The 72,089-nt window shown below is 43.6% G+C and overlaps 1 protein-coding gene and 2 pseudogenes across 4 annotated transcripts; all 3 read right to left on the bottom strand.

The window, feature by feature from the left end:
• Positions 1–1,296: 1,296 nt before the first annotated feature.
• LOC129500898 (zinc finger protein 134-like) lies at positions 1,297–8,228 on the bottom strand. Of its 4 annotated transcripts, XM_055311802.1 has the most exons (4): positions 7,959–8,228; positions 5,583–5,706; positions 3,688–3,787; positions 1,297–3,071 (listed from the first exon to the last, which is right to left on the bottom strand). In XM_055311802.1, the coding sequence occupies exons 3-4, from the start codon at positions 3,725–3,727 to the stop codon at positions 1,846–1,848; spliced, it is 1,266 nt and encodes a 421-aa protein (XP_055167777.1). In that variant the 5' UTR covers positions 3,728–3,787; positions 5,583–5,706; positions 7,959–8,228; the 3' UTR covers positions 1,297–1,845. The 4 variants fall into 4 exon arrangements, with proteins under 4 accessions (XP_055167777.1, XP_055167774.1, XP_055167776.1 ...); XM_055311799.1 differs by having other exon boundaries at positions 3,688–5,706; XM_055311801.1 differs by lacking the exon at positions 5,583–5,706.
• A 30,032-nt stretch (positions 8,229–38,260) lies between these two features.
• On the bottom strand, positions 38,261–67,062 carry LOC129500040 (zinc finger protein 544-like; annotated as a pseudogene).
• A 3,810-nt stretch (positions 67,063–70,872) lies between these two features.
• The window catches only part of LOC129500039 (zinc finger and SCAN domain-containing protein 4-like), a 1,895-nt pseudogene continuing 678 nt past the window's right edge, over positions 70,873–72,089 (bottom strand).

The following is a 72,089-nucleotide window of genomic DNA, read 5'->3' as shown; positions in this document are numbered from 1 at the left end:
AAAGGGATAAATTGCAGTATATCCATAGAGTATTACTCATCTATTTATACACACAACATGGATGATTCACAAAATAATTGCATGAAAGACAGTGGACAATAAACTTCTAAAATTCAATTTAAATAAGGTTCTAGAAAAGGCAAATTTATCTATAATGAAGGTAAATCAATGGTTGCCTGGGGAAGGGATGGGAAGTATTAGGAAGAGCATTGAGAGGGATTAGGAAGGGGCATGAGGTAACTTTGGGGGTGGTTATATTCAATACTACAGCTGGGTGATTTCTTATACGTATATTAAGGCCTACCAAATTGCACTTTAGTATATGCAGTGTATTCCATGTTGACTACATATCAGTAAAACTATAAAAGATGATTCCACTGCAACATCTGGGTCTCCCACTTCTATTAGAAAACCAGACTATCAATATAGTGACTCTATTTTCTCTCTCCAAACATCTGGTAGAGAACCTCTTCCTCTGCAGCAAGAAAAACTGGCAAGCAGTGAAGGCTGTTTCCCAGTGAGTCACCAGAATCTCTGGCTGGTCACAAAATCTACATCCCTGGACCACAATGTATACCCCAGAGTTCTTGCCTATGCAGCAAAGACACTAGATATAGAGCCCAGAGAGGTACAGAAATCGAAATAAAATTTACATTCTTTGCTCTGTCACTGACCTTGGTCAGAGTGACAAAGCTCTGGAGATGCTAAGAATTGCCATGCATCCCAATCTCATACAGCCATAGTGACTGGTATGTTTGTGGATGTCTTTTTAAAATGGGAACATCCACTCTCATTTGCCAGTCCCCAGGCCCAATTATTCACACTGTGTCTTGGCATCAGTTTTGTTTCCTTCCTGGGTTGGTAAGTCTTGCAGCCAGAGACCTGGGTACCAGATCAGATTCTGGCCTTCAGGGCATATGGCACTTGGCAGGTCCTCAGAAACAGCTTCCCCTCAACTGTGCTGTGAAATATGGCACATATGCTGGAAATAAGACACTCAATCCATGCTGGTCTCAAACATATTGAAGGCTGTCACAACCTCCCTCAACATCACCATCAAAGTGATGTCTGGGCCCTCAAATAACTCTAAAATCCAGACATCAGGCCCACAAACCCCTGAGAAACTTTTGTCAGCAATACCAGAAGTAGACTGAGAATGTTTCCCTCTCAACTGGAAAGTTGAGGCACATGAAACCAGGAGCACCCCCCTCCCAGTTTACCTCTTCAGTTTTACATGGCCTAATTGTTTTCTAACCACTCCAAACAGTAAAAAGAATGTCCAAAAGTAACAATGGCTTAAATAACAAGGTCTTTATTATCATAGAAACCAGAGCAACAGAAGTTAGTAGTTCTCCAGGTTGGGTGACTTGAAGGCTGGAAAATCTGTTATAAGTACCACATGAGATCAACACTATGAAGAAAGTAAACTTTTTTTGTAAGCCACCAGAACACAGCTCAGATCCTCTTGGCTAAAGATGTATGTAAGGTCCACACTTTTAACCAGTCAGTGGGGAGGGAATGAGGAATCCCATTTAATTCAGGATTCTTATTATTTCCCTCTAGGAACTGGAGAGTACAAAGCTCTACCTTCCCTGAGGACATAACGGTAACTAAGCTGATAGAGCAGACATGGTTTCAGCCACAGGCATTGAGTGACAAATCTGGCAAAGACCTGAGTAGGTCTGAAAGTGCAACACAACTCATGAAACCTTCCCTGTACCTGGCATTCATAAGGTATCTCCCCAGTGTTAATGTTCAGATATGAGTTTCAACATCTGATTGATGTCTTCCTCTCAAAGGGCAATCATAGAGCTCCTCTCTGTAGGAGTCCTGTTGAGAGCACTCCTAAAGCCTTCCTGCAGTGTGAACTTTCTGGTGCCGAATGAGGTGGGAACTTAAACTATAGGCTTTCCCACATTCATTGCACTCATATGGCCTTTCTCCAGTGTGAACTTTTTGGTGCCTAACAAGGTGGGATGTTCTGATGAAATCTTTCCCACATTTGCTGCACACAAATGGCCTTTCCCCTGTGTGAACTCTCTGATGTGCAATAAAGTCAGAGCTTCGACTAAAGAATTTCCCACATTCGATGCACTCAAAAGGCCTTGCCTCAGTATGAATCCTCTGGTGTTTAATGAGGGTGTATTTGTGACCAAAGGATTTCCCACAATCACTGCAAACATAAGGATTTTCTCCAGTATGGATACTCTCATGCTGAACAAGTGTGGATTTGTGCCTGAAGACTTTCCCACAATTGTTGCACTTATAAGGCCTTGCTCCATTGTGAACTCTCTGGTGTACAATTAGGTTGGAATGATGACTAAAGTATTTTCCACATTCACTACACTTGTAAGGCATTTCTCCAGTGTGAATTCTTTTGTGCTGAGTAAGGTTGTCTTTGCGGCTAAAGGCTTTTCCACATTCTTTGCACTCATAAGGCCTTTCTCCAGTGTGGATTCTCTGGTGTTGGATAAGGGTGGCTTTACGGCTGAAGGCTTTCCCACATTCACTGCACTCATAAGGCCTTTCTCCAGTGTGGATTCTCTGGTGCTGGACAAGTGTGTCTTTGCGGTTGAAGGCCTTCCCACATTCACTGCACCTGTAATGCATCTGGCCACTGTGAGAGGCCTCCCCACTCCTGGTGCTCCTTGTCTTCTTCTTGCTGTGAGTGGCCTTTTGCTGGTGACTGCCCAAACTGACCTGGAGGGTCTGCTCCTCCTCACATTGAAAAGGTTTTTCTGACAGGTGAGGTTCTTCACAAACTCTACAGTTCTTGACAAATGAGGTCTTCCCTTTGTCTCTTCTTAAGGGTTTCTCTACATTGTACTGCTTCTGGTGCTGATGAAAGTTTGCAGTGAAGCAGAATTGTTTCCCACAGGCCCCACATGTGTAAGGTTTCAGTACTTGGCGTGTTTCCTGGTGCAAGATATCTTTCAAGACAGGGCCACATATGTCGCAAGGGTGAGCCATCTGGGTTGATGAACCTGCCTTGGAAATACTATCATGTGACACTTCTATAGAAATACTCTGTTCAGAAGGTGCCTCTTCATCCTCCACCGCACACCAACAACCTAAAGGCAGAAAAATGCTGTTGAAGTGCATGATGACTCTGGCGGGAAGGGGCAACCCCATCACCAATGTGTCTAGTATACCCAGGATTTAGTTCATGGGGCTATTAGCAGGACAGCAGATTTGGGATCAGGTTAAAGAAAAAGCTGCTGTGCAATACTGGGTCCCAAAGGGTCACAGAATGAGGAAGCCTTCACAAAGGACATACACAAGAATGAGGTGTAGCTCAGGGAGAACCAACAGGCAGGATGTCCAATTTACTCTTCAGCAAATGATTTTTAGAAGGGCTTTGGCTACTGGTGAGTGCTATGCAGAAATGTATGTCCAGGCCCAGTAAAATCTGATTTAAAATGAGCAACTGGTATCCTAGAATCATTTAAGGATATATGTATGTCATGACACATTAGCACTGTCCAATAAAGAACACTGCAGAAGGAATAGTAGAGAGCACTGGTAAAGTGGGCATGGACAGCCCTGGGTCAGAGGTCAGAACATAAAAGACAAGAACAAGGAGAAAAAGATAGAAATAAGTATGGTCTACAACCTGGGCACCAAACAGGATTCTGGTGCTAGTTGAACCCAGCCCAGAAGTCACACCCACTTCAAGCTCCCACTCACCGGGGCCTGTCCACGTCCCTCCTGCCATGGCTACAGTCATGACCTCTCAGTCAGGCACTCAGAGTTCTTTCCCCTGCTAAGTTCAGCAACCACAAAGCATCTGGAAGAAACAAGTCATAGAGGAAAGACAGGGCAAGTAGGAAAGCAGTGACCTAGAGCAGCCCATCCACAAGTGATTAAGACAACTAAATATTACAAAATGAGTATCAGAAGCATCTTGTAGGATCAGCGCACTGGGCCACATGGCAGTGACTATTATGGCAATTCATGACACAAGTAGATCCAAAGAATATGCCTATTATAAGAAAGGGGCAGAATGTGGAGCAGATGTATCATGAATGTGGGCAGAGCCATATAGTAAGGGAAAGGGCAAGCAGGGTAGTCCACTGGGCTGACCACAAGGAATAAAGGCGGCAATACACAGCTGAGCTCCAGTACCTAAGAAAACCTAGGTTAGTGAGGAAAAATAGCAGTGCCCAGGCAGCTATAGGAAGAAAATGGCAACCTTTGAGGGAAGAAAGAGTAGAGCACAGCCCAGAAAACTTGGGCATACAGGGCCTTACCCGGCAAGACCGTAAATGCAAAGCACAGAAAACACTGCATTATGACACAAATCTCTGGGCCTTATCATGCAGCCCCCATTTCTCCCAAGAGAAAGACACAAACACATCCTTGAAAGTCACATGACCCTGTATGAAGTCAACAACTTGAACACAGAGGCAGCAGTTCTCCCTGGGACTCCTGGTCTACCCACCACAATTCACCCTCCTCCCCAGCTCCCCAACTCAGATACCAGGCCCTCATGTGACTGGTGCCTACCCACTCTTTTCCCACTTTCTAGTCATCATTTTGTCCAACCCAGAACAGGCAGGGGACAGATAGACACTTCTGTCAGCTAGTTCTCCTGGGGTCTAGAGATCATGCATCTCATATACATATTTGAGCTTGGAATTCTCCCTAGAGCCCCCAGGCTATGAATTCAGATCCCATCTCTAGTACATATTGTTCTTTAGACCAGAGCTCTCTCATGTCTATGCATATCCACAACATAGGCATCTCCCACATGCAAATCTGCACACAGCACCCAAAGAATTCTTGGTTAATGCATCCAAGATCCTACCTGGCTCCAGTTGATGGTCCCCACGGCCATGTACTCTGAACCCAATTTTTAAATCCTTCCTTCCAGGCCCTATTCCTTGATTCAACTTCAGCAATCCAGAACAACATATAGGTCAGATAAACCCAGCCTCCTTCCCACTTTGCTGTTACATACTAAGGATGCTATATTCTCAATAGTCATAGGCTTAACACTAAATTCTCATGCAAAGCCCGCACCCACTGTCCTTCTACCTCAATCATAGTTACTCTGCCAGCTGACCCAATCTGCCCCTGAGGTAATCTACCGTGACTTAAACTCCCCACATCCCATTAAAGGTCACCACAAACATGTGGGAACCACACAGAGAAGGGCAAAGCACTTGCTCTGGCCTCACATTCATCTCATCTCTAATACTACTCTACACCAACATCCATCTCACGTCTATATGCTCTCTCTAGAAGACTTCCCCACCTGCCAGATCCTCCTCTCTCTCCCAACCATGCACACTAACCTCCCTTTTCCTGTCCCTTGGGTGACTCCTATCTCACTCTGCTGTGTCCACCCCCTTCTAGACCCTTAATGGCACTGCTACTATGATGTAAAGATTCTCTCTATAAATCTGATAAGCAGCTCTATTTAATCCATATAGTGGCTGCCACCTTTGAGACTTGAATCCCTCCTCTGAAATCCAAACGTCTGTGTCCAGCTATCTACCTGTACCTCCACTCAGATTCAACATGGTCAAAGCCTAATTCTTGATATTACTTCTGAAAGCTACTCCCATCACCAACTTCACCATCTCAATTGAGGGTTTTTCCATCCTTATGTTTTCTCAGGCCAAAAACTATGGGAGCTGTAGGGTCATCCTTGACTCTTCACATTCTTTCTCTCACCATCCACATCAGAAAATCTGGTTGGCCCTGCTTAAAGAAAAGAAAAAAAAAAAAATCCAGAATCCAAGCATTTGTCCCTCACCTCCAGAGCCACCAGTCCAGTCTAGCCATCATCAAAAGTGATCTTTCCTGACCCCAGTCATTTTTCACCATGCAGCCAGAGAAAGCCTGTTAAGACCAGTCAGTTCACTCCCTCCTCTGCTCCAAACATTCCATGGCTCCCAACAGAAGCCCAGCTCCACAGGCTGCCATTCTGGGGTTGAATCCTGCCTGTCTCCTGCTCTCTGATCACACCAGACATAATGGAGACCTGAGGCTCCCTAAACACTCCTAGTTCAGCCTCAAGTGATGTTTTTGCACCTGCTGGTTCTAGTGCCTAGAGCACCGTTCACACTTTTTCCCACTGCACTGGATTCAAGGCAAAAGACCATTAGTAACACTGGCACTCCCAAACTCAAAGGCAAGTAGAAGGATAAGTGAAGACTCCTGAGACACCACCATTTCCCATAGTGGGTTGCCAAGATCATGGCCAAGTGGGGCATGATGAATCAGGACCTGCATACTCTGCACTCACCTATGCAGAGATCCTAAGTGCTTCTACCATCAAAGCAACTTGGCAGAAGGAGGAAGCTGAGAGTGGCAGGTAACCAGAGTGGGGTATCATGGACTAACTATTCCCCTATCCCTTGCCCTTTGGTGAGGATAATTTCTGAATGTCTAATCTCAAATACTAAGACTCCAGTGTTGCCTTCTACCAGCTGGGTGTCCATGAACAAAGATGTGTTGCAGTGTCCTCATCTGTAAAGCAGGGATAACAGCAGTAGACACCTAACAGGGCTACAGTTTGTAGCAACACGTTAATACATGTCAAGGATCTTTGAATTCGTTTTTCCTCTCCACAAGCTTCACATTTTTCCAATTGGTTGTGAAACAAATGAAGGGACAGGTTTTTTATACTATTTATTTTTAAGCTTTAAGCTTTTAAGAAGATGTGATATTTAAGACTTTCATCATAATCAAACACTTAGAGGCAAGCAAATTATTAAGCATTAACAGAAAGTTCTATCCATACATCTACTTATGTATACCAGCCATGTGCACACTGGCCTTTCGCCAAACTAGCCTAACTGTAACATACTCCTCTGAAGGTGAGCCTGCTGGAGGCCGTTCATTAGAGATGTTCATAATCTCTCTTACTTAAGAGTTAGGGAATTGATGTGCCAGTGTCCTGGATTGGGCTGAGGCTGCTCCACTAGCCAGGCTGACTTTTCCTCTGTTCTTCAGGCAGTGCCTTTGCTGAGCCCACAGAGTGGCAAATCTATAGCACCTCACTCCTGCCTCTGTATCTCATGTCAGGTTCCTTATACCCTACAGCCCTTTCCTCCAGCTAAGACCAGCCAGAACTCTTTCACATGCTTCCTTCTGAAGGTAATGAAGAATGTCACCTCTTTTTCCCTGCCCTCCAATCTCTCACCTCAAGGACTACGTGAGATAAAGACATCCTTAATATTCTTCCTCAGAATCTGCTCTCCAGGCTTTGACTTGAGGCCTCGTCCCTCATTGGTCTCCAACACAGCTCCCTCCCTGGAAGTCCAGACCTGCATGGCCAAATGCCCTAGGGACACCTTAGCTTTACCACATCCAAAATACAACTCCTGATTCCTTCAAAGGAGCTTCCTGCTCCAACGGACCCATTCCCACCGAAGTTCAAGGGGGTGGGGGAGGGAAAACAAAACTGTGAAGGTCCCTCATTCCTTCGTTCACGTATAGCCATTATCTGACAGCGGAAAACCCTATTGGTTTTACCTTTAAAACTCCATTTCTCCACCTCCAACTTGCCCGCCATGGCTCCGATCCAAGCACCACAAAACCTCCAAAGTCTGCGGCCTCCTCGCCTCCAAGTCCACCACCCACTCGGCCGTAATGTGTACTCCCCCAAGCCAGACCACATCTGTTCTTCCATCGCTCCAAGAGTCCTCGCCATGAAGGCACAAGGCTCCCCTGCCATGCTCCCTGCAAACACTAGCACTCCGGTTTCCTGAATCCTCCCGGCTCAGTGGCGCCTCCAAGCCTGTGCTCGTGCTAGTCGAACGGCCAGGAACAAACACTTCGACGGCTCATCCCACCGGCTGTTAGAAATGGGGGCTCCCCCTGTAAACGCCCCCGTGGCCCAGGACATCGGAGACTGGGCTGCAACGACTTCAACTGGTGCCCCTCTTTCAGGGCTTCGTGATTCGGAACCCCAAAACGCGTCAAGGTCCGGCGAACAGAGTACCCACCTACGCGGGATCCATCACCGCGGTCGCCGCCATCACAATCTGGACCACACGGAGCTGTGAAGAGTCCCAGTTCGGGACCCGAGCATTGCCGTGGCTAGGCCCTGGCCGCGGAGCCTTCGCGGGTGCTGCCACCGCCAAGCCTCTCCCCGGTAGACACAGGGTCTCCTCCCGCGCCTTCCAGCGTGTATCACTCCGAACCCAACCAGCGCTCCAGAAGCTCTACTCCGAAAGCTACACCAGGAACGGACAAAATGTCCGCCGCGAGGAAGACACCGGAAGTCCCGCCCAGCGTTTTCCGCTCACTTTTAATGATGCCGCCACCGCGCGGCGCAGGGATTTCTAGGTAATGTAGTTTCCCTGACCAATCGGCCCTAGTGATTCTTGGACTTGCTCCCTGCGGGTGCTAAGGCTGCGGCGTCCACCGTAGAGCTCTGGGAAACTGTGCCTCGAGGGTCAGAGCACTGGGCGAGGCTTCAGTCCTCTTAAAGAGCTCACGCCTAGATTCCGTGCTTGTGTAGTCTGCGGGAGGGCGCAAGAATGGTAACTTTCTTGTAGGTATTCCCCAAAGCCAAAAAACCACATGGACATATCTTGTCAAACTACTTTGAGTCCACTCACAGTCCACGTATATTTCCTTGCTAGTTTTTATTTTTTTGTTTAAATATTTAAAAGATTTTGTTCATTCATTAAAGACATAGAAAAAAAGAAAAAAGAGAGAGAGAGAGAGAGAGAGAGAGAGAGAGAAGATAAAGGCAGAGGGAGAAGCAGGCTACATGGAGGAAACCTGATATGGGACTTGATCCTGGTACTCCGGGATCATGCCCTGAGCTAAAGCAGACACTCAACCCCTGAGCCATGCAGGCGTCCCAATCTATATGGATTTAAAAACCAGCATGCAGCACCCTGTAATTGAAATGATCCTTCTTAGCCCAAAGCTAAGATATATTGATTTCCCTCTAGGAATATGCCGACTATCTGAAAAGGGTCATTATAAATGCTTTCTAAAGTGCCAGGACTGGTGGCAGTAAATGTGCAAAGGTGACTATCCAAACCCAGAAATAAAGATTTGGAGCATCAAGATCTCATTTCTTTGCTAGGAAGTGCTTTTCACTTCATTTGCAATTAGAGGGACAGTGTCTGAATTGGGAGTTGAGATTATTTTTGGTAAATGATGAAGCACAGGAGGAGGATGGGGGGGAGTGAAGGAAGGAAGGAAGGAAAGAGTGAGATACCAGGGGCTTAGCATAAGAAACACCATCTTGTATATAGCTGCTATTTTTGTAATCTTATGTCTGTTTAAACTGCAAAATGTCCCAATACCCAGGGTTTCAGGAAGTATACCATAGACATTTGCTTCACCCAGCTTTTTGGCTTCTGTACAATGACTAGCAAGCTACTAGGACTCAACAGAAACTGTCAACAGGATAGGTTTATGCCTTTATTAACCTATCCCTGAATTTACTCGGGCTTCGAGATTTTGGAGTGCATGAACCACCTTGCAGCCGCTGGCTTTCAATAAAGACTCCTTAATTTGGCCTTCTGACTATGGCGTCCATCTATATAAGTTGCTGCTCTAGCTATAACATTTGGAGGCCCCAGCGAGATCCCCAAGTGATCTCTGTCGCTCGGTTCTGACGCCTATTGGGCTGAGGGCCTCTCTGCCAGTGCTGCTGGGATTGCGAGAAATCTCTAGGGGAGGCGTCCCCTGAGATGTTCAGGGCCCCGGAGGCTTCTCTTCCAGGCTGTGACAGCCTGACGAGAGAAACGACGACGTCCCACCCCCAAAATACCCACAGAGTCATCTGTAAATTCCTGAGGTCAGTGTCACCTGTTTACCTGGAGACTGGTCCATGTGGGTGGAAGCTGGAGGACCAGACCTAGTCTGAACTCCCCTCCACAGGCTCCCCCTAAGATGTTAGGAAGGGGCTTCTGGTTAAGGGACCCAGAGGGGGTCCCTCCTGTTCTGTACTTAAGAGACCCAGGGGGGGGTCACTCCCGGTTTCTGCTTGGGGGTCCCAGCAGGGATCCCTCCTGGTTTCTGTTTGGGGGACCCAGGGAGGGTCCCTCCTCGTTTCTGGTTAAGGGACCCAGTGGGGGTCCCTCCTAGTTTTACACTTTTTGGCCAATTCCTCTACTCTCTTCTGTCAGCTGACATCTTTACACACACACACACACACACACACACACACACACACACACACACGAACAACCTCAAAAAAAACATCGGGCACCTGTCAGCCATTTAAAAGTGAGTAGCACGGCTGCCAGTCTTAAGACTCAGGTGACAGGTTTCTGGTCAAGGGTTCAATCTCCCTTCCCACCAGAAGGGAGATTCCTGCCCTCTTACAACCCTCAAACAACCAGGGATAGGCCAAGAGGGGGAAGAGAAAAATGACAGGAGTGAGTCTGTGATCTCAGGCCTACACACCCAAAGTCACACTCAGGAAGAAAATAAACAAGAAAACCATAGAGGGGAAGCTCTCTTTCCCCTCAGGGAAGCTCCCCCTGACAACTGACATCGTATTTGTCCCATTCTCCATGAGCAACCTTTACAATTGAAAAGCCCCAAATCCCCCTTTCTCAGAAAAACCACAGACTCTGATTAGCCTCTTAGAATCAGTTTTTCCCACACAGCAGCCCACCTGAGATGACTGTTAACAGCTCCTAGTCACTCTTTTCACATCTGAAAAAAGGAAAAGAAGCCAGCTGAAATCCAAAAAGTAGACACTGGTGCAGCTCTTTCAGTCTTGACAGAGCCAATGGGACCTTTGACCTCTCATAAAACCTCCATTCAAGGGGCCACCAGATAATCTGTCTCATGCCCATGGACCACTCTATGGACTGTGGATTTAGGAAAAAAACACAGTCACTTACTCATTCGTAGTTATTCCAGGATGCCGTAGCCCCTGCTCAGGTGCGACTTCCTCCAAAAGCTTTAAGCTACTATTTCATTAGAAAAGACAAAGGCCATCCTGATGATCAATCAGGCAAGGACTAGAACCCACAGAACAAACTCCTCAACCCCCAACGCAGATCCTCCTCACCTGTCCACTATCAGAAGAGTATATGCTACAAGAAAGGGTGAGTACCGGCCTTCCAGAGCCTTCCAAATATCTTTTTTAAAAATATTTATTTATTTATTTATTTATTTATTTATTTATTTATTTATGATAGTCACACACAGAAAGAGAGAGAGAGAGAGAGGCAGAGACATAAGCAGGCTCCATGCACCGGGAGCCCGATGTGGGATTCGATCCTGGGTCTCCAGGATCGCGTCCTGGGCCAAAGGCAGGCGCCAAACCGCTGCGCCACCCAGGGATCCCCCTTCCAAATATCTTTCCAAACTCCGAGAAAAGTTTCCCTGGGTATGGGCAGAAGACAACCCTCCGGGACTGGCCAGTCATCAGACCCCAGTAATAGTGCAGCTATTAGCTACTGCCACTCCTGTCCAGATAAAACAATACCCCATAAGTTTGAATGCAAGAAAAGGCATCACTATACATATCTCCGGACTGAGACAAGCAGGAATTCTAGTCCTTTGCTAGTTGTCTTGGAATACCCCTCTATTTCCTGTCCAGAAACCAGGAACTAATGACTATCAGCCAGTACAAGACCTCAGAGAAATAAACAAATGGTAGAGACTACATACCCCACAGTCCCTAACCCTTATACTTTATTAAGCCTCCTAACTCCAGAGTGCAAATTCTATACAGTTCTGGACTTAAAGGATGCTTTTTTTTAGCATTCCCTCGGCACCCATCAGTCAGCCTATCTTTGCCTTTGAATGGACAGATACAGAAGGAGGCTTCTCTGGACAATTGACTTGGACTAGGTTACCACAGGGATTCAAAAATTCTCCCACCCTATTCGACAAGGCTCTAAGTTCAGACCTCCACATGTTCCAACGAGGACATCCTAAATGCACCCTACTCCAGTATGTGGATGACCTCCTATTGGCCTCTAATGATAAGGCTAAATGTCAAAAAGCTACTGAGGATCTCTTAGAAACCTTACAGACTCTGGGCTACATGTCTCAGCCGAAAAGGCACAACTATGCTCCCTCTCAGTTACATACCTGGGATACAATATCAGCAATGGTGAACGGACCCGTTCTCTTAGTAGAATCAAAGCCATTCTATAAATTCCCACACCTAAAACTAAGCAGCAGGTACGAGAATTCCTGGGGGTGGTTGGATATTGCTGCCTATGGATTCCAGGGTTTGCTGAGATTGCTAAGCCCCTATATTCCAGCAAAGTGGGGCAGGGGGGACCCAGCCACTGGAATGGACTGAAACTCATGAATAGGCCTTTGAACAGTTAAAAAGGGCTCTGACCTCAGCCCCTGCACTGGCCTTACTGGATGTCACAAAGCCTTTCCATCTCTATATACATGAAAGGCGGGGAATAGTGAAAGAGGTCCTAATCCAAACACTGGGGCCCTGGAAGAGACCCGTGGCCTATCTGTCCAAAAGACTGGATCCAGCTGCAGCCAGATGGCCAGCATGCCTCCAAGTGGTGGCTGCAGCTGCCCTGTTGATCAAAGAAGTGGAAAAACTGACATTGGGGCAAGAACTCTTATTAACAGCACCCCATGGGTCAAAACCTTACTCCGAGGGGCCCAGAGCATTGGATGTCAAATGCTTAGGTTACTCAGTTTCAGGCCCTTCTGTTAGATCAGCCTCACATTAAGTTTCAAAAAACTCTGGCTATAGGGGATCCCTGGGTGGCTCAGCAGTTTGGTGCCTGCCTTTGGCCCAGGGCGCGATCCTGGAGTCCCGGGATCGTCGCCCACATCGGGCTCCTGGCATGGAGCCTGCTTCTCCCTCCTCCTGCATCTCTGCCTCTCTCTCTCTCTCTCTCTGTATCTATAATAAATAAATAAATAAATAAATCTTAAAAAAAAAAAACTCTGGCTATAAACCCTGCAAGCTTGCTTCCAGATGATGACCCGGAAGAACTGATACACAACTGCCTGAAAACGATTGATATAGTACAGACTGCTCACCTGGACCTGAAGGATGTGCTGCTGCCTGCTTCTGATGCGGTGTTGTTCACTGATGGCAGCAGGTATGTCCAGGAAGAAATCAGGTACGAGGGGGCAGTGGTAGTGACTTTGGATCAGGTCATCTGGGAGCAATCCCTTAACAGAGGAACTTTGGCTCAAAAGGCTGAACTTGTTGCCCTCATCCAGGCTCTCTGATATGCAAAAGAAAAGATTGTAACCATCTATACTGATAGTAGGTGTGCATTTGCCAAGCACATGTCCATGGCACAATATATCAAGAAAGGCAGCTGCTAACCTCAACAGGTGATAACATTAAAAACAGGAAAGAAATCCTAGCCTTGCTAAAGACCATATGGCTGCCCAAGGCGGTTGTTGCCATAGTCCACTGCAAGGGACATCAGAAGGGGCATCAACTGAAGCCAGAGGAAATTGAATGGCAGACCAGGTAGCCTGAGAGGTAGCACAAAAACCAGTGGGTCTTTTACCGATCTTAATGACTGTACCCATTCTGGAACTACCTACCTCATCTACTTACATGGAAGCAGAAAACAATCTGGCCACACAGAAAGGGGCCTGCCTGGAAACAAATGGATGGTGAATCCTACCAGACAGAAGGCTACTGGTCCCTGAGACTCTAGGTCAGACTTTAATTAACCAATTGCACCAGTCAACACATTTAGGTCAAACAAAGCTCAGTGAACTGTTAAAAAAATATAGATATTATATTCCTAACCTAAGTAGCTTAATAGACCACCTTGTCTCTAGATATATCATCTGTGCACAGGTAAATGCAAAGCAGGGAAAGAAAGCTCCTCTTGGAATTCAGTTAAGGGGAGTCTCCCCAGGGGAACATTGGGAAATAGACTTCACAGAAATAAAATCCTCAGCAGCAGGATATAAATATCTCCTGGTCTTTGTAGATACCTTTTCTGGATGGGCAGAAGCCTATCCCACAAGGGTGAAAACGGCAACAATGGCAGTAAAGAAATTACTCCAGGAAATCATTTCTAGATTTGGCCTACCAACAACTATTGGTTCACATAATGGCCCTGGGGATCCCTGGGTGGCTCAGTGGTTTAGTGCCTGTCTTCAGCCTGGGGCGTGGTCCTGGAGTCCCAGAATCGAGTCCCACATCGGGCTCCCTGCATGGAGCCTGCTTCTCCCACCTGTATCTCTGCCTCTCTCTCTCTCTCTCTCTCTCTCATTCTGTGTGTGTGTGTGTGTGTCTCATGAATAAATAAATAAAATCTTAAAAAAAAATAATGGCCCTGTTTTTACAGCTAAAATCTCCCGAGACATTGCTAAAGCCCTAAATATTAATTAGAAATTACATTACTGCCCCCCAAAGTTCGGGGCAGATAGAGTGAATGAATAGAACTCTAAAAAAAAAAAAAAAAAAAACAAAAAAAAAAAAAACCTTGGGATGCCTGAGTGGCTCAGCAGTTGAGGGCCTGCCTTTGGTTCAGGACGTGATCCTGGATTCCCAGGTTCACGTTCTGGTCCACATCGGGCTCCTTGCATGGAGCCTGCTTCTCCCTCTGCCTGTGTCTCTGCCTCTCTCTCTGTGTCTCTCAGGAGTACATAAATAAAATCTTAAAAGAATAAAAATTTAAAATAAAAAAAAACTTTGATGAAACTTACTCTAAAAACTGGTGAAAACTGGACCACTTTATTCCCCCTTGTCCTCCTGAGGGCAAGATGTACCCCTTATCAGGAGGAGTTCACCCTCTGTAAAATTGTGTTTGGCAGTCCCCTCCCATTCTCCCCAAACTCCAAAAGGAGTTAAAGGTTGAAATTCATAATCACTCTCTAATCAAGGTTTTATAGGCCCTACAACTCACCCAGGAGGTGATTCATAAACAAGTCCGGAAGATTAGTCTATATCATCAACAGATCCAGTACACCCTTTCCAGCCTGGAGACTCAGTTTGGATAAAGAAGTTTACCACCCAGGGACTAATTCCCACTTGGAAGGGACCATACATGGTCGTCTTAACCACACCAACAGCCATTAAAGTCAGCAGCATCCTCACCTGGCTACACCACTCCCATGTCAAAAAAGGACAAAACAACACAAAAGGTCCAGGAAACCCAGGATCCTCTAAAGATAAGACTCTCGAGTGTTCCCTAATCCTAATTCTTACCATGTTCTGTACAAGTAAATCTGTAAATCCCCACTAACCTAAACCCCAAACTATATGGAAACTCAGAAATGGGATTACAGAGGAAATATTTACAAGTGTTACACAAGCTGTTTGGGGAGAGACTAATCTAAAACCAGACCTTTGCTCCTTGTTTAAAAATTACATAAAAATAGGTATAGGACAAGAATGAGGGGCACCTTAAAAATATGGAATTAAAAAGGCTAAACAAGGGCTACAAAAAAATGGATGCATTTAAAAACTTGTTTAGGGCAGCCCCGGTGGCACAGCAGTTTGGTGCCACCTGCAGCCCGGGGTGTGATCCTGGAGACTGGGGATCGAGTCCCACGTCAGGCTCCTTGAATGGAGCCTGCTTCTCCCTCTGCCTGTGTCTTTGCTTCTCTCTCTCTCTCTCTCTCTCTCTCTCTCTCTCTCTCTGTGTGTGTGTCTCTCATGAATAATAATAAATAAATAAATAAATAAATAAATAAATAAATAAATAAAATCTTTAAAAAAATTGTTTAACTGGTCACCATGGGTCACCACCTTTGTGTCAGCCACTGTGGGCTGCTCTTATTATTCTACTAAGAGAACGGGTCCGTTCACCATTGCTGATATTGTATCCCAGGTATGTAACTGAGAGGGAGCATAGTTGTGCCTTTTCGGCTGAGACATGTAGCCCAGAGTCTGTAAGGTTTCTAAGAGATCCTCAGTAGCTTTTTGACATTTAGCCTTATCATCAGAGGCCAATAGGAGGTCATCCACATACTGGAGTAGGGTGCATTGACAAGACCCTCCAACACCTGCCAGAAGATATCACTTAATTTCCTGCCTTGGCACGTTGTGTACTACACACTTTTAGTTAAACATCATGGATTTTTTTCTAAAGATTTTATTTTATTTATTCATGAGACACACACACACACACAGAGAGAGAGAGAGAGAGAGAGAGAGAGAGAGAGAGAGATACAGGCAGAGGGAGAAGCAGGTCTATGCAGGGAGCCCGATGCAGTACTCGATCCTGGGATTCCAGAATCACTCCCTGGTCGGAAGGCAGGCACTAAACCGCTGAGCCATCCAGGGATCCCCATGAACTTCTTTTAATTCTTTGAAGTCCACCTGTGTTGTACCAATTTGGGGGTATTCCTCAGTCATTTTCTTTTCCCTTGAAACATTTTTCACTCCATATGCTTTACCATTGCAATAAATTTTTTGAATGTCACTTCAAAGTTGATATCAACAGTGAGTTTCCACTCCAGAACTCCTAAACACTGAAAATCTCCCCCATGTCATTATCACTGTTGCCTGATATTCTCCAATGAATAGCTTATGTACTTTTAGAAAGTCAACATTATATTTACACTGTGTTCATTTTTAGCAATCATATAAGCAATATGAGGCCAGGGTTATTTTTGCTGTTATTCTACACTGATCCCTATGTGATAACAGATCATCTAGCATACAATATGAGTGTTTTATGTATAAACACACAGAAGAGTGATTAAATAAATAGATAATTAAATACATAAATGACAGATGCCCCATAGGGAACTTATTGTCCAGAGACCATACTTGGAAAAATTATTTTCTTCCCCAGAAAGCAGAGAAAAACAGAGGCATGGGTGTCACTGCCAAGGAACACAAAAGGGTTGAATGTTGGGAAGCCAGAAGATGCCAGTGTAGACATATTCATTAACCAGTGGCTTGGGTTCACAATAAGTGGTACCCACAAAAACAAAATGAGAGAGAGAAAATAAAAGGAGATGAATATGCTCACCAGGGCCAGGATAGTACGTGTGAATGAATCCACATCTGGGATTGAAGTTATAGAAAACTATCTCAGAACTTCTTCTGATATAAGAAAACAAAAAGCCACCCCAAACTACTGAGATTATGTAAACAGGATGTAAGAGTTGACAGGAAGGATTCCCAATGACAAAGTGTCGGACACTTTCAGCATCAAATAGTAATTGTAACAAATAAACATGTTTTAAAGATGCATTTTTATCACTACTTAAAAAAAATAACCTTATGTTTGGATGATGATAGAAGACCAAATCAACACATTCTAGAAGTCCAAAGTGCTATCCATTGTGCTACAGAGCCTGCTAAAATCAACACACTTTAAAGGAGGGAAAAAGGGAAAAGATTCAGACCTTTTTGTTATATAAAGTTTCTCTTTTTGTAGAAGTTTCAACCTGATAAGAAAAGGCAGAGACACCTGGATGACTCAAAGGTTGAGCATCTGTCTTCAGCCCAGGGCCTGATCCTGGGCTGAAGGTATAGATATCCCAACACTGGGATGCCTGGGTGGCTCAGTGGTTGAACATCTGCCTTCGGCTCAGGGCCATCTGCCTTCGGATTCCTATGATCAGATCCTGCATCGGGCTCCTTGCATGGAGCCTGCTTCTCTCTCTGCCTGTGTCTCTGTCTCTCTCTGTGTGTGTTTCTCATGAATAAATAAATAAAATCTTAAAAAATATAAAGTGGGAAAGTATTTGTTGCAATAACCAGCAAATACTAAATTTGTTTTCTTTGCTACAATTTTGTTCTTTTATTGTCTACAACACCATACTTTCTTATTTTGCATATTTACCCTATCATTTTCAGATATGAGTTTATTGAAATCTATTTATAACCAAATAATAATGTATACAAGTTTCCTATGCTAGTGAAGAAGAAAAACAAATGAAATTGTTTATTTTTAAAGGATTTTATTTTATTTTAAAGATTTTATTTCAAGTAATTTCTACCCAACATAGGGTTCAAACTCACAACACTAAGAATAAGAGTGGCTCTTCCAACTAAGCCAGTCAGGCATCCCCAAATGAAATTACTTAATGAGAGAGTTGTTTCTGTTGGTTATTTTTTTAAATGCAATTACAGCTTGGTTTTAGTCAATAACCAGAGACTAAAATGGAGGTTATGAAATACATTATAAACAGAGAATATAAAATGTTACAAAGTATTTGACAGGAAGGGAGGTGGGCAGACAAATATAAATAAAATTGGATAGATCTTTTTGTATATAAAATAGAGAGAAAGATTTCTCGGTATGAAAAATAGTAGAAACTTAGTGCGTGTAAAAATGAATTTAAAAAAGAGTTGGGGAAAAGAGTGTGTTGAATACATATTATTAAAATCTTTGCACACTATTTTTAAAAATAAAGCTAAATTTCTACCACATGCCATTTAGACAAATAAAAACATATACATATATATAACATTTCTTCAGTGTCTTAATATCTTAAAAATAAAAACATGTATATAAATACAAAAATCTAAATCTAACAGATAAACCATATGGGAGTGAATATATTTTTTAAAATAATGGCTTGTGATAAATATTTAGTAGGCAATCCATAAAAGAGAAGCCTACAGTAATTTAAACTTATTGGAATATGTGAAAATGTGCAATTTATATAAGACAAAAGGCATGAAAAAATTAAAGATGAAGGACAAAATAATAGAAAATATTTTACATAAGAACAATGGAAAGGAGAGACAATTGATCATATTCTATTTTTTTAAGATTTTATTTATTTATTCATGAGAGGCAGAGACACAGAGAGAGGGAGAAGCAGGCTCCCTACAGGAAGCCCAACATCAAACTGGATCCCTGTACCAGAGATCATGCCCTGAACCAAAGGCAGACGCCCAACTGCTCAGCCACCCAGGCATCTCAATCAATCATATTCTAGATGCCCACTCTAATCAGTAGGATAAATGATTATATATTTTCTAACATTGAAAGTTATATAAAAAAGCAATTCTTACATCATTTTTAATTTTTTTCTTAGAAATTATCATGCAAATGCATAATCATTTAAAAGGAGACACCATTTATATATAAAAATATACTCATTTGCCAAATATTTAATTCATGCTCTCATCTTCACTTTACATATTCATATGATAATCTCATATAACCTCACCTAGATAAATACAAAATGAATTATCATTTCTCAGTTTGAAAAAAATTTTTAAGATTTTATTTTTATTTACTTGAGAGAGAGAGAGAGAGATGGCACGAGCAGGGGAGAGGGCAAAGGGAGAGGGAGAAGCAGACTTCCCGCTGAGCAGGGCACCCAATGTGGGGCTCAATCCCAGGACCCCAGGACCCCAGGACCATGACCTGAGCTGAAGGCAGACACTTAACTGACTGAGCCACCCAGGTACCCATCAGTTTGAAAATTTGTATAATGGTATAAAAGTAGGATCTTTTTACATTTATAAAATATTATTAGGTAAAAATGTTCAGCTCTGTTCTCCACATTTAATTAGATAGCAATTCTTTATAACCTTCTAAATGTTAGATGTTTTCCACAGAAGTAGATTAGGATTCATCAAAGAAGAGCTGTCTTTATTTTTGCAATAATATTTCAGTTGTTTATATTAAAAGGCAATAATTTATCAAATTAAATTATGTAACTGACATTAAAATTTGGGAAACATTGGACTCTTTGTGAAGCACGGATTAAAAAAGAAAAGTAAATGCAAAGAATCAAACCATTTATGAAAGGATACACAATAACTAATAATAAATCATAAACTCAGTGACGTGAGCTTAAGGAATTGGGCGAGTGAAGAAAAATAGTATTTATTTTATACATATGCATACAAATTTGTTAAAATATTTCTTGGGGAGGGGATCTCTGGGTGGCTCAGTGCTCAGCAGTTTAGCGCCTGCCTTGGCCCAGGGTGTGATCCTGGAGTCTTGGGATCGAGTCCCATATTGGGCTCCCTGCATGGAGCCTCTGCCTGTGTCTCTGCCTCTCTTTCCGTCTCTCTCTCTCTCTCTCTCTCTCTCTCTCTCTCTCTCTCTGTCTCTCATGAATAAATAAATTTTAAAAATATATTTCTTGAGGAAAAGGTAGAAGGTTTATAACACTAGTTGAAAAATTTAGGCAATCACAGGTAAAGTTAAATAAAACACACATTACAAATTGATTAACAAATCCAAATAAGAGAGGAGAGTCCAAGGTGGCGGAGGCTTAGGACATCTTAGTTTCGTCTGGTCCCAGGAATTCAGCTGGATAGCTACCAAATCATTCTGAACACCTGCGAACTCAACTGGAGTTCTAAGAAAATTGCAACTTTACAAATAGAAAAGCAACCACTGTCTACAAAGTAGGAGATGTGGAGAAACGAATCTGAGGTGATATATGGGAAGATAAACTGTGGGGCCAGGAAGCCTCCATAAACTGGCTACTGATACAGCAGTAGAGCACAAAATCAGAAGCAAGGGTGGAATCCTAGGTGGAACAGTGTGGTCCCAGGATCCTCGGGGTCACAGGAAGACCAGAGGTTTTTGAATGCAGCAGAGTTCCCAGGCATCAGTTCAGGGAAACTGGCTGCAATCAGCAAGCCCAGGGCTGGGCTTTTAGCTTAGGATTGCCATAAACCACAAATCCTGACACAGTCAAGTGACAGCTCTCTGAGCAGGGGCCCAAAAATCAGCAGAATGGGTGGGAACCCATTTTCTCCCGGGGGAGGAGTGGCACTGGAGTGGCCACAAGAGTCCTCAGGGTTTGGAGACTCCAATCGGGTCTCATGCCTGAGATAGGAACACTTATTCACAGGCTAGGTGAGCATGGAGTTTGGTCAGAGAACAGGGAGACAGGAGTGATTGACTACTTTTCCCTGAGGGTGCACTGAACTTTCTGAGCAGTGAGGCTCTGAACTTTCTCTCTTGGGCTGGAGATTGGGAGGCCTCCATTTTCACTCTCATCCTGTAAAGTGGTACAGAAAGCTTTCAGGGAACAAAAGCCACAGAGAGCAATTTGGAGCCACTTATTTAGTCTGCCTGCCTGAAAAGAAAGCTGCAATTCCACCCAGGGCAAAGACACTTGAGAATCAATGCAACAGGCCCCTCTCCCAGAAGATCAGCCAGAACATCCAGCCAAGACCAAATTTACTAATCATAGAGAACTGCAAAACTCCAGAGTTAGGGGAATATAGCATATAGAATTCATGGTTTCTTCCACATGATTCTTTAGTCTTTCAATTTTATTTTTTTCTTTCAGTTTTCAACTAATTTATTTTATCAATTCTTTAAAAATCTTTTTAAATTTTCATTTTTACAGTTACATTCTATCCTATTGTATTTAATTTTATTTTTGTATATAAATAAGTTTTTATTTCTTTACAATTTGGGATGCAATTTCTTCTAACAGACCAAAATACACCCAGAATCTAGTGTATGGCTCTGTTCTCTTAATCTGTCTGATCATGTTTTCTTCTGGTTGTTTGTTCATCCTTCCTTCCTTCCTTCCTTCCTTCCTTCCTTCCTTCCTTCCATTTTGTTAAAGACTTTTTTTAAGATTTTATTTATTTATGTGAGACATAGAGAGAGAGAGAGGCAGAGATATAGACAGAGGGAGAAGCAGGCTCCACCCAGGGAGCCTGATGTGGGACTCCCTCCTGGGACCCATGGATCAGGCCCTAAGCCTCAATGCTCAACCGCTGAGCCACCCAGGGATCCTATTAAAGACTTTAGGGATCTCTGGGTGGCACAGTGGTTTGGCACCTGCCTTTGGCCCAGGGCGCGATCCTGGAGACCCAGGATCGAATCCCACATCGGGCTCCCGGTGCATGGAGCCTGCTTCTCCCTCTGCCTATGTCTCTGCGCCTCTCTCTCTCTCTCTCTCTCTCTCTATCATAAATAAAGTTAAAAAAAATTAAAAAAAAGACTTTAAAAATTTTCAGCTTTATAGTTACATTCTATCCTTTCAATGTACTTAATTTTATTTTTGTATATATATATATGTGTGTGTGTGTGTGTGTGTGTGTCTGTTTTTCTTTACAATTTTGGGATGTAGTTTCTTCTAACCAAAAAAATACACTCACAATATAGTGTATTGCTGATTTATTCACCAGTCTGTTTATATTCCTTCTTTTTGTCTTTTAATTTACATTTCTACAGCTACATTTTATCCTTTCATTGTATTTAATTTTATTTTTGTACCGATATAAGTTTTTCTTTACAATTTTGGGATCTAGATTTCTAACAAACAGACCAAAATAAACACAGCATCCAGTGTATTACTCTATTCTATTCACTTGTCTGATTAAATTCACTTCTTAAAAATTTTTTTAAAATTTTTGTTGGTTTGTTTTGGGTCTCTGCTAACTTGATTAGTGTATATCTCTCTGGGGCCATTGTTGCCATTTTAATATTTTGTTCTCTCATTCATCCATTCTTCTCTGGACAGATGGAAAAACTCACCTCAAAAAAAAAAAAGAGAACAAGAGGTAGTACTGACTGCCAGGGACCTAATCAGTATGGACATAAGTAAGATATCAGAAGTAGAGTTCAGAATAACAATTATAAAGATACTAGCTGGTATTGCAAAAAGCATAGAAGTCACTAGAGAATCCTTTTATGGAGAAATAAAAGAACTAAAATCTGATTCAGTTGAAATCAAAAGGGCTATTAGTGAGATGCAATAAAAAGGAGGCTCTGACTGCTAGGCTAAATGAGTTAGAAGAGATAATTAGTGATATATAAGACAAATGATGGAGAATAAAGAAGTTGAGGGAAAAAAAGAGAGATAAACAACTACTGGACTACAAGGGGAGAATTCCAGAGATAAGTGATACCATAAAGTGAAACAATATTAGAATAATTGGGATCCCAGAAGAAGAAGAAAGAGGGGGTGGGTAGAAGGTATATAGGACCAATTTATAGCAGAGAACTTCCCTAATCTGGGGAGGGAAACAGGCTTTCAAATAAAAGGCATCTGAATCAGCAAGGAAACTCTTATTCTTCACAGATGACATGATACTCTATTTGGAAAACCCAAAAGACTCCACCCCTAAATTGCTAGAACTCACACAGGAATTCAGCAAAGTGGCAGGATAGAAAATCAATGCACAGAAATCAGATGCATTTCTATACACTAACAATGAGACAGAAGAAAGATAAATTAAGGAGTCACTTCCATTTACAATTGCACCCAAAGCCATAAGATACCTAGGAATACACCTAACTAAAGAGGCAAAGGATCCGTCTCAGAAAAGTATAGAACAATCATGAAAGAAATTAAGGAAGACACAAAGAAATAGAAAAACATTCCATGCTCATGGATTGGAAAAACGAATATTGTTAAAATGTCTATGCTACCTAGAGCAATGTATATATTTAATGCAATCCCTATTAAAATACCATCAACTTTTTTCACAGGGCTAAAACAAATTTTAATCCTAAATTATATGGAACCAGAAAAGACCTCAAATAACCAAAGGAATGTTGCAAAAGAAAACATAAGCTGGCGGCATCACAATTCCACACTTCAAGCTCTTGATGATTATAAAGCTGTAATCAACACTGTATGGTACTGACACAAAAACAGACACATAGATCAGTGGACCAGAATAGAGACCCCAGAAATAGACTGTCAACTCTATGGCCAACTAATCTTTGACAAAGCAGGAAAGAATATCCAATGGAAAAAAGACCGTCTCTTCAACAAATGATGTTGGAAAAATTGAACAGCCACATGCAAAAGAATGGAACTGCATCCTTATGGTGTGAGAAAATAACCACTTCCTTACACCACACACAAAAATAGATTCAAAATGGATGAAAAACCTGAATGTGAGACAGGAATCCATCAAAATCCCAGAGGAGAACACAAGCAGCAACCTCTGTCACCTTGGCTGGAACAACTTCTTGCTAGACATGTCTCCAAAGGCAAGGGAAACAAAGGCAAAAATGAACTATTGGGACTCCATCAAGATAAAAAGCTTTTGCACAGCAAAGGAAACAGTCAACAAAACCAAAAGAGAATGGACAGAGGGGAGGGGCAAGATGGCGGAAGAGTAGGGTCCCCAAACCACCTGTCCCCCAAAAATTACCTAGATAACCTTCAAATCATCCTGAAAATCTACGAATTCGGCCTGAGATTTAAAGAGAGACCAGCTGGAATGCTACAGTGAGAGGAGTTCGCGCTTCTATCAAGGTAGGAAGACGGAAAAAAGAAATAAAGAAACAAAAGGCCTCCGAGGGGGAGGGGCCCCGCGAGGAGCCGGGCTGAGGCCGGGGCGAGTGTCCCCAGGACAGGAGAGCCCCGTCCTGGAGAAGCAGGAGCTGCACCAACCTTCCCGGGGGAAAGGGGCCCGCAGGGAGTTAGAGCAGGACCCAGGAGGGCGGGGATGCCCTCGGGCTCCCTGGGACACTAACAGACACCTGCGCGCGGGGGAGAGTGCGCTGAGCTCCCTAAGGGCTGCAGCGCTCACGGCTGGACCCGGAGCAGCTCGGAGGGGCTCAGGCGGCGGCTCCGCGGAGGGGGCTGCGGGGCGGGAGCACGAATCCAACAGCGCAGGCTCCGGAGCACAGGGCGCCGGGACACAGCCCAGGATCCGGCCTCCCCCGGGACAGGCAGAGGCCGGGAGGGCCCAGGACAGCAAGGACACTCCTGCCCCGAGCTGAGCATATCAGCGGCCCCGCCCCGGAGCCTCCAGGCCCTGCAGACGGAGAGCCCCGTAGTTCCTGCGGAGGCTGAATCCAGGCTTCCAGAGTTGCCATAGCAACTGCGGCTGTTCCTCCTGGGACCTCACGGGATAAACAACCCCTACTGAGCCCTGCAGCAGGCAGGGACAGAGCAGCTCCCCCAAGAGCTAACACCTGAAAATCAGCACAGCAGGCCCCTGCCCCAGAAGACCAGCTGGACGGACCAGTTCCAGGGGAAGTCAAGGGACTTAAAGTCTACAGAATCAGAAGATACTCCCCCGTGTTCCAATACAACTTGTTTTTGGCCACTCTGCACTGAGCAAAATGACTAGAAGGAAAACCTCACCTCAAAAGAAAGAATCAGAAACAGCCCTCTCTCCCACAGAGTTACAAAACCTGGATTACAATTCAATGTCAGAAAGCCAATTCAGAAGCACTATTATACAGCTACTGGTGGCTCTAGAAAAGAGCATTAAGGACTCACGAGACTTCATGACTGCAGAATTTAGATCCAATCAGGCAGAAATTAAAAATCAATTAAATGAGATGCAATACAAACTAGAGGTCCTAACGACGAGGGTTAACGAGGTGGAAGAACGAGTGAGTGACATAGAAGACAAGTTAATGGCAAAGAGGGAAACTGAGGAAAAAAGAGACAGACAATTAAGGGACCATGAAGACAGATTAAGGGAAATAAATGACAGCCTAAGGAAGAAAAACCTACATTTAATTGGGGTTCCCGAGGGCGCCGAAAGGGCCAGAGGGCCAGAATATGTATTTGAACAAATCCTAGCTGAAAACTTTCCCAATCTGGGAAGGGAAACAGGCATTCAGATCCAGGAAATAGAGAGATCCCCCCCTAAAATCAATAAAAACCGTTCAACACCTCGACATCTTATAGTGAAGCTTGCAAATTCCAAAGATAAAGAGAAGATCCTTAAAGCAGCAAGAGACTCTTGTAGACAGCAAATAGATGGGTCCTGCTTTTTTTATCCAGTCTGAAACCCTGCGCCTTTTGATGGGGTCATTAAGCCCGTTCACGTTCAGAGTTACTATTGACAGATATGAGTTTAGTGTCATCATGATATCTATTTAGTCCTTGTTTTTGTGGATTGTTCCACTGAACTTCTTCTTAAAGGGGAATTTTAAGAGTCCCCCTTAAAATTTCTTGCAGAGCTGGTTTGGAGGTCACATATTCTTTCAGTTCCTGCCTGTCTTGGAAGCTCTTTATCTCTCCTTCCATTTTGAATGAGAGCCTTGCTGGATAAAGTATTCTTGGTTGCATGTTCTTCTCATTTAGGACCCTGAATATATCCTGCCAGCCCTTTCTGGCCTGCCAGGTCTCTGTGGAGAGGTCTGCTGTTACCCTAATATTCCTCCCCATGAAAGTCAGGGACTTCTTGTCTCTTGCTGCTTTAAGGATCTTCTCTTTATCTTTGGAATTTGCAAGCTTCACTATTAAATGTCGAGGTGTTGAACGGTTTTTATTGATTTTAGGGGGGATCTCTCTATTTCCTGGATCTGAATGCCTGTTTCCCTTCCCAGATTGGGAAAGTTTTCAGCTAGGATTTGTTCAAATACATATTCTGGCCCTCTGTCCCTTTCGGCGCCCTCGGGAACCCCAATTAAACGTAGGTTTTTCTTCCTTAGAGTGTCATTTATTTGCCTTAATCTGTCTTCATGGTTCTTTAATTGTTTATCTCTTTTTTCCTCAGTTTCCCTCTTTGCAATTAACTTGTCTACAAGAGACTCATTTTAGACAGACGGACACCTACAACCTGAAAATAAAAGGTTGGAGAACCATTTACCATTCAAATGGTTCTCAAAATATACCCTAAAAACTACAGAACACTTCTGAAAGAAATTGAGGAAGACACAAAAAGATGGAAAAATATTCCATGCTCATGGATTGGCAGAATTAATATTGTGAAAATGTCAATGTTACCCAGGGCAATTTACACGTTTAATGCAATCCCTATCAAAATACCATGGACTTTCTTCAGAGACTTAGAACAAATTATTTTAAGATTTGTGTGGAATCAGAAAAGACCCCGAACAGCCAGGGGAATTTTAAAAAAAGAAAACCATATCTGGGGGCATCACAATGCCAGATTTCAGGTTGTACTACAAAGCTGTGGTCATCAAGACAGTGTGGTACTGGCACAAAAACAGACACATAGATCAATGGAACAGAATAGAGAACCCAGAAGTGGACCCTGAACTTTATGGTCAACTAATATTCGATAAAGGAGGAAAGACTATCCATTGGAAGAAAGACAGTCTCTTCAATAAATGGTGCTGGGAAAATTGGACATCCACATGCAGAAGAATGAAACTAGACCACTCTCTTGCACCATACACAAAGATAAACTCAAAATGGATGAAAGATATAAATGTGAGACAGTAACTTCTTGCAAGATACATCCACGAAAGCAAAAGAAACAAAAGCAAAAATGAACTATTGGGACTTCATCAAGATAAGAAGCTTTTGCACAGAAAAGGATACAGTCAACAAAACTCAAAGACAACCTACAGAATGGGAGAAGATATTTGCAAATAACATATCAGATAAAGGGCTAGTTTCCAAAATCTATAAAGAACTTATTGAACTCAACACCAAAGAAACAAACAATCCAATCATGAAATGGGGAAAAGACATGAAGAGAAATCTCACAGAGGAAGACATAGACATGGCCAACATGCACATGAGAAAATGCTCTGCATCACTTGCCATTAGGGAAATACAGATCAAAACCACAATGAGACACCACCTCACACCAGTCAGAATGGGGAAAATTCACAAGGCAGGAAACAACAAATGTTGGAGAGGATGTGGAGAAAAGGGAACACTCTTACACTGTTGGTGGGAATGTGAACTGGTGCAGCCACTCTGGAAAACTGTGTGGAGGTTCCTCAAAGAGTTAAAAATAGACCTGCCCTACGACCCAGCAATTGCACTGTTAGGGATTTACCCCAAAGATTCAGATGCAATGAAACGCCGGGACACCTGCACCCCGATGTTTCTAGCAGCCATGTCCACAATAGCCAAACTGTGGAGGGAGCCTCGGTGTCCATCGAAGGATGAACGGATAAAGAAGATGTGGTTTATGTATACAATGGAATATTACTCAGCCATTAGAAACGACAAATACCCACCATTTGCTTCAACGTGGATGGAACTGGAGGGTATTATGCTGAGTGAAGTAAGTCAATCGGAGAAGGACAAACAGTGTATATTCTCATTCATTTGGGGAATATGAATAATAGGGAAAGGGAATATAAGGGAAGGGAGAAGAAATGTGTGAGAAATATCAGAAAGGGAGACAGAACATAGAGACTTCTAACTCTGGGAAATGAACTAGGGGTGGTGGAGGGGGAGGAGGGCGGGGGGTGGGGGTGAATGGGTGACGGGCACTGAGGGGGACACTTGACGGGATGAGCACTGGGTGTTATTCTGTATGTTGGTAAATTGAACACCAATAAAAATTAATTTATAAAAAAAAAACAAAAGAGAATGGACAGAATGGGAGAAGATGTTTGCAAATGTCTTATCAGATAAAGGGCTAGTGTCCAAAATCTCTAAAGAACTTATCAAACTCAACATCCAAGGAACAAATAATCTAATCAAGAAATGGGCAGAAGACATGAACAGACATTTCTCCAAAGAAGACATACACATGGCCAACAGACACATGAAAATCTGCTCAACATCACTCAGCATCAGAGAAATACAAATCAAAACCACAGTGAGATTCCACATCAAGCCAATCAAAATGCCCCAAATTAACAAATCAGGAAATGACAGATGCTGATGAGGGTGTGGAGAAAGGGGAACCCTCTTACAATGTTGGTGGGAATGCAAGCTGGTACAGCCACTTTGGAAAAAGTATGGAGTTTCCTCAAAAAGTTGAAAATAGAGCTACCCTATGACCCAGCAATTGTACTACTGGGCATTAACCCCCAAAATACAAATGTAGTTATCTGAAGGGGAACCTACACCCCAATGTTTATAACAGCAATATTCACAATAGCCAAACTATGGAAAGAGCCTTGATATCCATCAACAGATGAATGGATAAAGAAGATGTGATATATGTATACAACGGACTACTACTCAGCCACAAAAAAATGAAATCTTGGAACGCCTGGGTAGATCAGTGGTTGAGCGACTGCCTTCAGCTCAGGTCATGATCCTGGAGTCCCAGGATCAAGTCCCACATCCGACTCCCTGCGGGGAGGGAGCCTGCTTCTCCCTCTACCTGTGTCTCTGGCTCTCTCTCTGTGTGTCTCTCATGAATAAATAAATAAAATCTTTTAAAAAATGAGATCTTGCTATTTGTAATAATGTGGCTGGAACTAAAGGGTAAACATGCTAAGCGCAATTAGTCAATCAGAGAAAGACAATTATCATATGATTTCACTCATCTGTGGAATTTAAGAAACAAAACAGAGGATGATAGGGAGAAAGAGGGAAAAACAAAACAAGATGAAATCAGAGAGGAAGAAAAACCGTAAGAGACTCTTAATCATAGGAAACAAACTGAGGTTTGCTGGAGGGAAAGGGGGTGTGAGTATGGGGTAACTAGGTGATGGAAATTAAGGAGGGCATGTGATGTAATGAGCACTGAGTATTATATAAGACTGATGAATCACTGACCTCTACCTCTAAACCTAATAATACATTACATGTTAATTAATTGAATTTAAATTAAAAAATAAGGGACCTGGGTAGTTCAGTCGGCTAAGTGTCTGCCTTCGGCTCACGTCATGATACCAAGGTCCTCGGATAGAGCCCCATTTCAGGTTCCCTGCTCAGCGGGGAGTCTGTCTCCCTCTGCCCCTCCCATTGCTTGTTCTCTCTCTCTCTGTCTCTCTCTGTCTCTTTCTCTCAAATAAATAAAATCTTTTTTAAAAATTAAATATATATATAAATAAATAATTAAAAATAAATAAATAATAAACAAACAAACATACAATAAAATCCAAGTTCGAGGGAGAGGAGGATTGCCCTTGAATCATAATTATCCTAAAGATTAACTTATAATAAATCATAAAAATGAATTTAACAATTAGGTATTTTAATTGAGCACAAGTGAAAAGAACATTTGGGTAAATAACGTAGCACTAACATTCTGTAAATACTGGTCCTACATGTTCTTTAAGAAACACAGAGATTCATGTACAAATAAAGCCCCATCTTATTTATTTGAGCAAACTGCTTTCTGTAGAGGCACAACTAGGAACTATATTAGGCACATTTTACTTCCTGAATAATGGCATTCTAACCCTTACCAACAGCTCCTCTGTCTAGGATCTTGGTGGTTAGAACAGACCAAGTTATTATTGCTTGTGTGGTTGAGTAGGAATAATAACTCTAAAAATCACAACAGATTCAAATAACTGCAAAAGTTCAGGGAATATCAAAGGACTTCTATATCTGGTTAAAGGTCAGAGTCACATGGAGATTTTAACAGAGTAATATTACCTGATGATTCCTGAAATTCAGAGAGGGTCATGACAGGGGACGCAGAGGACAGACATCAGCTATTGGGTCTCTACTTCTTGGGTACCCTCAGAAAATATCTCTCCTGCATACATTTGTGTCCATGCTCTCACCCCAGGAAAATAAGATTATATTTACTCATATTTCTTAAAATGTTTTCTTAGCATATCATTTTTTCTCTAAGAATCTCTCTTTATCTAAAAGGTAGTTCTACTTACCAAATGTCATGAAACACCAGTTTTTATGGTCATATTTGAAGCATTTGTGCAAAAGGGATATCTTACCCCCTGAGATAAAGGTTTGGGACATCATGGGATGCTTGGGTGGCTCAGCGGTTGGGTGTCTGTCTTCAGCTCAGGGTGTGATCCTGGAGTCCTGAGATCAAGTCCCGCTTTGGGCTCCCTGCATGGAGGCTGCTTCTCCCTCTGCCTATGTCTCTGTCTATGTGTGTGTGTGTGTGTGTGTGTGTGTTTTATGAATGAATAAATAAAATCTAAAAAAAAAGGGTTGGGACATTATGATCTCACCCATTTGCTCGGAAGTGATTATCATTTCACCTGTAATTGCAGTGAGAGTGTCTTCAGGGAGAGTTGAAATTATCTCTGAAAAAAAATTGTAACATAGACAAATAACTAGAAGCTATTAGTAATGATTAATTAATGATTTTGAAAGAAAGAAAAGCAGGAAGCCAGGGGAAAACAAAGCTAAGTTGTCTGAAAACTATCAGGTGGAAATGGTCTCATGTATGTATGAAGTGAAAGAATGAAGTGAAGCTTCTGTTTCTAGTCAAACTGAGAAACTTCTGTTTCTAGCCAACCTGAGAATTTTGCCTACAAATATGATTCTTACACTGCCCAATCGTATGCTGAAAGAGGAAAAGAAAGAACCATAAAGTGAAAATCACTAAAATGTTAAAAATGAACATGAAGAAAGTGAGGCAACTTTTTAAAAAAAGATTTTATTTTTGATGAATCTGTACACTGAACGTGGGGCTGGAATCCACAACTCAAGACCAAGAGTCACACGTTCTACCTACTGAGCCAGCCAGGAACTCCCAAAGCAATTTTTATTCACTGCTTCAATAAACAGATGTTAAGCAGCTAAAGTGTCTCACACATCATTCTTGGTGTAAGTTTTCTATAGGGGGTGAGAAGAAGGGGAAAGCTAGCAAAGAACTTACCTGTATTGAGAAAGATATTAGTAAATAATGAGTAATAAATAAATTATTCTCTATGCTATATGATGATAGGTGCCCTGGAGGGGAGTAAGCTGGACTTGGGGGGATTAACAGGGAATAAGAAGCTGCAATATTAAATAGACTAGGAAAGGAGAGTTCATGGCAAATGGAAACTTCAGGCAATACTTAAATAAAGATCAATTAAGCCATGTGGCAGTTTCAAACATATGATCGAAGCACAGGTATCGACCAATGTCACGTGCCAAGCAAAGCAAGCTGTCTATGGTCATGGAAGTAGATGAGTGAAGCAGAAGGTTTAAATTAGTCAGAGAGGAACACAGGGTAAAGATCTGTGAAGCTTCTCAAGGTCCTGTAAGAATTTTGAATTTTTTCCAAGTAAAATGAGGAGTGCTTCTGGGATTTTGGTCAAATATGGACATTACCTGATTCATACTTTGAAAGAGTCATGTAGGCGGGAGAGTTGACAAAGGATTGGAAAAGAAGCAGCATAAGATAAGCATCAGTTAGATGACCATTGCAGAAATTCAGGATGGTGGGCTCTTCTCAGGCTAAGGGCAGGCATGGTGATGAAAAGGGGTCAGATTTATGATATGTTTTGAAAGCAGACTTAATCAGATGTCCTATATGGCTGGTTCTGTGGTATGAGGAAAAGAATGAGTCAACCATGAGCCTGAGATTTTTAGTCTCAGCAACTGGAAGGATGGAGTTGATATCAACTGAGAATGCGAAAGCTATGGTCAGAGCAGAGTGAAAATAATGCCCACCATGATACCACCAATGCTGGTGAGGATGTAGAGCAAAAGGAACTCTCATTCATTGCTGGTAGGGAGGCAAAATGGCACATTCTGGAAGACAGTCTGGCAGTTTCCTCCAAAAATAACATAGGCTTACCAGGCAATTTAGCAATTGCATTCCTTGGTATTTACCCAAAGGCATTGAAAACACATCCACACAAAAACCCGCACATGGATGTTTACATGCAACTTTATTCACAATTGCCAAAACTTGGAAGTAACCAAGATGTCCTTCAGTAAGTGAATGGATAAATAAACTCTAGTACATCCAGACAATGGAATATCATTCAGCACTTAGAGAGCAAGAGAGTGCTGTCATGTCATGAAATGACATGGAAGAAACTTAAACGCATACTACTAAGTCAAAGAGACCATTCTGAAAAGGCTACATAGTCCATACCATTCTGGAAAAGACAAAGCTATGGAGACAATAGAAATATATGTAGTTGCCAGAGGCTAGGCAGAAGGGAGAGACAATTAGTGGAGAATTTTTAGGGCAGTGAAATTGAAATTTTAGGACAGTGAAACTAATCTGTATGGGGGCACCTGGGTGGCTCAGTGGTTGAGCGTCTGCCTTTGGCTCAGGGCATGATCCCGGCATCCTGGGATCGAGTCCCACATCAGGCTCCCTGTGAGGAGCCTGCTTCTCCCTCTAACTGTGTCTCTGCCTCTCTCTCTGTGTCTCTCATGAAGAAATAAATAAAATATTTTTTTAAAAATTTAAAAATAAAATAAAAAACCCTAATTGGTATGAACTTAGTGGTGGACACATGTTATTATACATTTACCTAAACCCATAAAATGCACATCAGGAATGAACCTTTATAAAAACCATGGTCTTTGGATGATAATGAGTCATTGTAGTGTTATCAATTGTAATAAATGTACCACTGTAGTGGGAGATGCTGATGAGGGAGACTGCATATGTAAGGGCATAGGATATATGTGAAATCCTGTACTTTGCTGTCAATTTTGCTGCAAACCTAAAACTTTTCTAAAAAAATAAGATTTGTTAAAAAAAAATTAAAGAAAGCTCAGGAGACGTTTAAAGGTGTTGAGTCTGTGATGTCTACTAGATGTCCAGGAACAGGCTGCAAGAAGATCATTAGATAGAGGATTATAGGATTTTTGCATGGACATACAGGCTTAAAGGGTTTTTTTTAATTTTTATTTATTTATGATAGTCACAGAGAGAGAGAGAGAGAGAGAGAGAGAGAGAGAGAGGCAGAGACACAGGCAGAGGGAGAAGCAGGCTCCATGCACCGGGAGCCTGACGTGGGATTCGATCCCGGGTCTCCAGGATCGCGCCCTGGGCCAAAGGCAGGCGCCAAACCGCTGCGCCACCCAGGGATCCCAAGGTTTTAAGCTTATAATGATATTTTCAACCTTGCCACTGCATAAGATCACCAACAGAATGTAGATGGATTGTGAAGAAATAACTGCTGACTGGGGTCTTACTCATTACAATACTAAAAGAATGCTTTCTTACTTTAGCCAGCGTATTCAGTTACGAATTCAAAGCAGCAGCAGCAGCAACAACAAACTCCATGGTGCGAAAGCTGCTGAAAGAAACAGCAAGGAAAATTTTAGATGTCATTATTCTGCTTTTAAATTCATTAAGGGGATGGAGTTCTGAAGACAGAAAATTTCATACAAATGAGCAGAGAACTATATAGGAATTGAAGTAATAGAAACAAGAGAGAAAAAATGCTTGTAAAAGTTTAGCAATAAAGGGTGAGGGAAAGAAATGGTAGAAAAGAAAATGTACTAGCTCAGAGTGAAGGGTAGTTATTTTATGAAGTGTACAAATTTTATTGATATTCTTGTCAAGATTAAGAGACTGAAGATCAGTGATGGGTGGTTTACCCATCAAGAGATTTGATAAATCAAGAACAAAACCCTCAGAAGCTAAGACATGGGAAAGCCATCCTTGAGTGAGATGGAAGGATTGACTCTAAATTGAGGGGAGGCATCATTTCCATTTTAACACAAGGAGCCCATAAGAGATTTGTTTTAGATCTGAGAGACAGAGGATGTTGTCATACAATACCAAATAATGATTTTTCTATTCTCTGTATAAAGGTGGCAGAGTATTAACATAGACAAAAGTAATCCTGGAGGAACATTATAAGTAAAAAATAGATTTGGCATTCTTGAGATTTTAGTGAATATAATGAGCTAGGAATATCAAGATGGACAGGCAAGTAACAGAAGAGCAAAAGCAGCTACTGGAGTAGAGGTAGAGGCTACTGATGTAGAGTAAAGGATATTGGAGGATTCAGGTTAGGTCCTTGAGCAGGATTTGGGAAGCTTTTAAGTGACAGGTCAGTAATGACAGCTCTTTGAGTAGATGGACTGACCTCTTTATAGATAATTATTAGGATAATTCAGGATGGAAGAGAGATTCTTGATTTTCTGGATTCCCCAACTAAATGATGTGAGGTTTGAAGGTGGTGGCAACAAGCCTAATAAGTAATCAAAATATGGAGTCTTTTTTAGACAATGACAACAGTGGAATGTTAGAGCCGTAATTGTTGAGTGCAGAGAGTTACACGGCTCTAAAGAGTAAATAACACATTTGTGTCCCAGATGGTGGACTTGGCTCCTCAACCAGCTTATGCTCCATGTGTAAATGGCAGCCATGTGCCACTGGGCCTAGGTCTATTGGAGTAGGGTGCAAGTACACTTCCCTAATTGATTGGATCTAGTAGTTTTGCTGTAAGGAAAGCTTTCATTAGAATCATAAATAGGAATTATGTATTCTGCTACAAATAGCCTATGACATAATAAAGATACTACTGATTCCATATAAGAATTGAAGTGGGGGGGAAGCCCGGGTGGCTTCCATTTGGCGCCATTTGGCGCCACCTTCGGCCCCGGGGCCTGATCTTGGATGACCCAGGATTGAGTCCCAAGTCCGGCTCCGTGCATGGAGCTGCTTCTCCCTATGCCTGTGTCTCTGCCTCTCTCTCTCTCTCTCTCTCTCTCTGTCTCTCATGAATAAATAAATAAAATCTTAAAAAAAAAAGAATTGAAGTGAGGTTAGTGTACAAAGCAAAAAATAAGATTCCAAGAAGTCCTTACCATCTGGATGTCAGATTATATTGCAGATTTAGGGTATTAAAAACAACAAAACACCTCTGCTCTGCTTTGCAATGTGTGTTCTTAAAACCAAAGGGAACTACTGAGTCACTTTTTTTTTTTTTCAGATGGTGACTGAGCAAATGGAAAATGGAGAATACAACAAAAGTTCTCTAGGCTGATAAAAATGTAGGTGGATGTTGTATAATGAGGAAGTCATCATCAAGGATATCATTAAAATTTCCATTACTGATGAAGTGTTAAAATTGGTCTTAATGGGTCCCTGGGTGGCTTAGTCGATTGAGCATCTGACTCGATTTTGGCTCAGGTCATGATCTTAGGGTTGTGAGACTGATCCCCATTTTGGGCTCTGCATTCAGTGGGGAGTCTGCTTGGGATTCTCTCTCTCCCTCTCCCTCTGCCCCTCCTCTTGCTTGCATGTACACTCTCTCAAATAAATGTATGTATGTATTTATGTATTTATTCATGAGACACAGAGAGAGGCAGAGACATCAACAGAGGTAGAATCAGGCTCTCTGCAGGGAGCCTGATGTGGGACTTGATCCCAGGACCCCAGGATCATGCCCTGAGCCAAAGGTAGACACTCAACCACTGAGCCACCTAGGTGCCTCTTAAATATTTTTTAAAAGCTGGTTTTAATACTCAGGTATCTCAATAATTTCAGTCAGAGAAAACATAAGCACTTTATATTTTCCTAATTAATTTTAGATAATCAGGGCTTAATAATGTCATGTTCAACCATAATTCAAGTGCTGCTAATTTCCACCACTATAACTGGGAGAAATTAGCATGTCTTAGCCTTTTCCAAAAACATTGTTGGTTGCCACAGCTGTATCCTCCTCAGGATAATCTTTGGGCCTACAAAAATCCTGGCATCCAGGCCACAAAATAGGACCACAGATACCTGTAGTCTTTCCTAGAAGGCCTTATGCAATATATGGCCTTCTCTGATACTAAAATATGTTGTTTCAATATTGAGCGTTCAGTTCAATTCTGACAGTAGCTACTTGGGAGTTAGCACAGACCCCACAGGTTAAGGATTTAGTCCTACAACTGTCTCTTCAGATGCCAGCTGCAAATGGGGTACGTAGGCTACCCCCACTTCTACCAGGCTGACTACACATTTGGAGTTGCTCGAGTCCCCATTAGGTTTGATAATTTGCATGAATAACCATAGAACTAAGGAAAATGCTACATTTACTATTAGTTTACTATAAAGGATGCAAATCAACAAAGAGATGAAGAGGCACATAGGGTAAGTTCCATAAGAACCCCAAGAGTAAGAATTTCTATCACAGTGGAATCCATGTGTACCCCCTTCTGGCCAGATGGCATTTTGAGCCCTCCAAAGTCTGATAACCAGCTCCCATCCTGAAGTTCCTTTATTGGCCTCCATCTTGAGCCACTTCACCATCATACAAAAGACTCTTATTCAGTAAATACCAAGGGTTTTAGAAGCTCTGTGTCAGGAAGTAGGGACAGACACTAAATATTTATTCTTTTTTTTTTTTTTAACCACAGACAGGAATGTAGATTAGGTAAAAACTATAGTGAGAGGTAGTCTCTGACATTATACTGTCCCCTAGAGGTCCTCAAGAAAGCTGTCCACCTCTCCACAGTGGCAGAGCCCAATTTTGTTTTCAGCCCACCCCGCACAATGAATAAAAATCTTAAGGGTAAATGTGACTGAATAAGCCATTTATTATTGCACAATCCAGAGCAAATGTGAGGCAGACAGGCCCCAGATCAGTGACTTGGAGGCTGGAAAAATCCATAAAAAAATACTGCAGAAGACCACCAATGCCATAAAGAAGGTAAAACTTACTGAACACTAGTGGTTCCTAGACTGGGTTCTTTGGGCAAAAAGAGGGTCAGGTCCATGCCATAACTAGTCAGACAAAAGGGAATGGGAATTCCCCCCCGCCCCCGCCATGGGTTCAGACTATGATTTCCACAAGAGATTGGGAAAGAGCACAAATATCTGTCTTTGAGCATGCTGAGGTCACATGCATGCCATGACCTGCTAGGTGTCAGAGGCAAGATAACTTCTGCCACCAAAGGCAGTGACATAATTATGGCAAGGTCTGAGCTAGTCAGAATATGAAATGCAGCTCCTGAAAACTTATTTTTTAAAAGTATTTTATTTTTTTAATTAATTTTTATTGGTGTTCAATTTACCAACATACAGAATAACACCCAGTGCTCATCCCGTCAAGTGTCCCCCTCAGTGCCCGTCACCCATTCACCCCCACCCCCCGCCCTCCTCCCCCTCCACCACCCTTAGTTCATTTCCCAGAGTTAGAAGTCTTTATGTTCTGTCTCCCTTTCTGATATTTCTCACACATTTCTTCTCCCTTCCCTTATATTCCCTTTCCCTATTATTCATATTCCCCAAATGAATGAGAACATACACTGTTTGTCCTTCTCCGATTGACTTACTTCACTCAGCATAATACCCTCCAGTTCCATCCACGTTGAAGTAAATGGTGGGTATTTGTCGTTTCTAATGGCTGAGTAATATTCCATTGTATACATAGACCACATCTTTATCCATTCATCCTTCGATGGACACCGAGGCTCCTTCCACAGTTTGGCTATTGTGGACATGGCTGCTATAAACATCGGGGTGCAGGTGCCCCGGCGTTTCATTGCATCTAAATCTTTGGGGTAAATCCCTAACAGTGCAATTGCTGGGTTGTAGGGCAGGTCTATTTTTAATTCTTTGAGGAACCTCCACACAGTTTTCCAGAGTGGCTGCACCAGTATTTTAATGTATTTATTTGAGAAAGAGAGAGCATAAGCAGGAGGGGAGAGGGAGAAGCAGGCTCCCCACTGAGCTGGGAGCCCAATTTGGGGCTCAATCCCAGGACCCTGGGATCATGTCTGAGCTGAAGGCAGACACTTAACCAACTGAGCCACCCAGGTACTCCAGCTGCTGAAAATTTCTTATAACTGGAATGCATGTAGAGGGCTCCTCACAGAGGCTCTCTAATGCTGTCTCACTGAACAAAGAGATAGCATATTCTCTGAAGGTTTTTCCACATTTGCTGATTCATAAAACTTAATGTGGACTATGAAGTTCTTGGTGTTGAATCAGAGCAGACTGTTAACTGAAAACTTTCTCATGTTGGCTGCACTCCTGAGGCCTTTTTCTAGTGTGAAGTTTATGGTGTTGAATGAGGCTATTCTTTTGGCTAAATGATTTCCCACATTCACTGCACTCATAGGGCCTTGCTCCTGTATGAACTCTCTGGTGCTGAATGAGGCTGGAGCCTTGTCTAAAGGATTTCCCACATTTACCGCATTCATATGGCCTTTCTCCAGTGTGAACTCCTTGGTGCTGAATGAGGATAGAGCTTTGGCTAAAAGAATTCTCACATTTAGGGATCCTGGGTGGCGCAGCAGTTCAGCGCCTGCCTTTGGCCCAGGGCGCGATCCTGGAGACCTGGGATCAAATCCCACGTCAGGCTCCCGGTGCATGGAGCCTGCTTCTCCCTCTGCCTCTCTCTCTCTCTCTCTCTCTCTCATAAATAAATAAAAATTTTAAAAAAAATTTAAAAAAATTAAAACAAAAAGAATTCTCACATTTATCACATTCATATGGCTTTGCTCCAGTGTGAATTCTCCGTTGTTGAATGAAGCTGGAGCTTTGTCTAAAGAATTTGCCACATTCAGCACACTCATAAGGCCTTGCTCCAGTGTGAATTCTCTGGTGCCAAACAAGTTTGGATTTGCACCCAAAAGCTTTCCCACCTTCACTATACACATAGGCCTTTCTCCAGTGTGAGTACACTAGTGCTGAACAAGTTTATATTTGAACCTGAAGGCCTTTCCACATTCACTGAACTCAAAAGGCTTTTCTCCAGTGTGGACTGTCTTATGCTGAACAAATGTATGTTTGTAGCTGAAGGTTTTCTCACATCCACCATATTCAAATAGTCCTCCTCCAGTGTGAATTCTTTGGTGCTGAACAAGTGTACATTTGCAACAGAAGGCTTTTCCACATTTACATTTGTAAGAATTTTTTCTGTTGTGAAAGGCTCCCTCACATGTAGTACTGCTGTGTATATTCAGTACTGCTTTGGGAGTGGCCTGATGCTGGAGAAGACCCACACTGGCTAGGAAGTCCTTTTTCAACCTCCTCACAGATGAAAGGCTTCCCTAATGAATGGCATCTATAGTTCTTCACCAAGGAAGCCCTGTCCATGTCCCTACTACAGGGTTTTCTCCCACTGTGCTCATTCTGGTGTTGGTGAAAATTTGCACATGTGTAAGATTTCTGTCCAGTAGGTATTCCTTGATGCTCAGCCAGATACAAAATATCTTTCATGACAGGAACACACATCTCACAGAGATGAACCTTCTGGGTAGATGGATCTGAAGTTAGGATTTGTGGCATTCTTCCCAGAAAACCATTCTGTCCAGAAGGTGCCGCCTCATTCTGTATGCCACACAAACAATCTGAAAACAGAGAAATGTGAGAATTACATGTTGTCTCTGGGGACAGGTGGCAGCCACATTATACATATGTGCCTGACATACCATAGAATGAATAAAGCAGACTGTTTAGGATGAAGGAGTTGGGAGGCAAGACGAGCAAGGGACTGCTCTGCAATATTGGAATTCTAAAGGGTCACAGAAATAGGGAAGCCTTACAAGATGAAAGAAGTTAAGAATGGGATGCAGCACAGTGAGAAGCAGGCAGTTTCCAACTCACTCCTCTGAGAATGACCTCCGAAAGGGCTGTTGCTCACATGTGAGTAGTTTTTGTCCAGGAATAGAAAAATGATTACTAGCAAATAGCTGGTGTTCAAAGACTATTGAGGATATGTGCTCACCAGCTATTATCATGAGCCAATGTTGGGAACACTGCAAAGGCAGCAGTGGAAAGGAATGGGCAAATGATAGATGCAGGGAAGCTGGCAGCAGCCAGGGACTAGAAGTCAGAGTAAAAATGACAAAATAGTCAAGTATCAAGAATAGGGAAGAAAAAGGTGAAAACGACACGTGGCCTTTGGAAATGGCACTAAAAGACTAGTTTGTCAATCGGAAAAGGACAAACATTATATGGTCTCATTCATTTGGGGAATATAAAAAATAGTGAAAGGGAATAAAGGGGAAAGGAGATAAAATGAGTGGGAAATATCAGTGAGGGTGACAGAACATGAGAGACACCCAAATCTGGGAAACGAACACGGGGTGGTGGAAAGGGAGGTGGGAGGGAGGTTGGGGTGACTGGGTGATGTGCACTGAGGGGGGCACTTGATGGGATAAGCAACTGGGTGTTATGCTGTATGTTGGCTATCGAACTCCAATAATATATATATATATATATATATATATATATATATATATATATATATGAAACACTAGTTTGAACAAACTCCTGGTATTATGTGGACATAGCCCTGATTGTCATTCCTGTCTCAATTGCCACTCAGCAGGGCCATCCCCCTTCTAGCTCCTCCTACCATGGCAAGAATGATACCATCCTATGAAGTGCTCAGAACTCTCCCTGACAATGCAAATTGAGCAACTACATGAGACTTGGATAATGCAAGTCCAAAGGGAAAGACAGGACATATAAGTGGCCAGTACTCGCTCAGAACAACTTAACGCATGACAAATCATAGAAAGCTAAACATTACAAAAAGAACCTCACATAAAGGTCTCACAAGAACAGCACATAATTAGTGTCCATGTCATTAATGGTTATTCCTGGCATATGCAGATATGTAGAACTATCAGAAAAAGGGAGAAAACCTGATGTAAGTAGGTACCATGGATCTGTAGAAGTCACCCAGCCAGTGAGAGGGCAGGCAAGGTGGGATCCATCTGCCTGATTGCCAAGACTATCTAGAAGGATTACATAGAATCCTTTCCTACCAGAACTCAGGGCAGCAGGTATTATAGCAGGGAGAGAAGAGGGCAGTGCCAACAATTCAGTCCTAGCAACAAGAGCACCTACCCAGGGAAAAAGGAAAGGATGTGGTGCCCATGGTCTGGATGGAAGGAGAGAGCAGTCCCTAGGGAAAAGCAGAAAGGCAAAGTTGCTACCCAAGTCACTATGGTGGGTGTGATGACCTTACCCAGAGAGGTTATAAGTGCCAAGTTCTCCAGCATCACGTCGTGGTACAGGTGTCTTTGAGCCTCATCAAGAAGACCCCATTCCTCCCAAAGAGAAGTACATAGCCACATCCTCCAAAGTCACATTGTCCTGTCATGTTGATGAGAGATAAAACCACGGTCTCCCTCTTGAGGACCCACAATCCACCCATACACACCTACCCCATGCTCATCCCCTCCCCAAGCTTTCCACTTCAGAGGAGAAACCAGGACCTGAAGCCACTGGTACTGCGCTTTCCTCTTGGTTCTATTAACCAATGTGCCCAGCCCTCAGCAACTGCAGGCAAGTAGGCAAAGAGACACCATCTACATTCAGGAACTGAATTATAGGACGGCATCTCTTACTGCCAGGCAATTTCCCTGGAGTCCTCCATATCATGCTCCACAATAAAATTTGGGGTTAACCATTACCCTTAAGTCTCCAGTACTAGGGCCCAGGACTACTCCCTCTCTCCTCATACACTTCTCACATCTTTAGAGCCCATGGTTGCATCCCCACAGTCACTGCAAACTCCCTGTTCCACACCATACACATCTTCATGGACTTGCTCCACACTACTTGGTACATGATGTCCAGAAAGAACTAGGCAAATTCAAACATGATCCAGTACTACCCCAGACCTCCAATGGATCCCAACACAAGGGGTAGCCCTGGATGCTGCTTTGAAGGCCTCTCTGCCTGTCTCTAATCCTTGCTTCAATATTTGTCGTATGGAACTATATGTGACTTTCAGAGACCCGTGACCTTCTTCTACTTTTGTGCTGCACTTGCTAGCCCCTCAGCAGCCACAGCACTCTTTCCACCTAACCCTCATTCAACGCTCAGCCATACTGGTACTCATACCAACCAGAGTGATTCTCACGGATGACCATACTGCCCCAGAACTCACCCCCCCACCAAGAAAATACCCCAGAACCCACCAAAGCTCACCACAAAATAACAGTAAACCCATCTTATTTCAGTAAGTCATCCACATCTATCTCACGTCCACTCTTCCCTTGGCCATCTGCCAAGACCAATCTCCCCACATACTCCCTTCATGGCCACTTTTCTTCTACACCCGAGTTTATGATACCCATAACCCCAACCGGGTGCCCAAGCAATAGATCCCGCTTTCAGAACTCTTACTCTTCTTATTCTTTTTTTTTAAAGATTTTATTTATTAATTTGATAGAAAGAGCAGCAGGGGGAGTGGCAAGCAGAGGCAGAGGAAGAAGCAGGCTCCCTGCTAAGCAATGACCTTGAGATCATGACCTGAGCTGAAAGCAGACACTTGACCGACTGAGCCACCCAGGCGCCCCCTTACTCTTCTTTATGACCCACTAGTAACATTACTGCCATGAGCTGAATTCCTCTTTCTAAATATGATCTACAGCTCCACCCTGGTGCACACACTAACCTCCATCCTAAACCCTACTCAAGATTTTGAGACCCATGTCCACTTGCCCACTTGATGCCACTACTCATTTGTTCTCTGAAGTATCTCAGAATCTTAACATGGCCAATAACAAAGCTCCTGATATCCTCAGTGAAAATCACTCTGACTACTGATTTTCCCATCTCAGTTGGTCCAACTTCCACCCTTCTTGCTGCTAAGACCAAAATTTTAGAGTCATCTCTGACTCCTTCCTTTCTCTCTCTCACCCTCAAAATCAGCCCTTCCTGAAAAATTAGATTCAGAATCCAACCACTTCTCCCATCTCCAACCAGCACTCTGGTCCACGGACTATCGCAGTAGCCTCTTCCCTGGTCATCCTTCCTCCTCCCTCAATCCCAAAGTCTGTTTTCCACTCTACAACCAGATGAAGCCTATTTAGACCTGGATAAGATCATCTCCCTCCTCTGTTCCAAATTTCTCATTAATCCTGTATAGTTGCCCAACTTCTCCAGCAGCCATTTCCAAAACTAACTCCAGTCCCCCTGCTCTTTGTTCCTAAGAGAAAGAAGACCTGCTGTGCCCTGTTCCCACACTAACAAACATTTGCACATGGATAAGTGTCTACACCTCTTTCCATTGGTGGCCAGAAATAAGAACTCCATATAACCCTCAGCCTGGACTCAGAATGAATCGAGGAGATTACTCCCTGGCCTTGTGGTCTCTCCCAGATCCCCAAACCAAAAGAGCTGTCAGAAAAGCAGGTGAAGAGTCCCAGGACACCACAATCGCAAAGATGACATGGGCAGGATCCCAACCAGTGCAGGCCGGGGACACCCTCCACTTCACTGTGTGTTCCCTAAGTGCTACTTCAGCCTATGGGGCCTGTGGGCAGAAGTCAGTCATGGAGGCTGCGGACCATAGTGTATTTCAATGGGCTCGAACCCCTCCTGTACCTCTGCCCAGCCCTGGAGGCCAGAACTTGGGCTGAAAGGCTAAAAATTGTTATTTCAATTCTCAGTGCTCCCTCTTCGCAGTTCTATGACCCTGGACTCAATCACCCTCAGTCCAGTCTGTTCTCCCTCTGAGCAGCTCTGGGAAAACTTTTATTTATTTTTTTTAAAGATTGTATTTATTTATTAATGAGAAACACACACAGAGAGAGAGAGAGGCAGAGACAGAGGCAGAGGGAGAAGCAGGCTCCATGCAGGGAGCCTGACGTGGGACTTGATCCCAGGTATCCAGGATTAGACCCTGGGCTGAAGGTGTCTCTAAACCGCCTAACCACCCGGGCTGCCCTGAGAAAACTTTTAAAACCCTAATCAGACCGTGTCCCTCTTCTCTTCACAACCCTCCAGGGTCCTCGCAACTGAGGTACCACACCTCCGCCCGCCAGTCCCGGCGTGACCCCGCCTCACGATCCCGGTTCCCCAACTGCAGAGCCCTCTCGCCCAGGCGCCCCCGCAGCCTCTACCCCGCAGCCAGCTCCCGCACCGCAGCGCGCCGGCGCTCACATACGGCCCCCACCCACCGGTGCCTCCCTGTCCGGGACACCCGGGCCTGGGCCGCAGGGACGCGATCAGACGCCCCGCGCTTCGGCCTTGAGGGTCTAGGTCGGGGGAGGGTGGGAAGGGCCCGGGGGACGAGCATTTACCTGCGCCGGGGCCCTGGGCGCGGCCGCCGCCTTCGGGGGGCAGGGGAGCGGACACCCGGGCTGGGGAGTCTCTATCCAAGCCGTGGACCCCCGTCTGTGCGGTGGGAACAGCGCCCCCCCCCGTGCCTTTTCAGTCCCGACCCCGCCTGAAGGTGCTGGAAAACCCAGAAACACCCAAAACCACCTTCACAACCGGACGCTGGAAGTAACTCCCGAAGCGCTGTTAGGCCCCAAGATCATTAGTGAAAGGGAATAAAGGGAAAGGAGAGAAAATGAGTGAAAATATCAGTGAGGGTGACAAAACATGAGAGACACCTAACTCTGGGAAATGAACAAGGGGTAGTGGAAGAAGTGGACGGGGGGGGGGGGGGGGGTTGGGGTGACTGGATGATGGGCACTGAGGGGGGCATTTGGCAGGATGAGCACTGGGTGTTATGCTATATGTTGGCAAATTGAACTCCAATAAAAAAATAATAAAATAAAATTTAAAAAAGGAAAATGCAAATCAAAATTACAATGAGATAATCACCTCATACCTGTCAGAATGGCTAAAATAAAAAACAAGGAATAACAAAAATAAAAAAAATAAAAATAAAAGGCCGGAAGAGCTCTTATCTCTGGCCTTCATGGGCTTCATCCGCAGCCTCTCGGAGCTGTGCCCTCTGGGTAATGCAGTAGAGAAGGTAGGGAAGATGTTCCCCACCAGAACCATCCAAAGGCTCAGAGATTCTGCCAGGGGTCTATTTAGGTTCCAGAGGTTTCCTTAAGGGATTTATGCAGACTTATAGGGAGTGCTGTCTGCAAGTGATCAAAAATTCTTAGAAGAAACATGATTTCAGACCCCATGAAATTTAGCAGTCTCCCAGAGACTAAAAACAATATTTTAGGGCCACCTAGGTAGCTCAGTGGTTGAACATCTGCCTTTGGCTCAGGTCATGATCCTGGGCGTCCTGGGATAGAGTCCCACCACAGGCTCCCACCAGGAAGCCTGTTTCTCCCTCTGCCTATGTCTCTGTCTCTCATGAATATATAAATAAAATCTTTTAAAAAGCCCAATATTTTAGGTGCCTCCAAAGGCTACTGATACAAGTGACATATTCCATAAAGTCATTTTGACATAAAATATGTACATTCTTAGCTGTAAACTAATAAACATCATCTTACTGTTCTTCACATGCATGAAACATCAACTGTTAAAGTGAGTTTTGTGAGTTTCTGTATGTTAGGTTAGGAACAAGAGGAAAAGACCCTAGATAGATTCAGGACAGAAAGATAGAAGAGTGATATGGGGCTGTCCTGAAGAAACTGCACAAGGGTAAAGTTTTGTCTCTCCTCCTCACAGAAAACCTCTCTCTTGCCTATATATTGTGATTGTGATTGTGTCCCACCCAGTGAGGAACAGTTCAATCCACAGGATAGTTCTTTCCACATATTCCAAGGTATCCAAGTCCTTTCAGGAATGTGACATGTATTTCAAATGGAGAGCAACTAAACAAACACTATTTTGGTATGGGACAGTGGCTGCCGTTTTCACACTTATAGCACAAGTGCAAAAGGGGCATCTGAACCCTAATATTATGGGGGTATCTGAATCTCAGGAGGAAAGGAGCACCTGAACTTCATGGTCTCATCATCTTGCTGGGAAATAATGATCATTTCTGCTGTTACTGATGGGAAAGTTCTGCAAGGGGAGTTCAGATTACCTCAGAAAGACAGTAGTGAAATAAAAATGACAGTTATTGATAATGTTTATGTAGTTCTTTAAAAATAGTGGCAGGAAGCTCTGGAGAAACATCAGGGAAGGGAGAAAAAATGTAAGACCTCAGTGAATTTGAGAAGTCACTTAGGTATGAGGGAATCCATTGAGCATGTGTCTGTGTTGGAACCTTGGTCACACTGAGGATTTTGTTTGCAAAAGGTGATTCTTTTTCATTCAGGAACACATTGAGCAATACCAGCATGGAGAGAGAGGTGAAGAGGGCATTTAGAGTAGCCAGAAGAGTAAACATAAACGGGGAATCCGAGGTGTCATGTTTACTCACTGCTCTACCAAGTGTGTATTGAGCACTTAGAAGTGTGTGTATTTCACGCAGGAGTTATGGCAAATATTTAGTAAGCAATGCCAAAAATAGAAACTAAAAATAACTTGATTAAATGAGAGTAGATAAAAGTATACAACTTCCCTAAGATGAAAGTCATCACAAAATGTAAAAATAAAAAAGGTGAATTGAGTCTACATTTGGTGAATCTCAGTGAATCCTAGATTAACACGCTATTTAGGAACTGCAGTCATTCACGGACAAATAAAGTCCTATCTCATTTCCTCCATCAAAGTACTTACTGTGAAGGCAATTAGGGTCTAAGCTGGGAATTCAACAGATCCAAAGTGCTGAATTCAGAATCTATCAAAACACTTTTACACGTGATTACATGTCAGGGTCGCATGGAGAACTTAACCTATCTACAATTCCTGCTCATTCCTGCTCTTCAACTTGTGCAACCTTTCTTTTACTTTTTATTTAACATGACTCCTATTTCTCTAAACAGGAGATGAAGTTCAATCTACTTTGCACTGGCCACAGCTATTTACTAAAAATGTAATGTAATAAGCACAATAAAGAGAATCCTATACCCATAAACAAAAGAGAAAGAAGGTGGAGGTTTCCAGTCTCATGCTTATCACTCACTTTTTTTAGAGACATGCTATTACAAACACCCAAACACAACATGGTCCATAAAATAAAACAATCAAAAACACATGCACACATTCTGTATGCCAACATTTTTAAATTTCATAATTTCCTGAAGCTTCAACATCCCCACAAAAGCTGTGCACAGCAGGGGACTAAATGTACCCACCTGATAAGGCTGGTCCCGGACACAAATTCCCTGTCTTGCTTTCTCCTGCCTCTGACTCCTGTTGGGTCTTTCTCTGTTCTGTGTCTCTGTCTCTCTCTGCTCCCCTCCTGCTAGGCTGAGCCGGCTTCTTGGGCTCTCCTCCCATCTGGCCCCTAGTCTGTACCTGGCCTCCCTCTTCTAGGACCTGGGAGTATAATAAAATCTTTAATTTCATGTACTCCAAGTGTAATTACTGTTGGAGTGATCCTTAAAGACTCCACAAGGGGAATTACTTCTCCATTTGATGATTCTGAACTCTGGTGAAAGTCCCCAAGAAATGTCTTTGAGGCGCACTTTACTGTTCGGCTCCCCCGCCCCCACCCCCGCCCCGACCCCCGACTGTGTGCACCGTCCGGGAAGGCTCCCTGTTTCGGCCTTCAGGGCGCTGCCTGGCGCTGCTCTGAGATGCCCCTTCCTTCCAAGTGCAGCCAAGTCTGCGTCTCAAAGTGCGGACGGTGTCCCCGTCCCAACAATGCATCCAGGATACGGCTCTCCAGCGGTGATTCAGCGGCTCTCCAGGGGCGATCATGATCCTCGGGGTCATGATCCTCGGGCTCCGGACTCCCAGCCACCCGGCAGGTGAAGCGATACTTCTCAGCCCGCCTCTGGTGAGGGTGATTTCGGGAGAGGTCTCGGCCGAGGAGCACGCACCTCCTCGGAGCCACACCGCTCGCGGGGCTGGGGCTGGACGGGAGGAAGACGGTTACGCAGCGCTTTGTGCTCTACAGTAACCCTTGAGGAGGATCGCTCGCCCCTCCCCTGGGAGCCGGTGGCGCGTCGCTCGCACGGTCCTACCCAAGGGCCCGGGGCCTCCCCACCCCACCCCACCCTGCATCCCTCACGTGGTCGCTCTTGGTACCAGCCCCTCTGAGGCTGACCTGGACGCCCTAGAGAGGGAACCTACCGCTTGGAGAAATGGTCAGATGGACAGCCAACTAGCTGCTTACAGATAGATAAGAGCCATTCTAAAAGGTTTTGCTAGGAGGAGGAGAAGGAAAAGAAAAGAAAGAAAAAGTAAAAAGGCAGGAAGGACTGCTTATTCCGCGGTTGGGGCCTTCCCAGGGGAGGCAACTGCCTGGAGAGACCAAGGCTCTTTCTCCTCCCGTTTTCAGCTTATCAACCAGAGACAGGAGCAAAGCCTCAGGGCGGCACGAGGGGAAGGGGTGGCGGGGGGAGTGTGCCACTTTTAGGAGGCCCAAGATGGAGGGAAAAAAAGAACTTTACACTACAGGCACTAAGTAAATGCAGGTGTGCCAAGCATAATGCTAGCTCTAGATTACTTATTGGTTTAAAAACAGACCCCTAAATGCAGGGGAAGAAAAAGAAAAGGTGATTAAATAAATTGTGTATGCACATGTATATATGACTAAAACAAGTTTCCATAATCTGACCTAATAGGATCAAAATTTTACATATTATAGAATTTCTATAACAAAACAGATTGACCTGGTGCAGATTGGCTTTCCTGCCCAATCTACGCTCTAAAATAGAATTAAAATTTGCTGAAATGCACCAATAGACAAAACATTATGGACATAATCGTTACTGGGGCTCAAATTGTAGTTTTACCTGAGGGTCCCATTCAGTTTAAACATTGTACCCCTATAAACTAAAGAAAGTAACTAAATAGAAAATTTTTAAAATGGCCATGCCTCACTTTAGCTGTAGTCTTTTCCAAGTTATAGTATCCATTGCTGTAAATTATTTCATATTGGGCAGAATGCTCTACATAATAAATAGAAACATTAAATTAGGGGGGAGGGGCAAGATGGCGGAAGAGCAGGGTCCCCAAATCACCTGTCCCCACCAAATTACCTAGATAACCTTCAAACCATCCTGAAAATTTACGAATTCGGCCTGAGATGTAAAGAGAGACCAGCTGGAATGCTACAGTGAGAAAAGTCCGCGCTTCTATCAAGGTAGGAAGACGGGGGAAAAAGAAATAAAGAAACAAAAGGCCTCCGAGGGGGAGGGGCCCCGCGAGGAGCCGGGCTGAGGCCGGGGCGAGTGTCCCCAGGACAGGAGAGCCCCGTCCCGGAGGAGCAGGAGCTGCACCAACCTTCCCGGGCGGGCGGAAAGGGGCTCGCAGGGAGTTGGAGCAGGACCCAGGAGAGCGGGGATGCCCTCGGGCTCCCGGGGACACTCACAGACACCTGCGAGCGCAGGAGAGTGCTCCGAGCTCCCTAAGGGCTGCAGCACGCACCGGAGCAGTTCGGAGGGGCTCGGGAGCGGCTCCAGGGAGGGAGCTGCGGGGCGGGAGCGCAAATCCAACAACACAGGCCCCGGAGCACAGGGCGCCGGGACACAGCCCAGGATCCGGCCTCCCCCCGGGACAGGCAGAGGCCGGGAGGGCCCAGGACAGCAAGGACGCTCCTGCCCGGAGCTGAGCAGATCAGCGGCCCCGCCCCGGAGCCTCCAGGCCCTGCAGACGGAGAGCCGAGAGCCCCCGAGCCTCGTAGTTCCTGCGGAGGCTGAATCCAGGCTTCCAGAGTTGCCATAGCAACTGCAACTGTTCCTCCTGAGACCTCACGGGGTAAACAACCCCCGCTGAGCCCTGCAGCAGGCAGGGGCAGAGCAGCTCCCCCAAGTGCTAACACCTGAGAATCAGCGCAACAGGCCCCTCCCCCAGAAGACCAGCTAGAGGGACCAGTGATACTCCCCCGTGTTCCAATACAACTTGTTTTTGGCCACTCTGCACTGAGCAAAATGACTAGAAGGAAAACCTCACCTCAAAAGAAAGAATCAGAAACAGCCCTCTCTCCCACAGAGTTACAAAATCTGGATTACACTTCAATGTCAGAAAGCCAATTCAGAAGCACTATTCTACAGCTACTGGTGGCTCTAGAAAAAAGCATTAAGGCCTCACGAGACTTCATGACTGCAGAATTTAGATCCAATCAGGCAGAAATTAAAAATCAATTGAATGAGATGCAATCCAAACTAGAAGTCCTAACGACGAGGGTTAACGAGGTGGAAGAACGAGTGAGTGACATAGAAGACAAGTTAATGGCAAAGAGGGAAACTGAGGAAAAAAGAGATAAACAATTAAAGAACCATGAAGACAGATTAAGGCAAATAAATGACACTCTAAGGAAGAAAAACCTACGTTTAATTGGGGTTCCCGAGGGCGCCGAAAGGGACAGAGGGCCAGAATATGTATTTGAACAAATCCTAGCTGAAAACTTTCCCAATCTGGGAAGGGAAACAGGCATTCAGATCCAGGAAATAGAGAGATCCCCCCCTAAAATCAATAAAAACCGTTCAACACCTCGACATCTAATAGTGAAGCTTGCAAATTCCAAAGATAAAGAGAAGATCCTTAAAGCAGCAAGAGACAAGAAGTCCCTGACTTTCATGGGGAGGAATACTAGGGTAACAGCAGACCTCTCCACAGAGACCTGGCAGGCCAGAAAGGGCTGGCAGGATATATTCAGGGTCCTAAATGAGAAGAACATGCAACCAAGAATACTTTATCCAGCAAGGCTCTCATTCAAAATGGAAGGAGAGATAAAGAGCTTCCAAGACAGGCAGGAACTGAAAGAATATGTGACCTCCAAACCAGCTCTGCAAGAAATTTTAAGGGGGACTCTTAAAACTCCCCTTTAAGAAGAAGTTCAAGTAACTCTGAACATGAATGGGCTTAATGACCCCATCAAAAGGCGCAGAGTTTCAGACTGGATAAAAAAACAGGACCCATCTATTTGCTGTCTACAAGAGACTCATTTTAGACAGAAGGACACCTACAACCTGAAAATAAAAGGTTGGAGAACCATTTACCATTCAAATGGTTCTCAAAATATACCCTAAAAACTACAGAACACTTCTGAAAGAAATTGAGGAAGACACAAAGAGTTGGAAAAATATTCCATGCTCATGGATTGGCAGAATTAATATTGTGAAAATGTCAATGTTACCCAGGGCAATTTACACGTATAATGCAATCCCTATCAAAATACCATGGACTTTCTTCAGAGACTTAGAACAAATTATTTTAAGATTTGTGTGGAATCAGAAAAGACCCCAAACAGCCAGGGGAATTTTAAAAAAAGAAAACCATATCTGGGGGCATCACAATGCCAGATTTCAGGTTGTACTACAAAGCTGTGTTCATCAAGACAGTGTGGTACTGGCACAAAAACAGACATATAGATCAATGGAACAGAACAGAGAACCCAGAAGTGGACCCTGAACTTTATGCTCAACTAATATACGATAAAGGAGGAAAGACGATCCACTAGAAGAAAGACAGTCTCTTCAATAAATGGTGCTGGGAAAATTGGACATCCACATGCAGAAGAATGAAACTGGACCACTCTCTTGCACCATACACAAAGATAAACTCAAAATAGATGAAAGATCTAAATGTGAGACAAGATTCCATCAAAATCCCAGAGAAGAACTCAGGCAACACCCTTTTTTAACTTGGCCACAGTAACCGGAGAAGGACAAACAGTGTATGTTCTCATTCATTTGGGGAATATGAATAATAGCGAAAGGGAATATAAGGGAAGGGAGAAGAAATGTGTGAGAAATATCAGAAAGGGAGACAGAACATAGAGACTCCTAACTCTGGGAAATGAACTGGGGGTGGTGGAGGGGGAGGAGGGTGGGGGGTGGGGGTGAATGGGTGACGGGCACTGAGGGGTACACTTGACGGGATGAGCACTGGGTGTTATTCTGTATGTTGGTAAATTGAACACCAATAAAAATTAATTTATAAAAAAAAAAGAAAAAAGAAACATTAAATTAAAGGCATTTTTCACACTTATAAGTTGACTGGACACATGAGACCCCATGAACACTCAGCTAAAATAGTTAATATGGCCCAATATAAGTTAAACCAGTGCCTTCAGGACTGAAATTTATTATATGAAACCTAATTAATAAAGAGATAATTATTCCACTGAGCCCCCAATCCAGAATTGCCTGCTATTAAATCTTGATTGAGGGGAGAGGATGTTCCTTGTGGATGTCTACAACCTTGAAGCTGTGGTCCCATCTATCAAGGGCCCACACTCAATACCCAGTATTATTAAAATTACCAATTCTACTCAATCAATAACTGGTGGATATTTTGCACTTATAGATTTGCTTAACATATTTTGTTTAGCTCAGCCTATTTTAACAGCCTCTCAAATGCAGTTTGCTTTCACTTCCAAAGGGACCCAATACACCTTTTCCAATCCACTCCTGGACTATCACAACAGCTTTACCATCACACATAATCTGTGCACAACCACCTTTCTCCACAGGCACAGATGTGACATTACACTGATGACATCCTCCTCTAAGGAGATTCAGTTGATGCACTTATCGTTTAAAAGATTTTTTGAATTTATTTTTTCATAAGAGACACAGAGAGAGAGAGAGGCAGAGACACGGCAGAGGGAGAAGCAGGCTCCATGCAAGGAGCCTGATGCAGGACTCGATCCCGGGACTCCAGGATCACGCCCTGGGCTGAAAGCGGCGCTAAACCGCTGAGTCACCCTGGCTGCCCAGTTGGTGCACTTATTAATGACACTTTAGTCTGACATTTTTAGTCCTTGGGGTTTGATGACAACATATTCCTCATTTACAAATTTAGCTTGTAAGTTAAACTCAACAGCCACTTTGGCTAGTGCCCTCAGAAACTCCACTAAGAGGCTTTGGCAACCTCTTTTCATGCCTCTTGGAGTGTCTGAACCAGTATGATAGATATTAGTTGCCCCACAGCCTCTGATTAAAAAAAAAAAAACATCCTTCTCAGCTTTGGGATATACATCATTAAAACAACAAATAACTGGTTACCCACTGAGCTTTGCTGGAAATAGAGACTCTCACAGGAGAACCTCTGACCCTCCAAAATCAGCTTCCCATTATGTTCTAGGAAGCACTGGGCAACTACAGAGGCCTCCCTAAGATAGGATGGAACCAAACCTGGGCCATCTGGAATATTCCATTAGTCAGAGGGGGTGGCCTCTTCCATTCTCAGTCCCTTTCCAGATGCCAGAGTGCTAGTGGTCAACTCTCCCCTAGACCCCTTAGCCACCCAGGGAACACCCTGGGATTGACTGCATGAACAGACATGGGACTTGGTAGACTATGTGAAGGACATTGCTAACCATCATAGGTGATGAAGCCCAGTGGAACGTCGCTGCTTTCCACCTCTTAGCTAGGTTGTCCCTGACAAAGGTAGGAATAAGGAACAGCACACTTGACCAGACTTCCCTCACTCTTGGGAGCCCAATGTGGGACTTAAATGCACAATCCTGAGATCAAGACATGGGCTGAGATCAAGAGTCAGACATTGAACCAACTGAGCCACGCAAGTGCCCCTTCACTCTTAATATCTCCACAACCCAGATGGCAAGTAGCATCAACCCTAATTAGAATTGTTAATGATGTTGAGGCAACACAGAATAGATTGCATTGTAAATTGATAAAACCACAAGTTTTTCTGATGCTTCAGTATACCCACAAACAAGCTATGAGCACCCCCCAGATGACTAGTTGCACCAGGATAATAAGCCTGGTCACTGTTCCTCTTCTTGCTCCCCTCCCCCAGCTGTGACCTAGGGACAATCACACCAGTGAAATCCCAAAAAGTGTGAGACTTTTTGCTTGTGTATTCCCTTCTCCCCCAATTAAGGCACTGGCTTAGGGGTCCTCACTCTCTGCTTGCTTGAGCCCCACATGCTTGCTTGAGCCGGTTTCCTGGGTACTTCCCCGTGTGGCTTCCTGAGTAGGGTATGGTGCCTCCTTCTTCTAGGACTTGTGAGTATAATAAATCCTCTACTAAGCCACAACCTGGGTGGCTCAGTCGGTCAATCCCAAGGTCCTGGGATTGAGTCCCATGTGGGGCTCCTGGCTCAGAGGGAAGTCTGCTTCTCCCTGTTCTTCTGCCTCTCCCCCCTGCTTGTATGTGCATGCTCTTTCTCCATCTCAAATAAATGTTTTTTAAAAAATAAATCCTTGGGCAGCCCGGGTGGCTCAGTGGTTTAACACCGCCTTCAGCCCAGGGCGTGATCCTGGAGACCCAGGATCGAGTCCTGCATTGGGCTCCCTGCATGGAGCCTGCTTCTCCCTCTGCTTCTCCCTCTGTCTGTGTCTCTGTCTCTTTCTCTCTCTCTTTCTCATGGATAAATAAATAAAATCTTCAAAAAAATAAAAATCAATAAATCCCTTACTTTCATATGCCTCCCCGAGTATAATTCCTGCAACACTGTTGGAGTGATCCTTAAAGTTCCCACAAGGGGTATTTACTACCCCATTGACAACACATACACACACACATACACACTGATTCATTCACCTATCATAGGACAATAGATGTATACTCATAAATTACGAGCTGAGCATGCTCTTACACACCTTATATGTAAGAGGATCAAGACTTTGAGTTCAGTGCATTTATTTAGGAAGAAGACTCCAGATGCAGCAATAGTAGAGAAGACAGAGGTTAAGTATCAGGCACCCTAAGGACAGGAAGGTAAGGACTGAACATTTCAGGAACCCTTAGAAAATATGCTTCCTACTAATATTTATCAGGGTTCATGTTGCAACCTCAGGAGAAACAAGATAATTAAATTTCCACATGGTATTTATTAGGTTTTCTCTTTCTCTTTTTCCTTTTTAAAAATATTCTAGTGTAATTAACATACAGTGCTATATTAGTTTCAGGTGTACTAGGTTTTCTAGCAAATACCCTATTTCTGTGTTTTGCCTAAAGAGAAGGTCTGTTTAAATTACATTTCCTTGGAGGGACAGTGGCCATCATGGCCACAGAGCACATATGGAAAGGGGGAATTTTTTCCTCAGGATAAAGGTTTGGGCCACCATAAGGTCAGCCCCTTCCTGGGAAGTAATTATCATCTCATCTGTAACTGCACTGACCATGCCTATATAGGGAGTTGAGATAATCTTCTGAGAATATCTGTGAAGTGTGTAAATTGCTGTATGTGGTTAATAAGTACTGATTAACTTATCCAGAGAGAACTGAGACAGGAGCAGTGAGAGCAAGGCATAATCACTGTGCCTGAAATGGCCAGATGAAAGAAACAGGGGAAGATGAGGGCAGCGAGACCTAGGCAGGGGGAGAAGGAAGCTGAGAACAAGGCAGGACTGTGTTTGTGGCCAAGCTGAGGGCTGTGTCTCCCAAATGGGATTATGTTTTATTTCTGAGAACCACGTGCAATAACAACCTGGAAGAGGAGAATAATGAGGGGAAAATGAAAAGGAACTGCCGGCGTTAGAGATGAACGTGGAGAAACCTTTAGGCACCCTTTGCATCAACTCTACACAGTACCTAATGCATCACCCATTATTCGCAGCATGTGAGAAAGATCACGGACGAAAACCAGAAAACTGGAACCAAACCATTGGGGGAAAGAATGGGGCAGGGGTGGGAATAGAAGGAGGTGTTGAGTGAGATGATCAGGGGAGGCCATATCGAGGAGATCTGTTAGGCAAGACTTGAAAAGATGAGGGTGGGGAGGCTCACAAGGGTAGTTGGGGAGGTGAGATCAAAGGGGAGGAAACAAGCAGCCAGGGCACAGGTGAGCAGGAGAGCAGAAGGAACTTACCAGAGAAGATATTAGGGAGACGACATGGGGCCAAGTCCCATGAAGGTCCTCAGGACTCTGCAAGGATTTTGCGTTTTCTCAGAAAAGCTGGGAAACATTGCAAGGTTTTAACCAAAAGATTGACATTTTCTGACTCATTCACTGACAAAGTAATGCTGACTGGTGAGTTGAAGAGTTGACCATTTTTTTCGGTCTTCACTTCTTGTACATTTCAATAAGTTTTCCAGTTGGACTTGAGGGAGAGATTTTCATGCCTTTTCCTTCAATAGCTAAGTGGTTGTCTGCACTCTGCCCCTGTCTCATGGCAGGCTGCCACCTACTGCTAATGGGCTTCCTCCTACAAGTCCTACAGGCCTACTGTTAGCTTGGGAAGCAAACGTTTATGATCACTAAATGTGATGGTCACTTACACGTCTTTTTAAAGTAGCCACTCTAGTACCTTTTTGATGACCTTAGGCTCTTTCTTCACTCCCCCATTTTTCCTTTCTCCCCTTATCTATCAACAGTTCATTTTCTGGTTCTTTTGTAAGATTCTATTTTTCTGCCCACATCATGAATGAGGATGGTTCTCTGAAGTCTGAAGAATCATTAATATTGATATTAAATTTGGAAGAGACCTTATCATGGAAGCACATAGTTCACCTAGACTATGTCCTCGGTCTGTAGTATCTCCAGACCTGATCCAGATCTCACTATTGCTCCCCACCAAGGAGACTGTCAGTCTCCACAGATCACAGGAAAATTTCTCTCACTAATGTTTCCCCAACTTCTTGGGAAGAGCATTATTAATCACTATTAACTGTTTCTGCTAATTGAGAGAAGAGACAGAATGCTTTCTAGAGTTATTCTCAAATCCCCAAGAAGGTACTGTATTACTGCACCAGGTGATTGGATAATTTGAGGAGAGATCAGAGAATTTTAAATTATGTGTTAGGGTTTTTCTGATTCCCTATCACCTATCCTCTGGTTTTGGTGACTGTCACCATAGGCCTGGCCTCCTGAAAAACGACATTTTGGATGACTCTCAATCTACCAGTCCGAGATGGGGAGGTTCAGGATAAAAAGGCTCCGTTTGAAATAACAAATGAAGTGTAACATCTGCAAAGTAACTGCTTGTCAGGGTGGGGACCAGTATTGACATAAGCTTCCACACAAAGAGGAAGGATTTTTTTTCTTTTTTTTTTAAGATTTTATTTATTCACGAGAGACACACAGAGAGAGGCAGACACATAGACAGAGGGAGAAGTAGGCTTCCTGCGGGGAGCCCAATGCAGAACTGGATCCCAGGACCCCGGGATCACGACCTGAGCCAAAGGCAGATGCTCAATCCCTGAGCCATCTTCCCAGTGACCCAAGGAGGGAGATTTTCTAAAACATGAACTAGAGTTCTGAGTACAGTCTGAAGCTAAGAAGCCCTATGTCCATCTCTGATTCCTATTTCAGTTGGTGTGATCAATGTTGCTGTTGTTGATGTAGAACATGGCCATGAAGGGATCTGATTTTCTAGTTACATCTAGTGACTAGATGATAATTCTGAGTTAGTTTCAGACTCTACTTTTAGGATCAGCAAGAGTCATACTATTGTTATCTCTGTATGTAAGGAGTTATGAAACAAAATTTGATAAATTCTCAGATCAGGGGCACCCACCATGTACTGTACTTAAGTGACAGCTGTTGGAATGTGGACATTTATTGCTCTGTGAACCCTGGTTTTCATTAAAAGACAGTGAGGGCAGCCCGGGTGGCTCAGCGGTTTAGTGCCGCCTTCAGCCTGGGGCCTGATCCTGGAGACCCAGGATCGAGTCCCACGTCAGGCTCCCTACATGGAGCCTGCTTCTCCCTCTGCCTGTGTCTCTGCCTCTCTCTCTCTCTCTCTCTGCCTCTCATGAATAAATAAAATAAAATCTTATATATGGGGATCCCTGGGTGGCGCAGCGGTTTGGCACCTGCCTTTGGCCCAGGGCGCGATCCTGGAGACCCGGGATCGAATCCCACGTCGGGCTCCCGGTGCATGGAGCCTGCTTCTCCCTCTGCCTATGTCTCTGCCTCTCTCTCTTTCTCTCTCTGTGACTATCATAAATAAATAAATAAATAAATTTAAAATATATATATATATATAGCACACATATATATATAGTATCTACTCAAAAAAAAAAAAAAAACCCACACACACCCCTAACTATTTATGACACAACAGACATAAATGCGAAAATAACTGCTATATAAAAGAAACCATGCAAGGAGTAAGGATTTGATTTATGTGAAATTTTTAAAAAGGCAAACCACTATATACTGAATAAAATAAGCACATTTACCCAGACACCAAGTATCATCCCCTTCCCAACATTTTCAAAAACATTTCCAACTTTCCTAAAGAATCCTTACCACCAAAGCCAGAGGCATGTCAACTACAGAGCATGAGCTCAGCTGTGAGGCACTGGGTACATAGTCATTACTTTGCTGAGGTGGCAGATTCAGAGAGAATTCCCTGACAGACAGCTTATCAGGGCCTGGAACAGGCCAGAAACGTGGTTGGTGTTCAGGGGATATTAGTCTGTTTTTGTTTTGTTTTTAAACAATTTCTTCTCAGACAATTGAGCGACTGTCTCTTGATTTCGGCTCAGGTCATGATCTCAGGATCCTGGAATTAAGCCATTCATCAGGCTCCCCACTCAGCAGGGAGTATGCTTGAAAGTCTCTCTCTTTCCCTCTGCCCATCCCCCCACTTACTCACTCTCTCAGAATGAATGAATGAATGAATGAATAAATAAAACCTTTTAGAAATTCTTCTCTTTAACAGACACATGTTTTTTCTTATTGTATTCTTTACATTTTTCTGGCAAATAGGAAAAAAGTTTTCTTTGCCATAAAGGATAAGTTACCATCAAAACACAACAATAAAATCAAAGTACTGCTATTACATCCTAACAAACTTATGGGGCCTGTTTAGGACTGCTCCTTGCTTGCCAAAAGAGAAATGAGTAATATTTAGGGGGGCATACAGATTCAGCACAAAACCAAGACTTTCTCCTGATGCCGATCAGGAGGGAAAGAGAAGGGAGAGAAGGACTGACTCCCAGAATGGCCACCTATGCCACCTGGTGACATGTCAGCACGCCCTCTAAAACCATCTCCCATACCTGAGGAAGACTGTGGCCCAGAACTTCAGGAGACAGGGATGATTATAAAGCACCTCCTCTGCCTTTATCAGTGCACTGTCAAACCTGTGGTGACAGAGGAGATGGTTGTTTCTTCCAAACCAGGCTGCTTTCACCACATCGTACTTGGTCCAGGGGGACTGCACAATGACTGTGTGGCCCACACACCAGACTTTGTAGTGTCCTTATAACACGCCTTTCCCATTAGTCTCTGTGGAGTGTTTGTACTATTTGTGTCCCTATACGTAGTAGAATGTGTCAGTACCTCACGTTTACCTCTCAGATTCCTGGTGAGTTTTACACAAACCAGTGGTGTGTGCCTCATGTCTGTCACACACCACTGGTATTGTGGATGTGGTGTCTGCACACATGTCCATGCTATGTTGAGGATGTCAGCATCACACATCTGTCATACATGTTCTCAGGGTACATGTCAGGTATCCCCAGGACGTGCTAAGGAGTGTCAGTATCACACGCCTGACACACGGGGTTCCCTGTATCTGAGTATGTGTGTCCCAGGCTGTGCTGCAGAGTCATCACCACACATCCATCCCATCTAATACCTGAACGTGTTTCAAGGTTGTGCCACTGCCACGTACCCATCTGCTGGGACACATCAATCACTCATCAATATCTAGTGCACAGGAAATTTGGGGACTGGTCAGCTTGTAATAAGATACAGGGAGCCAAACTGAGAATGCTGCAAATTGTAATGGACACATGGCTCATCACTTCATTCCTTCCTCTCTGTTCCCGCTCCACATCCTACCACTATTAGGTGTAGGTAAACCATGAAAAAGAGATAAGCGATACCTATAGGTTAACAGATCTACAAAACACATTCTGTAGCCTGGCTGCAACTAGTCTGCCTTAAAGAAGAAATGCATTGTTAAGGAAACTGACAAAATTAATCATTGAATTTTTCATATTTATCATAATTTAAAATATTTTTATTGTATGAGAAACTTACTGGCATTATATGAAAAAGCTCTTACATTTTAGAAAAGCATTCTCCAGAACTCATGCATTAAGAAACATGATATTTGGGGTGTCTGGGTGGCTCAGTTAGTTGAGTATCTGCCTTTGGCCCAGGTCATGATCCCCTAGTTCCAGGATGGAGTCCCACATGGGGCACCCTGCTCAGCAGGGAATCTGCTTCTCCCTCTGTCCCTCACCTCACCTATGTTCTCTGTGTGTGTGTCTCAAATAAATAAATAACACCTCTAAAAAGAATAAAAAGAAAAAAAGAGAGATCTTAGTGACTGAATATAGACTGGTTTAGAAGGATCCTTAGCTCATGAAGCAGCGTTACCTGTCTGGGCTAGGAAAGGGGAAAGGGGCAGAGGAGGGATGTTAGAATGGCTATCCACCTGAAATTTATACAGATTGATTTCCTAAAAATTTCACAGTTAAATTTATAGTTTTTTAATTTAATTTTTTATAATTTTTAAAACACCACTTAATACTGAAAAGAGAAATTTGGGGCATAACTAACTAAAATATATAAAAATATATAATAGAATTAGAACAATGAAGTAAACTAACAGAAAGGGAAAGATTTGTGATCTTTTGGAATAGATATCATAAAATAAATTTAAATCTAAAACACTTAGGTAAGAAGATGTGGTGTGGGAAAAAAAAAAAAGATGTGGTGTGGGAATTAACAAAATTTGTTTATGTAAAGCCACAACAGAATCCTATAAATCTGGAATTGCTGTGGTTACTGATCATTCCAGCCCTTAAAGACTTCAGAAACACAAAGGCAATAAAAGATCATGATATTCCCATAAGCATAGGGTGGATCCAAATTAAGTAACTCCTGGTCTTAGAAAGGGGGACATGAATTTCCCCATCAAACAAGTTCTCCAATCAGAATTTTATTTTATTGATTTTATTCTTATTTTCTTAGTTTGATAAACACACATCTTAGAAGGCAGAGAGAGCAACAGTTTAACAGCAGAATGAGACTAGCAAGGCACTTTTAACATCTGGTGACATTACGTGCCAGGGTAATATTACAATCTGAAGACTACTAAAGTCTCTGATTATTCCTCCCTCCCTGCTTCCGCCTCACATCCTACCATTATTAGGTGTAGTGTTCTTTGAATAACAATTTTTCTTGAACTGGGGCATGATTTTATTCTTTTGGTTCTCTAAATAGAAGATAAATGTTAACTGTCTTCCACTGATGACAAAAAGTTTTGACCTATATCATCACATATGCTACTTAGTCCAACAGGCTCACAATAAAATATAACAAAATTAATCATTCTAGCTCCTGTCACAACAATTCAGAGCTGGAAGCTCAGTCTTAACATCTACCTGCTGGTCATATGGCTGCATTGTGAAATCCAAGTGAACACCACACAGTTTAGCATCTTTAGTCCGGGACAAACAAAAGAAGGTTTCACAAAAGCTGTAATTGTGAGGAGAGAGGAGAGATGCCAGGCAGCTCTAAAGAACATGGGCAAAAAGATGGTATGGATGAGATGGTATGTTCTCAGAAAGAGCCATTCCTCCACTATACAGAAAAATATGTGTTTCGATCCCAGAAAATTTACACCCATATACACATAGTTATATGGTTTTTACTGTACTTTATATAATGCTCCTATGAATCTGACACTCCTCTAAAAAAATAGACACTTACCAGATGACATTTGCGGTTAGGACCTTGGGTGCTGGAGCAACATCTGTGCAATTGTAGAAAGCAGCATGTGAGCCTAATGTAAATGTTTGGGACTCCATGATCTCACCTCCTTGGTGGAAAAATGATTATCGTGTCACCTGTAATTTCAGTGGCGATACCTACACAGGGAGTTAAGATTATATTTGAAAAACACCTACAGATTGTACAAATTACTGAGAGAAATCATGTTTAATTATAAGGTCATTGGAAATTACAGAAATAACTAAGGAACAATTTGCCTGTGAAACATTAAAAAAAAACATTTCAAGGAACACTGAGCAAGCCAGAAAACATTAAGATTTACTAAATCAGAGAATGAAACTTAGTACCTCATTATCCAGAATTATTCATTATTTTTTGTATATTTTTTATTGGAGTTCGATATGCCAACATATAGTATAACACCCAGTGCTCAACCGGTCAAGTACCACCCTCAGGGCCCGTCACCCAGTCACCCCATCCCCCTGCACTTCTCCTTCCATTACCCCTTGTTCTCGTTTCCCAGAGTCAGGAGTATCTCATGTTCTGTCACCCTCTCTGATACTTCCCACTCATTTTCTCTCCTTTCTCTTTTAATCCCTTTCACTATTTCAGGATTATTCATTATTTTGAAAGTTCATCTTGAAACATAATTCCCTTTCATTCTTGAGCTCACTGAAGGTACTGAAATGGAAGGGAGAGTAGCAAATGAGTGGAGATAAAAAGGATAGCTGGGTGCTTCAAATGAACAAACCTGTGATATTATATTCACTTAGCATTCTCCAAGGTATTTACTGAGGTTCTTATGTCTGTTGGGCACTTTGGTAGCTACACTGGACCATCAGCACACAAACAGGGAACCTACCTGATAGTGGAAGGAAAAAGAACATGAAAGAAAAACAAGTTAGTTATTAAATTCTTTAGGTTGTTAGAGGGTGTTGTGTTCTATAGGAAATGAAAAAAAGCAGAGCCCAAAGGATGAAAACCTCAGTGGTCAAGGAAGGGTTGCAACATTAAATCTGATATTCATAGTAAGACTCACAGTGGAGATGATATCAAAGTAAAGATTTTAAAGAGGTAAGCGGCCAGGTTTTATTCTTTCTCTGAAACCATAAAGTGTTTGGTTCATAATGATATTAGTGCAATAAATGTGACCACAACCAATAGAAGTAGTATGATGGTTCTCTAGAGACAGAGGAGTGGTGGAGGAGGAGAGCACTTGAATACTCTCTGGTATCATTTCCTATCATACCAGGGTCCCACCCTGTTGACTTCTCTTAATCTTAATGGAGAGGCCCTCTCTTTGTACAGCCACATTGGTGCTTCGATATTAACCTTATGAACTCGGGGGCAGGGAGAAATCAGTCAAGAGCAAATTTCCATAGGTCTGTGCTCCATATGGGAATTACTCTAGTAGGATATATTTTGACTGCCCTTCTAACAGGATATATGCTCAGACCAAGCTAGTGGATCATGCCATTGGTCACCACCCATGAGCTGGTAAAAATCCATGCATGGAAGCAAAGAGCATACAATTCAGCCTAGTGCACTGACTTTTCTGCCTTCAATCAGAGTGGCCACCTTCTAAAAAGGTTGTTATCTATCTTGGAACTGCCATCTATAAACCAAGCAGCTAATTTTGCTAATTTTGGTTAATCAAGAGCAGTTTATAGGGCACAAGTAGTACAACGACCATTGGGTCTGGCAACTCCTTAGGCAGTTACTTTGATATTTTCTGACAACAGTTTATGGTCTCTGACACTACCTGGGTGTCCTACAATTCAATCCTATTCCAATACTATCTGGAGTCAGTATCAGACTTCACAGGTTTGAAGACTCAGTCTCCCAAAACTGTCCTCACTTTGGATGCTAGTCAAAAGTCCTGAATCTCCAGGCTACTTGTACTTTTGTTCATCCTAGCTACAAATTTGGGGGTTCCTATGACCTGCCTTTCGGTTTTGATAATTTGCTAGACTGGATCACAGAACTGAGAAAAACACTTTACTTCTATTTATTGGCCCTTTATAAAAGCTACAACTCAGTAACATCCAATGAAAGCAATGTATTAGGAGAGTTATGGGTGAGGGGATGGCTCAGAGCTTCCACACTCTCTCCAGGCACACTACCCTCCCAGAAAGTCAATTGTGTTCACCAGCTCAGGTCTCCAAACCTTGTTGTCCAAGAGTTTTCCCAGAGATCAATCTTTAGCTTCTCCCTCACCACCTGGTCCTCTGTTCTTTTCTGAGAACAGCCCATCACTCACAGCCTTGGGATACCTCACCCAATGGGCTGGGCCAGTCAGCTTCCTTCCTGTGCAATCTGGAATACAAACTTCAGATTGAGCCCTGAGTGTGCCACGTATTGGGGTGAGGGTGTGTGTGTAAAAGGACATTGTTTCTATCCCAATGATCCTGGATGCAAATACAGGGAGACCAGGAAGGAGGAGAAGGAACCAGAAAACTTCAGGGCCTTTGAGGAGGAGGGAAGATGGCTCTTGTGACCTTCTTGATCAGCTAGAAATCAAGAAGGCTGGAGTGTCCCTAACTTGCCCAGGGGTGAGAAGTGAGCCCTTACCCAGTGAGACCAGGAATCTGCAGGTCTCCAATGTCATTTTCTGGTACAGGACCCGCTGGTCCAGGTCCAGTTGTCCCCATTCTTCCCAGGTGAAGGTCATGGCTACATCTTTAAAGGTATCCAAAACCTGTAAAGTCAAACAGAGGTAGTGGCATTGACCTCATGCTGTTGGATGGGGATCAGAGACTGTCAGTCTGCCTCTGGTGAAGGTGCAGAGAGATCAGATCACCAAGACCTGTGCTGCACTCAAGGGTTGGGCGAAGACCCAGACTTTGGACATAATGCAATTATGGCTGAGAAAAAGATCTCCCCTGAGGAAGCCACTGGATATTACATTAGCATTCCTCTGATGACTGTAGGGGCAGATGGTAAGTGATCTGGGACATCAGAGGAACAGGGAATATGATCATGATGACAATTCCAACAACGAGAACAGCTGCAATGGTCATTGAGCCTCTCTGGTCCTCCCGTGTGCCTGCCACAGGCTAAAGACTTCACATGATGTGGTAAAGGGCTAAATGTCTTAAGCTCTGAGGCCAGACTCTTGGAGTTTGAATTCATTCTAAACACTCAGCTACAATGTCACCTTAAGGAAGTCATTTAATTTTCTTGATCCATAACTCATCATGAATGTAACAACAGATCTCACTTTACCAGGGTGTTGTGAGAATTTTAAAATGTTGGAAAAGCAAACCCTGGAGTGCCTGGCCAGGGCGAGTGGTCAGTGTGGTTTATTATTTTTATTGATCCACCCACAGCCCCTGGAGTAAACACCAACATAATTTCCATGTCTGTCAGCCATATGAGGCTTGAGGCTCTCAGGCAGCTCTATCAAGACACACAGAACAGTTCCCAGTCTAAAAAGCACATCTGGGATTTAAACTCAGATCCCTACGGTTAAAATCAGCTCCCCCTGGCGGTAGACAGGGAGGGTGCAGTAGTGTGGGACTTCTATAATTCTATGGCCCTCCATCATCTCAGTGAACCCACAGAAACCAGGATCTGAATTACTTCCACTGTCACCACTAACTCCACTTCAGTAACCACTGAACATATTTCTGAGGATATAGGCAGAGGATGGGAACCATCCTCACCACTTCACAAGGGAGGCACTGAGACACCTATCACTGGGGATACACATCACATCTAAGCTCTCTCCAGCTCACTCACCGCAGAAGAGGTCATGATAATATTCCCATTTCAGATTGGGGCTAGAGGAAGCCAAGGGCAGTGAAGGGACTTTCTCAAGCCCCGGAAGAGGTCCAGCTGGAAACTACACTGAGGTGTCCAGACTCTGCAGCCTTCCCCAGTCGCTCAGAGATATCCCAATTGTGTCTGTGATGAGTCCATTATCCATTTTCACTTTACTCATAAGTCAAAATGACCCAGGTAGTAGTAGATCCCGGGGTTCCTCTCCTTTCTTCTGGCTGTCAAATCATCCAGGAAAGGAAAGAGCATGTGCTCTCATTAATGGTGGATGACAGGAAGTCTCAACTACCTAATCATGCAGCCTGCTTGACTTCAACTTACAGTAGAATACAGCAAGGGCCTTCCAACTTTGTGTTTTGGCTGAATGAAGAGAATCCTGCTTGTAATGGGCAATTCCAGATGCATAGTGACTGGATGCACTATAGCAAAAACACTCTCTTCTTTGGGGGCACAGAGACACAAGGGGAGTTGTTTCAAAATGAGTTACAAATCTGTCCTACAGATGGATTGGACTTCTTCTAGAGCCCCAGGGGCCCACACTCACACAAATGACAAGAATGAATCTCAGACAATTATGTGGTATGAAAGAAGCCACATAAAAAAGGAGTAATTATTTGATCAGTAAAAAATTCTAGAAAATGCCAAGTAATCTATGCTGAAATAAAGCCAATGGTTGTCTAGGGAAGGGTGGCCATGGAAGGCATGGTCGGAGAGATTATCTAGGAGCCGAATGAAACTCTAGAAGTGATAGATGCTCATCATGTTCATGGAGATAGTTTCACTAGTGTATGTATATCAAATTGCACAATACATGAAGTTTATTGCATGTTAATTACATATCAATAAAACTCTGAAATCATTAGTTGCATAAAAATTCTGGATCTCTCATACTTCTTGGAAACCCAAAATATTTGAAAGTGCTGTATTTATTTCACCATCTTTCTCTTCATGCCTTGGAAGAAGCCCTGCTTTAGTCGCGATAAAATTGGGCAAGCAATAAAGATCATATTCTTCAGAATCCCAGAAGGAAGGCTGGGTCATAAAGGGAACATCCCTAAATTACATGATCTCTCTCCTTTCAGTCCCTGTGTCCTTGCCCCAGCAGCAAGGGTGTTCAGATAACTGTACAGTCATTCAAAAAAATCTTGGCGATATTTGCCCAACCGGTGAACTCAGCTGTAAGGGACACAAAGCTGGAGCTTCTTCTGAACATCTGTACACTCTCACTGTGCACAGCCACACATTTGGGAATTTTTATGGACGCAACTTTATTTTTAAGATTTTTTTTTATTTATTCATGAGAGACAGAGAGAGAGAGAGAGAGAGGCAGAAACACAGGCAGAGGGAGAAGCAGGCTCCAGGCAGTGAGACCGATGTGGGACTCGATCCAGGGACGCTGGGACCATGCCCTGAGCCGAAGGCATACGCTCAACTGCTGAGCTACCCACGCGACCCCGGATGCAACTTTTGAAGGGCTATGTCCTCTGTGGTTGGCTGCAGTCTCCCTGACTATTACTTCCTCCAGGAATGGCAGATATAGAGCCTGTGGTCAGGGTTGGGAGCACTCTATGGTATATGTGCCAACCCCATCTAAGCTTCTCCTCTGGTCACTACCTCCCCTGGCTATTTGTTCTTCGAGAGGCAGTCCGTACTGTGGCACCGTGGGCCTGGTGTTCCCTGCCATGGTGGTACTGACCCCCAAATCCTCTGCATGCCTGCGACCTCTGCCCTTTGCTCTTCTGTCCCCTCCAATATATGACCTTGGATCCTACGTTGCCACGGTACCTTGAAGCACAGTCCCTCTGTACAGAACTCACGAGGTTCTCCCCAAGAAAGCCCGTGTGCACCAAGGTTCCTGGGCCCCAGTTCTTGTAAGCGAGGTCCCACCGGAGACGTGGACCAGTGCCCTGTGAATCCTCTCCGAGCTGTGGCTTCCTCCGGTGAATGAGCGCATGTTTGGGTACTGGGTCACTCCTGAAGGCCACTTTGCCCTCCAAAGAGTTGAGGACCTGTTGAGGGGTGCACTACACAACCTAAGTTTACTCTTTCGTCAAGCACTCGGGAGGGCTTCTCTGAGCATACTCCAAACACGTGCCAAGCCAGGACGCAGACCTGAACCTCCTACGCCAACATCTCAGGCCAGAGATTCCCCGCAGCAACCGCCGCACGCCTGCGCAGAGCTCGCCGCCGACTACAGTACCCGAAGAGCAGCGCTCGGCTGGATGCTAGGACTACAAGTCCCAGAAGTCTTTGGAGCACTTCGTGCCTCCCAGTTTTCAACAGACAGCGCCCCGCCGGGTTCCGCTGGGCCCTGCAGTCCCCAGTCCCAACCCCTCCCCTGCTCGCTGCCTGCGGGAGATCACTTTCAGTGCCCGTGGGCGATTCCATCACTGTTCGCTACCGACCTGGCTTCCCAAAGAGCACCGCGGGCCGCGCGCTAGACAAGTCCCATAATTCTTTGTTTCAACCTCTTCACTCTGGAATTTAACCCTCAGTTGCAAATTTACAAAAACTTTGAGTAAACAAGTTCACCTTGGGGATCCCTGGGTGGCGCAGCGGTTTGGCGCCTGCCTTTGGCCCAGGGCGCGATCCTGGAGACCTGGGATCGAGTCCCATGTCGGGCTCCCTCCATGGAGCCTGCTTCTCCCTCTGCCTGTGTCTCTGCCTCTCTCTCTCTCACTGTGTGACTATCATAAATAAATAAAAATTAAAAAAAAAAAAGTTCACCTTGAAGCCTTAGTATCCTTAAACTCTGGATAGAAACATGGGGTGATCACCCGAGGATCATTGTTTGTCCTTATTTATACAAATAGAGTTGACCTCGTGTACAAATAAGGTCCACCACGGAATGGACCCACTTTGGATACCAAACTCCAATTTCCTAGAGGAAGACAGCTCACAAAATATCCGAAATATCTTGTCACCCTCTGCACTTTTGCCTTATCATTGCACAAAAACCTTTCATTTTTTCCAACCATACTCTCAAACCTGAGAATAAGACCCTCCCTATCTCCCCCTGTCATCTTTGGAAGAATTGAATGGGAAAACATTCCACATTCTGGTGTCTATTGACAAAATAGCATTCTGCAACTTTAAAGGCATCGGTGTTATTCAGGTCCAGTTTAGCTAGTAATATTTCCAGGAAGTAAATGATTATATCATTTAAATATAAAAGTTCCCTTTCCAGGTTCCTGCTTCCATTTCCCACTTTCTTAGGTGCCCATGACCCATGAGAGAGAGTGTGTGGACAGAAGACAAGGCAATAGTAGGGAAAGCATCACTAGACCACTGGGAGCTGCTGTTTGTGTCCTGGAGTTTAATAATCCTGGATTTTAAGGAATAAACACCAACATTACACATTCGTTTATTCAACAAATACAATCATTGGTTATTTGAAATTTGTCAACCACTTTACCAGGTACCTGAGATACTCTAGTGAACAAATTCTTCCTTAAACTTACATTTTTGACCCCGAATAGCCAGGGGAATTTTAAAAAAGAAAACCATATCTGGGGGCATCACAATGCCAGATTTCAGCTTGTACTACAAAGCTGTGGTCATCAAGACAGTGTGGTACTGGCACAAAAACAGACACATAGATCAGTGGAACAGAATAGAGAACCCAGAAGTGGACACTGAACTTTATGGTCAACTAATATTCGATAAAGGAGGAAAGACTATCCACTGGAAGAAAGACAGTCTCTTCAATAAATGGTGCTGGGAAAATTGGACATCCACATGCAGAAGAATGAAACTAGACCACTCTCTTGCACCATACACAAAGATAAACTCAAAATGGATGAAAGATCTAAATGTGAGACAAGATTCCATCAAAATCCTAGAGGAGAACACAGGCAACACCCTTTTTGAACTTGGCCACAGTAACTTCTTGCAAGATACATCCACGAAAGCAAAAGAAACAAAAGCAAAAATGAACTATTGGGACTTCATCAAGATAAGAACCTTTTGCACTTTTAGAAAAGGATACAGTCAACAAAACTAAAAGACAACCTACAGAATGGGAGAAGATATTTGCAAATAACATTATCATATAAAGGGCTAGTTTCCAAAATCTATAAAGAACTTATTAAACTCAACACCAAAGAAACAAACAATCCAATCATGAAATGGGCAAAAGACATGAAGAGAAATCTCACAGAGGAAGACATAGACATGGCCAACATGCACATGAGAAAATGCTCTGCATCACTTGCCATCAGGGAAATACAAATCAAAACCACAATGAGATACCACCTCACACCAGTCAGAATGGGGAAAATTCACAAGGCAGGAAACCACAAATTTTGGAGAGGATGCGGAGAAAAGGGAACCCTCTTACACTGTTGGTGGGAATGTGAGCTGGTGCAGCCACTCTGGAAAACTGTGTAGAGGTTCCTCAAAGAGTTAAAAATAGACCTGCCCTACGACCCAGCAATTGCACTGTTAGGGATTTACCCCAAAGATTCAGATGCAATGAAACGCCGGGACACCTGCACCCCGATGTTTCTAGCAGCAATGTCCACAGTAGCCAAACTGTGGAAGGAGCCTCGGTGTCCATCGAAAGATGAATGGATAAAGAAGATGTGGTTTCTGTATACAATGGAATATTAGCCATTAGAAACGACAAATACCCACCATTTGCTTCAACGTGGATGGAACTGGAGGGTATTATGCTGAGTGAAGTAAGTCAATCGGAGAAGGACAAACAGTGTATGTTCTCATTCATTTGGGGAATATGAATAATAGGGAAAGGGAATATAAGGGAAGGGAGAAGAAATGTGTGGGAAATATCAGAAAGGGAGACAGAACATAAAGACTCCTAACTCTGGGAAATGAACTAGGGGTGGTGGAAGGGGAGGAGGGCAGGGGGTGGGGGGAAATGGGTGACGGGCACTGAGGGGGACACTTGACGGGATGAGCACTGGGTGTTATTCTGTATGTTGGTAAATTGAACACCAATAAAAATTAATTTATTAAAAAATACTTACATTTTTTAATATTTTATTTATTTATTCATAGAGACACAGAGAGAGAATGAGAGGCAGAGACACAGGCAGAGGGAGAAGCAGGCTCCATCCAGAGAGCCCAATGTGGGAATTGATCCAGGGTCTCCAGGATCACGGCCTGGGCTGCAGGTGGCGCTAAACCGCTGCGCCATCGGGGCTGCCCTAAACTTACATTTTAAAAAATATTTTATTTATTTAAGAGAGAAGGGAGAAAGAGAGAGAGAGAGAGAGAGAGAGAGCATGAGCAGAAAGACAGGGAAAAGAAGACTCCCTGCTGAGCAGGGAGCACAATGTGGGGCTCAATCTAAAGACTTCAGGATCACGGCCTGAGGCAAAGGCGGACACTTAACCAACTGAGTCACCCAGGCGCCTCCTTACACTTACATTTTAGCAAAGAAAATAAGTGGAAAATGTAATCAGAAAAGTATATGTTCTAAATAGGGAGGTGCTGTGGAAATATACGTATTTGCATACATATTCCTATAGGACTACACTGAGGTTACAGATGAGGAAGCTTCTGATGTGGAAGGAGTACCTTTGACGGCAATTTTCTGGTGAGTCCTCGGGTGGCAGTGGTAGGTGGATGACTGGCGGTAGCTTCTCTGGCAAAGTGCACATACATAGGGCTTCTCACCTGTGTGGATTCTCTCATTGGCCAGAAGGTTGGTTTTGTGGCTGAAGGATTTTTCACATGTGCTGCACCTGAAAGGCTTCTCTTCTGCGTGAATCTTCTGATGCACGTGTAGGTCTGATGCTTGGAAGAAGCCTTTGTTACTCTCAGCATAAATCAATATCCTCTCATTGTTGTGTCTTCTCTGATGGGCTTTTAGCTGAGAGAAATACCTAAAGATCCTGGGACATTTTTCACATCTGTAGGAGTTTTGGGCTTCACAGAATCTTTCTTGGCGTCCCCCACATGTGGAGTTCAACATGGTTCTTTTGGTGGGTAGAAAAAAGGCTCAAGGGTGACTGGGGTGACCAAGAGTGAGACCCTGGTCCCCCCTCCATCAGGACATCTTGATATGGGCGTCCTTGCAGGGACCCTTCCTGGGACTTGGACGTACCTAGACCCGCTCTTCCAGGGCTGAGCAGATTCTTCAAAGAAACACTGTCCCCTTCAGGACAGTGAGCAGGGAAGGTATTGCGATGCCTTGACTAGTAATACCGTCATTGTGATAAATGTTGTCACCATTTTCTTTATCTTTATCTACTGTGGGGGATAAAATAACTCAGTGAAGTTGTACCCAAAAAGGAGTCCACACACAACATCCCTCTGGTACCTTGGCTTACCCCCACTCACATTGTCCTGTTTCCAGGGAAGTATCTTGGGAAGTCCAGGAGGGTGTCCCCATGTTCTCTTCTGTTGGGGTTCCTGCTGACAATTGTTTCATGAAATGAACGATGACTTCTCTTAAGGGCATATTCTCAGAAAAGAGGGCTTCCTGACCCTTCATGTGGACATGGACCTGTAGAGAAACAAAGCCTGATCACTGTCATTTATGGATCTGTTGAGTGACAGAAGCCTTTGTGGAAGCTCTGCTCTCAACAGGCTTTCCCAGGATCCTTCTACTACATGCTGCCACACCCACTATTCTGCCCTTATGCCTGCCGGCCTTAAAGTTCATGGTGATTTCTAATTCGTGTGTCATTCTCAATGAAAAAAAGATTAATACCAAGGACTTCTGAGGGAAGAATGAGCTTGTGT

This window comes from Nyctereutes procyonoides, unplaced genomic scaffold (assembly GCF_905146905.1).
Source record: "Nyctereutes procyonoides isolate TBG_1078 unplaced genomic scaffold, NYPRO_anot_genome, whole genome shotgun sequence".
Lineage (NCBI taxonomy): Eukaryota > Metazoa > Chordata > Mammalia > Carnivora > Canidae > Nyctereutes > Nyctereutes procyonoides.
Note: the sequence above shows the minus strand (reverse complement) of the source record. Positions and strands in the feature narration are given on the sequence as shown.

Excerpts from the sequence above, each read along its gene's own strand:
- LOC129500898 (XM_055311799.1), bottom strand. The coding sequence starts at position 3,727 with ATGACTGTAGCCATGGCAGGAGGGACGTGGACAGGCCCCG. Across the intron at positions 3,072-3,687 it reads AGGGACGTGGACAGGCCCCG|GTTGTTGGTGTGCGGTGGAG; the intron begins GTGAGTGGGAGC and ends TTCTGCCTTTAG.